The following is a 72,089-nucleotide window of genomic DNA, read 5'->3' on the forward strand; positions in this document are numbered from 1 at the left end:
ATTTTGCCCCTCTTTGAGACAATATAGCTTGTCACGTTGTTTCAAAGAAGATAAGATGAACTGATACAAAGTTGCCCCAAGATGGGAATGATATGCTCCCTTGAGAGATTGGATGAAAATGTCTGGAAAGATCACAGACAATCTCTCGATAAGAAAGAAAGGTTAGAAAGGGTTGACCAGATAGGATAGAGTGACAGAGTCACGGGATAAAGAGGACTGACTCGGGAGACGAGGGCTAGGGCTAGGGCGAGGGGAATATATCCTCATTGACATCCACACATCCAAGAGATTAGAGTGTAGAGCGAGAATAGAGCAGTAGTAGTCAGCAGCGATGGCATTGGTGCATAGATTTGATCGCGTTCGCCGATTTCAAAGGCCAGCCGACGCAGGAGAGCCAGTGAGTACCACAAAACCTCTTTGTTCTTTGTCGCATGAAATGTTGTCATTAATGCATGTTAGGTAGCACATTAAATGCACTTTTAGGTAATGTCAAAAAATGTCGAGGCGCGTCTGTGTTTGTGCCAGGCACGTCTACGAATGAAAAGGTATCTATGTCAAATGCGAGGCATTGTGCAGGCACGTTTGTGTTATGAAGGCACGTTTGTGCAGAGTAGACGCGTCTATGCAGAGCATAGGCACATCTATGTAGAGCAGGTGCATTTATGCAATATGTAAGCGCGTTTATGTCATGAAGCCGTGTTTGTGTCAAAAATGTGCATTGTATGTCTTCTAGGGCAAATCAGCAGTTTTGTGATGAACATACATTGTCGATTGGATAAGCTGTTGAGAGGATACACTCAAGCAGGTCCTCTAGGGAAGACTAGAATAGTAGATAGGGCTAGGATAGATCGAGGCACTTTGTGATGAATAGTGAGTACCAAGACATAGTACTTTGTGATGAATAGGGAGTACTAATATGAGCAACACTTTGTGATGAATAGTGAGTGTAATAGAAATTGACAATTCTGTGATAGAACATACGTTGCCAATTGGATCAAGCTGAAATTGACAATTCTGTGATAGAATATACTTTGCCAATTGGATAAGCTACTCAAGAGGATAACTCAAGTAGGTGCCCTAAAAGATAGGATCAAAGCAACACTTTGTGATAAACAATGAATGCCACTAGGATAGAAGCAACACTTTATGATGAACAGTGAGCGTCACTAGAATAGAAGCAACACTTTGTGATGAAAAGTGAGTGTCACTTGGATAGAGTATCATATGATAAATATAAGCACTTAAGATAATAAGTAGCATTTTGTGATGAACAGTGAATGCTACTTTGACTGACATGATTGATTTGCTTGATTGCAGGAGTACTTGCCTATGCTGGAGTCATGAGAGAGATTCCTGTCGACTTAGAGGTTACGACTGGAGCTGACATTTGAGGACCGAGCTGCCATTGAGGTTATGGGTTTGCGATTCATTCTGTATGTGCTTGAGTTGGGCGAACATGGGATTGTTGACTGCACTTGCTGAGAGATGGCACTCTGAGACATGCATGTTCCATTTGTTGATGGGTGAGATGACAACCACCTTGGAGGATGTGTACTGGATACTGAGGATATTGATCGATGGGGAATTGATACCCTACAATCGAGACAAAGACAGGGATGCACTGAGATGAGTGTTTTAGGATCCGGGCTAGAGATGAGAGTTGGACACATGGCGTGAGATACCATGACATGGACAGGATTAGCACTACCAACAGTACTAATAGGAGTGATTAGTGGGTTCTTATGTATCAGTTTTGTACCATTTTGTATGATGATGTAGACACCTTCGGGGTGATTTTGTAGCCATATGTATTTTGACATCATTGTATCATGACACTTATGATTATATATATGAGATGATTCATCTTTGCGGCATCTATATGCATGTGTACCTATGTGATGTATGCTTCTATGTGATGCTAAAGCCACAGATGACCAAACCAACTATACCAGAGCATCTTATAACTATGATTCCACTATCAATCACATTTCGATGGACAATTATGTCTCTACCATTATCATCAAGGACAAAACACCCGAGAATTCTACCCAAAGACCCAAGATCGTCCTGAAAGAAATTGGATCTTCTTTCAAACCTACCTCTGAATGTAATGTTACAACTCATCGAGGTAAATTCACTTTGCAAGGTGCTACAGCTAAAAACACTGCTTCCTCATCAACCAAACCTGAATATGACCTTGTAGAACAATTGGGGAAGACACCCACACTCATCTCCATCCTTGAGCTCTTACACATATCCCCCGCACATAAAGCTATTCTTGAAAAAATCTTGAGAGACACTGCTGTCCCTACTGATCTGAACATGGACCAATTTCAAGCCATGGTGGGATACCTTTCTGTTCCACACTCCCTTACATTCACAGAAGCCGATGATGCCTCTATAAGTTAGCCACATAATGCACCATTACACATTAAAGCCTTCATACACAAACATCAAATAAAACGAGTCCTGATAGATGGAGGAGCAGGTCTAAACATTTGTACATTGAGCACTATTAAACAATTGGGATATTCTGATAAATCTGTGAATTCTACAAACAAAATTACCATCAAGGCATATGATGATGAAGAGCGTTCATCCAAAGGTACAGTCACCTTGCCTCTCAGAGTTGGGCCAGTTACTAAGGATGTGGTTTGTCAAGTCCTTGATCTAGATCTGACATACAATATACTCTTGGGACATCCATGGATTTATGAAATGAGCGCAGTCCCATCTACATATCATCGATGTATCAAGTTTCCACACAATGGAGTTGAAGTGACCATCAAAGATAACCCAAATCCATTCATATATTGCAACAATCTACGACCTAGATCAGAAATAACAATCCCAATCAATCGAGAAGTTATTCCTTCATCAGCATATGTGGATCCAGAATCCTTGAAAGCTTCTACATCAAAACAAGCAAAGATCAAAGAAAATTTCAAGTTTAAAGACATAGGATGTGGTGAGTATATCTTTCATGTTGATCAAATCCCATTATCTCCTAAGGTATTCAGTCGCCAGGAACAATCTATAAACAATTTGGAAGGAATTGGGTGTGAACCACCTAGTGTTGTGGCTACTAAGTCTAAATGCAAATCTCCTTTAGTGGTACAAGAAACTCTTGATATCAATAGTCCTAAGAGTGGTTCCAACAAAGAATCTATTGAGTGTATCATCAACCCTGTTGAGAACTCACATATCCTTACCATTTCATCCACTCATTCCATTTCCAGTCCGCTCCTAGACTTGGATCAACAAGAATCAGGAAAGCCCTTACTCATTGAGGATCAAAAATTAAGCTATGAAAAGAAAAATCTAAAAGTCAAAAATAAAGAAAAGTCCTTTAGTCCAAATCAAAACCAAAAGCTACTGGACTCTACAAAAATCAAATTCAAGGATAAAAATCCTATGAAGAAAAAAGAACAAGAGATGATCTCCCCTAGTATCAAAATAACTGGAGGCAAAAGATCTACAATTTTAAGTAAAAAAGAATACTTGTTGATCCCAAGTCTCTATCATGTCATGATACTTTCACTTCTTTTCGCAATCATAAGCCTTCATAACTATACTTGCATAAACATATTGCTAAGGCAAAACATAAATTTAAAATATGATATTTTTAATTATAAATTAACATTTACTAATAGATAATAATTCATTAAAACTTTGAACATATTTTACCTCCAAAAAGCTAGGTTACTATTTTTTCCAATTTAATTATTCAACCAAAGCAACGACTAATAAGTTGACTAACAACGATATAGTAGGGACTTGAAAAAAAACACAAAAGAGTTAAGAGGAATTATTTAGAGTCTTGTGATTTTTAGTGGCAAACCCGAATAAAGGAAGGTCCACACTTTCATGACTATCCCTTGTCAAAATAAGTGATTGACAAATGAATCCCTTGTCATTCAAAATCAAGAGGTGCAAGCAAGGCTACGGTAGAGTGACAACAATGTTGGTCATAGAGAAAACAAAAAAAATAGATTAAAAATCATAGGGGGATACTTTAGAGCAATATTCATGCTAAGAGGATTATTTTTAGTTAAGTGTCCTAATGACATGGAAAGGTATAATATCCTTAAAAGAAGGATTATAGATGCTAGATGGAGCAAGCTTCTTCTTGAAAACATAGTTCTTAAATTTTGATACTTTTGAATTTAAAATTTAGGAAATGTTGGTTTGGATTAGATTCTATGATCTTCTTAGAGAGTATAGGGATTGTATAGTCTTAGAGAGAATTGGTAGCCCACAAAAATTAAAACCAACAATCTTTTCAGATGGTATTGAGACCATTTAGTCTTAGAGAAAAGTGGTATCTCAAAAATTTAAGAGTTTAGATAAGATGATTCCAAAGGGGGACTCTAGGGTTTATGTTGGGATATGTGTAAGGAGAGATATTTCTAAGCCCTTGTTGAAATTCATCCTATTAGAATCTAATGTAGGGGTTTGAAAATAATTAGTTTTGACTATGGTAAGTTGAATCTTGTATAGGCATTGCTAATAAAAGTCCATTACACAAAACATTGCACATAGAATGTTTCACCACAAAAAAAGAGAGAAATATATCAAAAAATCCCTTGTTGACTATATGATGCAAACATGTGTGACTCAACGAGAGTTTGATGTTGGCACATTTGGTGGTGATCATGGTTTAATGGTGGTTCCTAATGCTTTTGAGACTTTGGTGTGACATGATTATTTATGTACATGCATAATTGGTGGTGTCGAATCAATTCTTGATTGTTAGTAGTGGTGTATCTTTTTGTTTTGAGGATCATATGTTTACTCTTTCCTTTGGGAGCTCTTGGTGTTTCACATGAGTTCTTTGATTATGCAAGGGTCATTGATGATCTTCATTGAGGAGATGGTTATGATGATGACTCGGATGGCATATTTACATGATTCAATGGGTGTTTTGACAATGATAGTTTAGTATTGTTATATCTTCTTGGTTTGGAGACCATGGTGTTCTTGATTGTGTTGGGGTCATGGATGATATTTCTAAGTTAAAAGATGTTTATAATGATGTCATATGTATTTGGTGTCATAATTTAGTAAAATGTTTTAGCAGTGATGGGGATTCATTATTCGGTGATGGATGATCTTTTGCAATGGTTGTTGGTGTCTTGGAGAGGCTCTTGGATCTTGTTTCTTATAAGTAATAAGAGTTCATTAAAGTATTGGGTTATATTGATAGCATATGGCTATTGATAGGATCCAGAAATGATACTATTTTATCTATTTTATTCCATCTTTCACAGGACATTTATATGTTTTAGGGACTTCTCCTTGAACTTTGTCTTAACTTAAGAGGTGATATATGACATATAATGAATGAATGTGTTTGTGGATATTCATGTCTAATATAATCTTATAATTTTATCAATGGTGAAAATATGGATGAATGCTTGTTAAGATACTAACCTATAGTTGAAGGATTGATTACTACCCCACAACCAAAGAAAAATGTTCCCTATAGCTAGTGAGGAAATAATAAAGAAGGTAGCGATCAAAACACGATTGTTAAGGAGCTTTGTTAACTTTTTTATTGAGTAATAAATGCACTCAAATGATATGGAGGAATTTGCGAGCGAGAGGAGTCATTCTTCATTATGGAATTCATTCTATCCTTGCATGTTTCCTATCCTTTGTGTTCTATAGTTGAATGAGAGTCCAATTAGGATTGTGACACTTGTTATTTTAGTTGTTACTTTCATTTTTATAGGAGAATAAATTATTTTCAATATTAGGGAGGATCAACAAGTTCTCATATTAGTTTCTAAGATGTAATTAATCCACTCTCTCTGGATTCTGTGTAAAGTCTATTCTTGTTAGAGTTTGGGAGATCTCCAAATATATGATAGAAGCTAAATTCTACTAGATTTTTTGGTTGATTAGTGAAGTTATTATTATTTGTTATGTACTTTCAAGGAATGAATAGAGTGGATAATGTTGTAAAACAAGGTGAAGAAATCTTGCAATATGAACTTTAAATGAATATTATTGCAAATATGAAACTAAAGATAAAACCTTAACAAAGTGATTGCAAAATTAAAACAAGAAAAAAACCATAACACATGAAACACCAAATTTACGTGGAGAAACCCTTTCGAAAAAAAACTCCACCATAGAAAGAGAGGCAAGTATATTACTAATCAAATGAAGATTACAACATCAATAAACTTCTCTTGTAGACCTCTGTAAAATCCAACAACATTGAACTTTATCCTGGAAACTGAATGAACAACTCTATCTCAAGGCCCCAATTTTATCACCATGGTATCACCAAACAATAGGCTACAAATATGAGGATGAATACCACCATGGTATCACCAAATAATAGACTTAAAAACCACCTAGAAAAACTCACATGTATCTCCTTGAAATGAGTCAAAACACCCAAAAATGGCCTCTTACAGATGTCATAAGGTATCTCTCATGCATGGGAACCCATGTAAGTATTTTTTCATAAATATCAATAATGATTGTCATATCCATCATAGATGCTCTTACAACCCCTTATAAGGGTCAAACCACCTCAAAATAGAAGCTTCCAAAAGGTGTCATCTAGCTATTGTGTCCTTTTCCCTTAAGACAAACAGTAAAAGTAGCTTCACCTTTAGATGGCCTCTTTCACCACCATTGGTTAAACAGTTTAACCTCTTATGGTAAATTACAAAAGATATTAGAAAAAATAATAAATTAAAGGATATACAAGGTTGATGGCAACCGAATCCTAACATTCTCCCACTTCACATCATACATTGTAAATAACCCCATAGAGATACAAAAAATACAAATCAAGTATAGTGATCAAGGCCCATAGTCTTCCTGCACTAAGAGAACTTATTTGTGGTCATTGGCTTTATGAGATAATCTACAACATTATCCAAAGTGTCAACTTTTTCAATCAAGACCTCTCCACCCTCAAACATCTCTTGCACGAAGTGATACTAAACATCAACATGTTTGGTACAAGCATGATACATACTATTTTTGGCCAAACATATGGCACTTTGATTGTCACATCCAATCCACACTATCTTGTAATCAAAACCAATACCATTACCAAGTCTTTGTAACCAAACTGCCTCTTTAGAGGCATGTGTAGTAGCCATATACTATACTTTAGTGGTGGATAATGCAACCATAGGCTATTTTTGCTCATCCAACTCAATGCTCCTCCAAACAAAGTAAACACATAGCCACTAGTAGACCTTTGACTATCCAAGTCACCTGCCCAATCTACATCGACAAAACTCGATATGTCCAATGACTTATCCACATACCAGGATAAACCAAACCGTAATCAGAAGTACCTTGCAAGTATCTTAATACCCTTTTAAGAAAATTTCAATGCTCTTTCCTTGGGGTAGACGTAAACCTACTTAGAACTCCCATCGCTTGGGCTATATCTGGTCTAGTACAAACCTTCATACATTAAACTACCAACAACACTAGCATAAGGAACATTAGACATCTCTTCAATGTAATCATCGAAATTAGGACACATGTCTAAACCCAACTTAGTTCCAACCAAAAATGGAATACTTACTAGCTTACAATCCTGTATTTTAAATCTCTACAAAATGGTGTCAACATACTTAGTCTAACTTAACCAAAGCTTTATGTGAATCCGATCCCTACTGATTTCCATCCCAAGAATGTATCTTGCAGCCCCCAAATCCTTCATGTTAAATTTGCATAATATAGCAATTGGAAAGGTCTTAGGTCATCAAATGCAAGCTTATCAAACTCATGTACTTCTGTTAATTTTGGGAATTCAAATCACTGTGCATGAAATTTCTAGTGTGTTTTGTTAATTCACTTATTAATGAATGTTATTCTTTGAAAGATAGTACAAATTTACATAAAGTTGTGAGTAAACTCTAGTCATATGTTAATTTGTTCCTTTCTAGTTGTTTATTTTGTCATAGTATATTTGTTGTGAATTTTGAACATTTAGTAATAGTTAAAATACTTCTTACCTTATTGCTTTTGCATTTTCCTTTAAAATACTTCTCTAAGTCATGACATAAATATATGATAAAATGTAATACCAGAAACTTACTCGACAAGATTGGGGAGTGGAAAAGACAAAGGAAATGGGAAGAGGCACACACATATAAAGAAAAATGATAGGATGAGGAAGGGGCACAATTTAGGATGGGGTCCTATGGAGGAGGGATTCCTTAAAAAATAGAGCTTAGATTTTTTAGGAATATTTTAAAGTTGTTAGTCCCATGAACTTTGCAATGCAGTTCAACTAAAAGTTTAAGCTCTAGAATTTAACAAAGCTAGTTGTCTCATGAACACAATACATTCATCTATTGTTGATTTTCTATACTTTGTGTAGTGTAAATAAAGATAAAAAAAAATATTTTTCCTCCAAAAAAAAATTCAACGAAAATATAACTTAAATATCTAAGCTGGTGAGACAATTCCTAGTTCCACCCCATTTCCCCTGCTTAAATATCACTTAAATATGCAAGACTAATAAGATCTCCTATTTTTTAAGAAAGTACTAGCTCCTATTGTTTTTAAAAAGAGTCCAAATAGGGTATGTGCAGGATCATGGTGTGCCAAAACAAGCCCTTAAGTGGCAATGAAATTTCAGAAAATCAGAGTTATGCAACTTGACATGAAAATTTGAATAAGTTGTGAACATTATTTTAAAAATATGTAAGAAGAGAATATATAGAAAATCGAATTCAGTTTCTAGGCTACTAGTTGTTTTTTGGAAAAAAATTATCCTATTTGATGAAATTTTCAAATTTCAATGTAGTGGTACTAAAATTTCAGGAAAAAAATAAGAAGTAGATGTATGTCTGACCACCCTAATCACAATAAAATCATAATATTTTTTTATAATATTTATAATATAAGTATTAGACTCATGTCCGGGTGTGACACATGTTTTTTAAAATTTTTTTATAAAGTAAATAATTATTTATGAATTTTTTACTACAACTTTTTAGAAATTCAAAAACTCCTACGTCTGACCACCTTAACTTGGTCAAAACCTTATGAAATTTAATTTTTAAATTTTTTCCCTATAGTAGATGAATCATAGGATGTGATGCATGTTTCGGATCCAAAAAAAGTTATACCGTTTGAAAGTTATGAGTGTTTTTCAATCAGTATATCAATCAGGACTATTGTCAGAATTCAATTAGAAAATAAATAATAATAATTTATTAAAGTCGAAATAAGATAAGCCTTATATTGTTGGAAAGTTGGGAATGTCCTTAAAAAACCCTTTTTGTTTTATCAATTTTGGCTACAAAAAAAGTGGTCAACCACCAGTGTAAAGTCTGGAAAATCAAGGAATACTGAAAAACACGTTTTTTCAGTTGACTTTCCAGGCTTGTCACTTCCAAGCCAAATACCAAAGCATTCCTGAGCCGAAATTTGAGATTTGAAAATTTGACTACAAAAATCGGATATCCGATTTTAATCAGTAGTAGATTTTCCCATAATTAATCTAATGTTTATAAATATATCAATTTATAAATAAAATAGTATATGATATTAGGGAGAGAGAGAGAGAGAGAGAGAGAGAGAGAGAGAGAGAGAGAGAGAGAGAGAGAGAGAGAGAGAGAGAGAGAGAGAGAGAGAGAGAAGGAGAGGGAGAGAGAGATTAGGGGAGAGACAAAGAGATTAGGGGAGAGGGGGAGAGGTAGAGATTAAGACACCATAGGACCCAAAGCGACCCAATATGGTGTCATAACGGGTCGTATGGTGTCCTAAGGGGTCATAAGGGTTCATGGGACACCATATGACTCCTAAGGACAACATATGACCCCTTATGACACCATATGATGTCATTAGGGGTCATATGGTGTCCATAGGCATCATATGGTGTCCTAGGACACCATATGACCCCTTAAGACACCAAATTGTGTCGTTATGGGTCATATGTTTTCCTAAGGGATCGTAAGACACAATATGACCCAAAGAAACCCAATATGGTGTCATTAGGGGTCATATGGTGTCCTAAGGGGTCATATGATGTCTTAAAGGGGTCATATGACACAATATGACCCACTAGGACACAATATGACCCATAACGACCAAATATGGTGTCTTGAAAGGTCATATGGTGTCCTAAGGGGTCGTAGGACACCATATGACCCCTATGGACACAATATGACCCAAAGCGACCCAATATGGTGTCATAACGGGTCGTATGGTGTCCCAAGACACCATATGACCCCTATGGACACCATAGGACCCCTTAAGACACCAAATTGTGTCGTTAGGGGTCATATAGTGTCCTAAGGGGTCATATGGTGTCCCATGAACCCTTATGACCTCTTAGGACACCATATGACCCCTAATGTGTCATTAGAGGTCATATGGTGTCCTAAGAGGTCATAAGGGTTCATGGGACACCATATGACCCCTTAAGACACCAAATTGTGTCGTTATGGGTCATATATTGTCCTAAGGGGTCGTAAGACACAATATTACCCAAAGCGACCCAATATGGTGTTATTAGGGGTCATATGGTGTCCTAAAGGGTCATATGATGTCTTAAAGGGGTCATATGACTTAATATGACCCACTAGGACACAATATGACCCATAATGACCAAATATGGTGTCTTAAGGGGCCATATGGTGTCCTAAGGGGCCGTAGGACACCATATGACCCCTATGGACACCACAAGACCCCTTAAGACACCATATGGACACCATATGACCCATTAAGGCACCATATGGACACCATAGGACCCCTTAGGGCACCATAGGACCCCTTAAGACACCATATGGTGTCCTAAGGGGTCATATGGTGTCTTGGGACACCATATGACCCCTAATGATGCGAAGCTTCAAAGGAACCAACTCAAACTTAACAATACAAGACTATTTGATGATAAATTTGACATAAATGGTATCATAATACTCAATCAAGAGAAACACGACCCTTTGAGACTTTACAAACTGCCTCAATGCATTGACAAAGAAAAATCATTGCAAAACTACCTCCTTGCTGCCATATTGATAAACCCTTACACAATCACCTATAACATTTTCAAATGAAAAAATTTATTCGATCGCTCCAATGATATTTTTACTAACTTGGTTATACAAAACATATCCAAAACTCAGAAAAATCCAATGGTGGAAATGTGAGATATGGCCCCTGTATTAGGACTGTATTTTCTGCAATAGTTAGCCCCTAAAATTTCAGACCTTTACTCCCACAATGCACATGCCATCTTGTGCATGGCCTCCTGAAACCAAAAATTATGAAAATATGAAATATAATACACCATCATACCCATTTCTGGGGTTAGATCAATCTGGAAATAAAATATAAAACATTTTCATGCCCACTATTAACCCCAGGGCAGGGATATGACTGTTTTCACAAGAAATTAGACATCTTCACCAAAAAAAAACCAAATCACTTCAAACGAAAGCCAAAATAAACTTAGTTCATTATAGAAACATATCCAACCATGAAGGAATGAAAAATAATTCATAAAATCACTCAAAACAATGGAAAATCAGACTATTCTACGTGGAAACCTAGAAAATACACATGAAAATTAAATTTTTATTGCTTCAAAACTCCAAACCCGATTAAAACACCTTTTCCAACCACCACAAAATAATTTAATTTCATCCATAAATAACCCTCAAGGCCTTCTAGGCCGAAATCCAACCTAAAACCAACTTATAACTAACTTATGACAACTTTTTGCATTCTTGACAACTTTTTGACAACAAAAAGTTGCTCCAAAGTTGACAAGTTTGAAAACTATGTATGTCAACTTGCCAAACCTATATCTGAACCTTATAAAACATTAAAATGGTCATTATATGATCTTGTAAACATATTTTATCCACCTAAACACACTTCTACCTCCAAAACCCAATTTTAGCCTTTTCTAGGCCTAATTGCTCAAAATGGCAATTTTACACTTTTTGACCTTTACATTGCATTTCACTACCTTTTATGGCTCACATGGCCATGTTACATCATTTAAAGACCTTATAGGCCTTGTTTGTCTTCATTTTTCATCAAATCCTCCATAGGGCCTATCAGTGACCCTGTTCCACCTTGTCTTCTTGGGTGCTCCTACACCACCTAATGACACCATATTGGGTTGCTTTGGGTCATATTATGTCCTAAGGGGTTGTAAGACACAATATGACCCCTTAAGACACAATATGAGCCAAAGAAACCCAATATGGTGTCATTAGGGGTCATATGGTGTCCTAAGGGGTCATAAGGGTTCATGGGACACCATATGACCCCTTAGGACACCATATGACCCCTAACGACACAATTTGGAATCTTAAGGGGTCCTATGGTGTCCATCAGGGTCATATGGTGTCCTACGACCCCTTAGGACACCATATGACCCCTTAAGACACCATATTTGGTCGTTATGGGTTATATTGTGTTCTAGTGGGTCATATTGTGTCATATGACCCCTTTAAGATATCATATGACCCCTTAGGACACCATATGACCCCCAATGACACCATATTGGGTTGCTTTAGGTCATATTGTGTCTTATGACCCCTTAGGACAACATATGACCCATAACGACACAATTTGGTATCTTAAGGGGTCATATGGTGTCTTAGAACACCATATGATGCCTATGGACACCATATGACCCCTAACGACACCATATGACCCCTATGGACACAAATATGGTGTGTTAAGAGGTCATATGGTGTCCTAAGGGGTTGTAGGACACCATATGACCCCTAATCTCTCTCCCTCCTTCTCCCTCTCTCTCTCTCTCTCTCTCTCTAAAATATGACTAATAAAATCCGATATCGTATTTAATCAGATATCGGATTTCTGCCATTGCCATTAATGTGGCAGTTTAGTAAATAAAAGGCGGCAACAGGAAATTTTTTGGGGACCACAAATTTATATATTAAAATCAGATATCCAATTTTTGTACAAAAAAAAGAAAAAAAGCCTTGTGGGCCATTTTGTGGATTCCAACGGCCCACAGTCTGCATATTCTATTTTCTATCGAGAATGATGGGTTTTCAGATAGGTTGAGATAAATTTGTGCTTTTGGGAGATTCTTAAAGTCAAAACTTGCATTGCCAATCACGTAGGAGCGTCTGTGTGGAGGGAAATAGGGTGTAGTAGTCGTCGGAAGTCTAAATGCAAAAGAGAACTTTCAAATGACCAAATTGAAGTGTATAGAGAAAGAGATAGAGAATGTCATAGGAGGAGAAGACAAGGTATGTTAAATATTGCTAATGTTACTTCAAGTGAAGAGGAAATTGAATTTGAAAATGTGCCATAAGTTATTGAAAATGAAAATGTAGATTTTGAAAGTGAAAATATTGAAAATTTTGAAAATGTTGAAAGTGATAATGAAAATGCTCAACATGTGGAAAATTTTGACATAGGAGGTGAAAATGTGGAAAACTTTAACATTGAGGGTGGAACTGCTCAACCAAGTGAACCATATGTAACACCTAATTACTTTAGAAATGAAGACCCTCTCATGGATGAAAGATAAATTCCAAATCCAAGACCTTTAAGAGCCCCATAATGGTTATTTGAAATCGATGAGAACATTATTGCGAATCTTGAAGGCAAGAGGTCAACAAGAACCATTCGGTTGTAGGCTACACAACTTTTCAACCAAAATTTTAGCAATAAGACATTGATCGAGCAATGCCAACTCTTTGTTCAATTGCTAAAGATGATAAAGATGAGACCATTGCTAAACAAATTGAAGATTCGTATGAACAAGAAAATGGAGAGAAATTCTATTATTACAAAAAATCTATTTGATGCTCTCAATTCTATTGGAAAGAATACCAAAGAAAGAGATAAGAGAGCCGCTTGAAGAGTGATTACAACCTCCTTAGTAAGACATCAATTGAGGAAGGCTCATCAAATGAGACAAACTTGTGTTGATTTTAACATAAACCGTAAAACTTTGGATAGAGCACTTGCACGAAGACAAAGACTAAACGATCCATTTCAACAAGATACATGGGCATTTGGTGGGAGGCTTCCACGTGTTGATAGAAAGTTGACTGACAATGTGAAGGAGGAGATTCAAGAATTTTGGCACTCTAATTCTAGAGTGTCACCCAATGTAAAGGATGTTTTGAAATTAAGAATCGACAACCGAGACCGCACACCGCATCCCAAACATTTCTTGGAATCAAGCCAAACAATGTTGTACAAATTTTTTTGTGAATTGCATCCAACTTTGCAAATATCACAAAGGGCCTTTGAATCTTTGAAACCATTTTATTGTGTTCCTCTTAAGATTCGTAATACTTGTTGTTGCAAGTACCATGTGGAGTTTTCAATGTACCATAAACTTTTATGTCAAATTCATTCTACGATGCATACTAATGAGATGTTGCAGGAGTGTGGTGCAATGCTATTTCTGAGATCATCAAGAGACTTGCAAGATCTATTTTTATGCCCTAGAGATGATGGCTGCTATTCTATAGAAATGATTGTTTGAATGAGAAGTGCTTAGAATGTGGTGGGTTGTCAAAGTTTGTTTCATGTTTTCATGACGGCAGCGAACACGAGTTTGGAAAGAATTATGTTGAGAAAAAAAGATATGAGATAGTGAAATATACTTTGAAGAGTGGGGTGAAGGTTCTAGATGCAAATTAGTCTCAAGAGAAGTGAGTATTGCTGATTTTATTTTGGATTTTAAGGAAAATATTTTCTACAAGTATGCAAGGCACACCCATAGGTCTCAATGGTTGGACCAATAGTTCAGGATGTGTAAGAAGTCTTTCCTGATTGGCACTATTGTATCGGTGGTTGATTTTGCAGAGAACTATACATTGCAACCACAGAATGAGGTATAGTCTCAGTACTACAATTCAGTCTAGATTGCTATTTTTGTTCACATTACATATAGACATGCTCCTGATAGTACATAAGAGGACAAGAAGATAATCAGGGAGTATCATTTTTATATGAGTGATGATAGATCACACTCCTTTGAGTATGTGCAATATTCTTTCAAGATTTTTTTTGAGTTCTTGCATGAGAAAGATATTGCAATTGACTGACATATAATATGGTCAGATAACTGTACGAGTCAATTCAAGAATGCCCGTATGTTTTATTGGTTGATTAGAATGCATGTAGAGAGGCGTATACCTCATATTTGGTGTTTTTTTGGGTAGGGCATGGGAAGGGAGAGCATGATGGAGCAGGTGCATGTTTGAAGAGAGCTCTAGTTAAGGAGCAATTGAGGATTTCAGGTGCAAATTTCTCTGATGCACGTTCTATTGTTGATTGGTGTAGTTCAACATTGTCACATGGAGGTACTCTTGATTCAGCAGTGACCAGATTCTTTTGGTTGGTTGAGGAGGAAACAGTGGAAGATAGATTGGATTTTCAAACAATTAAAGATTCTTCAAAGATGCATTCATTTCTTAGCTCAGATGCAAGTACATGGACCATTTGGACATGAACATTGGCTTGTTTTTGTCAGAGTTGTGTTCAGTGTGATTGGGATTAGTGCGAGTCAAGTGAGTGGGTTGATACGTGAGTTTCCCACTATCTAACTCCTTTATCTCAAACAATATCCTTGTTAAACGATGACATGGAAAGTTCACTTCAGTATGATCGTCTATTAGATCTTGTACAGCCAGGACATGTTTTTGCAATTGTCGCATCGCAAGGGAATGAAGAGAGATCAAAATATTGGTTGGCATGATGTGTACAGGGACAACAAAACCTAACACAACCAGTGATAGATGATGATGGGTTCACATTTCCTATAGGTTTAGTTGTTGTTGTGGGAACTTAGTTGCGAACATACATGATTAGAAAGAATGGCATACCTACATTTGAAGACTATGATAGACACAAAACCATTATAATGTATTCACACCTTATTATAGCAACAAATGTCAAGTTGTTGAAGCATCAAGAAAAACCGAATACCAAAGAGCTATGGACAGTGACTACTGTTGATCATGAAGCAATACTGGATACTCTTAAGTAAAGAGATGACCCTTCAGGTACACTTGAGCAGTAGGTCTTTAATGGTGCCTTATTTTTTTATCATGTATTTTATTTCAAACAATGATCATTAAACCTTAATGTTCAAGTTTGTTATGTGTATATTAAGGATGTGTTGAAAATGCAAGTCTATTGATGAATGTTTTTTTTTTTGGCAACACGGTTTTTGTATGCACATAGTGGGTACACTCGATATAATTAGAAGGGACATATTTTTGCAACACGACTTATTATCATGCATTTGATGAGCTTTACAATTTTTGTTATTAGAGAACACTATTTGACAAATTTTGATGATATAATTATCGCAAAACCTTTATGCTCATGCAGGTCTTTTTTGATGATATACAATAGTATCACATTATGATTTTTGCGTCAACATAGTGGGTTCTGTTGATATAATTCAAAGGGACGCATTTTTGTGGTATATAATCCCACCTTTTCATTTATTATCATGAATTTAAGTTGAATTGATTATCATGAAGCCTTTATGTTCATCCATGCATTTTATGTGTAGACTAATAATTCTTAAAAATACAAGGTCGTGCTAGATCATTTGTCATTGACAAGACCCTCTCTTGGTGATGGTACATATTCCTTTGTGCATTAATTAGTTAATATTTTGTGCATAAACATTAAGTCAAGTGAATGTATTGCTATTTAGAAATGACCATATCGACCGTCGTCTTCAGCCATGCAGAGAAATGCAGTGAGAAGGGCTTTAATCAACATGCGTCTTTCTTCAAAGTTATGCATGTATACTTTTCAGAGAAACTGGTAAGTTTCATAATTTTACAATCTTGTGTGTCTTAAAAATGTTTTAAATGATCTATTTATAATTTGCCAAACTAATTTGTATTAAGTATTATAATTTGTTTCTTGTAGCACATTCATTCTGCATTAAAAAGGTTACTTATTTTGGTCTTCATTTATATGCAGGCATTGTTGTACGTAAGCTTTTCTCGTAGGACATGAGGATGTCTGATGCAGATGAAGTAGGATGTTGTATTTGTATATGGATGTGAATTGATGTAACATTTTTATGATGATATACAATGTCCATGAGCAAATTGGTTTAGTTATATTGATGATAATGCCCATGTATCTATACATGAGTACATTGGTGTAGTTGTATTGATAATAAAAAAAATCATTTTTGCATATCCCTTCATGGATGTCACATGCAAGTGTAATGGTAATTATGTGTATACAATACATGGAAATATTGATGATCATTATGTGTCTACAGTGTAATGCTTGTTTATATATAATTTTAGCACTTAGGGCGCTCAAGGGACGACTTCGATAGGGTATGACCCCGAGCGTTCGATCGAGCGGGGGGGGCAAAATAAGAGCATGCATAGGGTAATAATGCCTAACTAGACATGTATAAGCTGACGGTTCATCATCGCGACGAGATGAATAAGAAATTGGCCACACGACAACATTCGATTGAGTGAGACTGACGATTTTTTTGCCAACCAAAAAATTGATGCCCTAATAAAATTGTAGGGCAACTTGAAAAATAGAGATAGACTTTTGTAGGGACCCCTCTCATGGTCTCTTAGGTTCAAATGGATCATTTTCAGGTGCCACAGATTTTGAGTTAGGGCCCGTCAAAGTTTGACAATTTTGAGCACTTAGGGTGCTCAAGGGACGACACTGGTGAGGTATGACCCCGAGTGTTCGACCAAGTGGGGGGGGGAAATAGGAGCATGCATAGGGTAATAATGCCTAACTGGACATGTCAGAGTCGACAGTTCATCATCGCAATGAGCTGAACGAGAAATTGGCCACGCGACAACATTCAATTGAGTGAGACTGATGATTTTTTTGCCAATCGAAAAATTGCTGCCCTAATAAAACCGTAGGGCAAATTGAAAAATTGAGATAGGCTTTTGTAGGGACCCCTCTCATGGCCTCGTAGGTTCAAACTGATCATTCGCAGGTGTGATGGATTCTGAGTTAGGGATCCGTCAAAATTTGACAATTTTGAGCATTTAGGGCGCTCAAGGGACGACACCAGTAGGGTATGACCCCGAGCGTTCGATCGAGTGGGGGGAAAAAATAGGAGCATGAATAAGGTAATAATGCCTAACTGGACATGTCGAAGCTGACGGTTCATCATCGCGACGAGCTGAACGATAAATTGGCCACGTGACAACATTCGATTGAGTGAGACTGACGACTTTTTCGCCAACCGAAAAATTGCTGCCCTAATAAAACCATAGGGAAACTTGAAAAACCGAGATGGGATTTTGTAGGGACCCCTCTTGTGGCCCCATAGGTTCAAACAGATCATTTGTAGGTGCCACAAATTCCGAGTTAGGGCTCAAAGTTTGACAATTTTGAACACTTAGGGCACTCAAGGGACAACGCCGGTAGGGTATGCCCTGAGCGTTCGACCGAGTGGGGGGGAAAAATAGGAGAATGAATAGGGTAATAATACCTAACTGGACATGTCAAAGCCAATGGTTTGTCATCGTGACAAGCTGAACGAGAAATTGGCCACGTGACAACATTCGATTGAGTGAGATTGACAATTTTTTTGCCATCCAAAAAATTGCTGCCCTAATAAAACCATAGAGAAAATTGAAAACCGAGATAGGATTTTGTAGGGACCCCTCTCGTGGCCCCGTAGGTTCAAACGAATTGTTTGTAGGTGCCACAGATTCTGAGTTAGGGCCCATCAAAGTTTGATAATTTTGAGCACTTAGGGTGCTCCAGGGACGACGTCGGCAGGGTATGACCCCGAGCGTTCAACTGAGTGGGGGGGGGGGGGGAATAGGAGCATGCATAGGGTAATAATGCCTAATTGGACATGTTGGAGCCAATGGTTTGTAATCGTGACGAGCTGAACAAGAAATTGGCCACGTGACAACATTCTATTGAGTGAGACTGACAATTTTTTCGCCAACCAAAAAATTGTTGCCCTAATAAAATCATAGGGAAAATTGAAAAACCATGATAAGATTTTGTAGGGACCCCTCTTGTAGCCCCATAGGTTCAAATAGATCATTTGCAGGTGCCACAGATTCTGAGTTAGGGCCCATCAAAGTTTGACAATTTTGAGCACTTAGGGCGCTCAAAGGACGACGCTGGTAGGGTATGACCCTGAATGTTCGATCGAGTGGGGGGGAAAAAATAGGAGCATTCATAGGGTAATAATTCCTAACTAGATATGTCGGAGTCGACAGTTCGTTATCGCAACGAGCTGAACGAGAAATTGGCCACACGACAACATTCGATTGAGTGAGATTGATGGTTTTTTCGCCAACTGAAAAATTGTTGCCCTAATAAAACCCCGAGCGTTCGACCGAGGTGGGGGTAAAAATAGGACCATGCATAGGGTAATAATGAATTGTATCAAGTATTGTTCATTAAATGAATTGTATTGTATTGTTGATTAAATGAATTGTATTGTATTGTTGATCAAATGAACTGTATTGTTCATTAAGTGAATTGTATTGTATTGTTCATTAAATGAATTATATTGTTCGTTATATAAACAACACTTACGATGAAATGAAATGAATTGTATTGTTCATTAAATAATCATTATTAACCATTGTTAATTATTGGAATGAAGATTAAAGATTTCCATGATAACACCACGCATAGATGAGCAACAATTTATATGATCGAATATCAACTTCTGTATATATAAAAATGTCAAATGATTACAAATATATGTCCATACACAAATATGGCATAAATGCCAATTGAAACAAAATGTGTGTCTAAATACGTGAATGTATGTCCATATACAAAATATACATGCCAACTAGACATGTAAGCATCACAAAACTATCTATAACATCCTAAGTTGTTGATGGATCATCAAAATCGATCCTCTTCGCTGCACTGCTTGGCTTTGAAGGATCCTACACAAGAAAAACAAACCATGATTAATATTAGTTATATTATATAATTCACATTCAAAAAGTTAACATAAAAATGAACTATAATTGAGTTATTCGTGTTTACCTCATCTCCACGTTTTCTCTTCAACTTTGCAGGACTCTTGATGTATGTCTTCAGTAGAGGAGGTATGTTTTGAATATTTTCATACACAACCTACATATGTTCAGAAACATGACATTGATACAAGTTAGCATATAATTGTCACTGGTAATAACAAATTATATCTATTAATCAAAAAATAAAATAAACACACATCTACTCGAGGCATCTCTTCTTCTTCTTCTTCAGGTATACTGGGTGTAGTCATCAAGGATGTGAAGCCGAGAATCTCTTTATATATACACAACAAGTATATGAAACTATCAATCTATGTCTAGACATGTATAATCACTATAAGTTATTTAAACTATTCATTCAATCATATTTGCATTCAATTACCTTTCCCTTGTCTCCAACTACACTACCAGATCCTAAATCACACTGCCCTGCACTCGTGCTGCTTGTGCCCTACAAGAGTAAAATAAGATATACATGCAAGTTACTACATAATCTAATTAATACCAATATAAATGATGAGCATGTATGTACAATAAAATACAAATGATTAGGTGCAATAATATATGTACCGTCAAGCTATCAAGGCCAAATGAAATGGCTGACAAGGTGCCCTCCTGAATCTGTCTCAACCCCTCCTCAATCATCAATTGTTAAATAGACCATGTAAATAAAAATTATTACTTAATATTATCTAGATTATAAATATTTTATTAAAATATAACATGAACTGTGAAAATACAAATCTTACCACTACATCATCAATGTATGATGACAGTGCCTCCTCGCCTCTAGCATGTGAGGACTCCCCAGGGTATCCTCCAGTTTGTGTAATAATATCTGGTGCATCATGCATCTCATGCACCTCATAATCTGCACTGTCCACAGGAGGATCAACAGGCTGTCCAACTGGACCCAAGCATAAGTGCCCACACATGACACAACTATGGGGCACGCATATGTGTGGAGCCAAGGATGACGTGTCAACGCCACCAGATGCACCACTACCCTCAAGAGTAGGCTGAGCTACTGACCCGACCTGAGAAACCAAAAGGCTACTCAAAGAGAGAATAGCCGATATGGTCCGTGAAGCAGCCTCACAAATGATATCAGGATGCTGCAATGTAGGTGGGGGATCAATAGGAGGAGGGGGGACATATGGGCCCTGGACTAATCTGACTGCCCCAGGTCTATTTCGGGGCATACCTAAACCTACACCTTGGAAAGGTTGGATGTCAAAGTAGTTCACATGTTTGTGTAAAACAAACTCAGCATATAATTTTTTTATGAAATAGAAAGAGATATCAAGATTGTTGTTGGGTGGTTTGTCAAAAACCATCCACCAACGATCCCAAAAGTTTTTCACAATACCATCATTTGTGCACCATTTAATAGAAAGTTTTGTTTTTTTGGGATCTACGGGTTGACCAGTGCGGGGATTGACAAACAATGAGCGATAGCGGCTTTTGGATATCTCGAGATCCTTGATATCCTTATATGACAAGCCATCTGCATATTTTTCCCTCATACAACCTCGTCACAAAAGGGTGGCATTGTGCTCCTCAGTCATGGTTTCCATACTCTTTATGATCGACGTGAGAGGATCAAACATTGGGTTTAGACGAGGGATCCTACGATATACTTCTGCAATCCCCCTCAATTCATTCAAATTTTGTGCAATCAAATCCTCAATTGAGGGGGGGTTTGGAAAATGAGGGTTTGGTTGTTGCAGTTGTGGTTGGTCAATGTTTTCATTGTTATCCCCCATTTTTAACCTAATTGAATGTAAACAATTAAATTTAGTTAACAAATTTAAACAATTAGGTATTTGATTTTAAAAAACCTAGTTTTCATGAAAAAAATCATGTTTTCAATGAAAAATCAAATAAACATTAACAAAAAATACAAAAAATAAATGAAAATGATTGAAAACAATAAAATTCTTACCTTTCAATTTATTTTTTAGCAATTTTTTGCCAAAACACCAGATATCAGATTTTAATAAAATCACGCAACCCGTGAGTTAAAAATGACTCACGGGCTATCACTGTCGAAATATATTTGTCTCAGAAAATTAGATATCCAATTTTTATACTTAAATTATTTTAAAATAACATATATAACATAATAATATATTATATAATATATTATATAATATATTATTATATTATATAACACGTATTGTATTATATTATAAAATATAATTATATATTATATATATTATAATATATAATATAATATAATATTGTCCAAGGGGTTGAGCTTAGTTGGTTAAAGCATTGAGTTCTCAATGTGGAGACCCAAGTTCAACTCCCAAGAGGGACATCTTTGTGGAATTCTAAGTTGTGACTCTTGGTCTTCCATTGGTTGTATTTGTCACATTGTTTAAAGTGGATTTCTAAGTTGTGACCCTTGGTCTTCCAATTGTTGTTTCTAGTTTGGTGCTCGAAAGGAGCTAGTATTTGTAATAAGCTTGCTCGAAAGGCACTGGTATTTGTAATAAGTTTATAATTGTTCTATGATACTTAATACAAAAAATATTATATAATATGTTATTATATTATATAATGCATATTATATTATATTATCTTATATATTATATAATATATATAATATAATGTAATATATTATATAATACGTATTATATAATATATTATTATATTATTACATTATATATATTATATAATATAATAATATATTATATATTATATAATATGTAATATATAATATATTTTTTAAATTAAAATTACAAATAAAAATCGGATATCTGATTTTATCGGATATCCGATTTGCATAGGTAATTACCAAGCCAAGGTGTACTGACACCCAGGCCAAGCAAAAAGTCAACACGGATTTTCGCATTTTTAGGCGAGTGAAGAAGGCTATTTTTTTCACATCACCACTTTTTGGCCCCCCTTGATCTTGCACTAACCCAATAATCCCATAATACAAAAAATTTACCTTCTCAAAACCTCTAAACCATTGCTCAAGAGAAATGAGGGGCATGAGTGGATAAGAAGAAAATCCAGATTTTGGAATATCAAACGTCATTTTTGAAAATAAAACTAAAGTCAAAGGGGAATTCATAGAAATAGGTGGGCACACTAGAAAGAAAGAGAGGAAGACAAAGAATTAAATAAAAACATAAAAACTTTGCAGTGATTAAGAGAAGGAAGAATGGAATGAGTGAGTGGCACAACAACAACAAAAAGGAAGAATGCAGAGTGGCACGTGAGAGTTTGTAGAGGAGAAATAAAACCTACATAATGATGGTGTAGACAAAGTGACACAGTCAAAGTAGGGAAGTCCAATGAAGGACAACCCAACCTTGCAGCTTAACATATAAACCACGCAAAGCATATCGGTAACCGGTGGCAAGGTGCCAGAAACAATAGAAAGAGCAACCAGTAACAACACAGAAGACATCATCGGTAAACAATGTGAATGAATCTTATTACAAACGGAAGAATTACACATGCCACATGTTGGAACGCATTCTAGGATACAATTAATTCTTACAATGCAATTACAAGGTCTGTAGATCATCTTCATAACAAATTGGCTGTCAGGAATTAGTCTATTGGTTCAATCCCAATCCGGACCTCGACCTTCTGGCCTCGGTCCTACCGGATCAGAATCTAGCAGGTTCCAAATCTTCGCCCAATATCAATGCTTTGTCTTCAATCTTCTAACTTCACCGATCTGACTTCTATGATGTGTCCTCTATGATCAAACTCCTCTAATGTGACTTCCTTCGTTCTCTCTCAAATGATTCACAGAGCTCCATATATATACCACCCACAAATAATTACAACTTAATCAAGTCGGCCCAAAGACAAACAATTACAACTTAATCAAGTCAGCCAAAAGACCAACCGGTTCAGGAAACGTGTAACGGTAACATGTCGGCTCAATCACTCCAAAACACAAAACGATGCACAACCCTCCGAGAATACCGACCAAGGCCCAAAACATCATCTCCAATGATCCGCAAGTCATGGAGATTATCTGCAACCTAAAATCATCTTCGCTCAACACACTGCAAGATAATCAGCAAGAACACACCAACCAAGACAATACTAGAATTTTCTTACAACCGGTAACAAAGCCAAAAGCTATGAAACTCAAACATGATAAGGACCATGAATACAAGGGAATAAACCCAAAACCATAATGCTACACACTCAAATATGATGAAATGCCAAGCTCTCAAGCAATTCCACTGAAAACTACTCAACTGATAAGAACTAGACCGGTGCTCTTGCATCAAAAAGGCATAGGTGTCATGTAGTTTATTATCAATTGAAATATTGATGAATAAATGTTAAAATTGATATTTATAAAGTTTCTAAATATATGTCAATTGATACATCAATCAATGTTAATTGATATGTTAACTCAATTTCTTGCACTTAGCCATTTATAATTTCATACAAATCAGGGATATAAGTGTCAAATAATTGAGATTCATGGGTTGAGTGTCCAACACAAACATCTTAATGTCATCGGTTATCTTTTGAGATATTTAATGAACTCATATATCAAAAGTGGAATAGTTAAATTGAAGTGGAAATAAGAGTTTAACACAACACATATAAGTGAACTAAGAGAAAAATAATTATTATTAAATTGAGTCAGTTTGAGGGGGAAGCCTTCGTAAATCTTATAACAAGAACAAAACTCACACTATCACAATTAACATTTATTCGCGACTTTCAATAAATAACACCATTAGAATATTGTGTTTCTCTTACCCTAATAATAATGATTAATACTATAATTATTAATTATATGAACTTTCAAACAAATAACCCAAGGATTACATGTATGTCCAAGTTGGTCATTACATATCTCAATACATCTAATGGGCATAAAATATAACAAACAAGGGATTAGAAAAAATGAATAATGGAGTTGAAGGAAAGTACTATAGAGGATGATCTTAATAGGGATCAACAACTTAGTAAATGACGGAATAAGCAACATTTTCAAAGGAGAAGATAAAAAAATTTATTAAGGGGAGCCTAAAGAATTACATATGAATGTCCATACCCTTCCTTCACTAAAGAATTAAAGGAGCATGTTAGAGACAACACTAGAGAGTCAAAGTAAAAATAAAAAAAAAAAATATAGGTTGAGATATATTGACATCCTTATCACCATGAGATGCAAAATTCATAAAGGCATGCATTATAGAGAATCTTAGGAGCAATGAATATATGTATAGAATGAATTATAGAAGAAACCAATGTATATTTTCTTTGCACCATAAGAATAATGGATGTGTGTGTGTTTGTGTGTACATACATACATATAGAATTAGAGTCTAAGAGAAAAATATAGTTTTACAAAGTCATTAAGAGCGTCAATTATGGATTTCTTAAACCAAAGTAACACAAATGAAGCATGACATCATCAAGATTTATAGCCCATTAAGATCACACCTAGAAGTAGATCCATGATATTATGATATAATTATTGTTTTAAGTTACAGTTGACTTTCAAATTGCATAGCCCTTGGGAAGACATATTAGGTCTAGTGGATAGTTTAGATTAATTTTATATGGGCTAGTCAAATATTTAACTTGTAGATTGAGGGTTTACCTTTGTTTTTAATGATTTATCATTTGACAAGTAGTTATGTATTAGATATACCTATTATTGTTAAACATTATGGATCGTGATTATATATCACTTAATAGTAATAAATTATATTAAATTTTGTTTTCATTGCACAAGATCTCTTTAGAGTGGTTGCTTAATAAATATTGCATAACAACACCCTACCTCAAAACAATGATCTTTTATTATTTTGAAGATTGTAAACATGTTTACACATCATATTGAAAAATAATTATAATTCAACATTAAATATGCTTTTTGAAACTTAATTAACAAACATTGAAACATTCAAATTTCTACAATTTTTGATATTTACTTTTTGTAAACATTTTTTTCTTCTCCATTTTATAAGATAAGAACATTTCATAATCCATTTTCATTTTGTAAACAATTTTTTTCTACCCATTTTCTGTTGGAACACGTTTGGACAAGAAGCCTAAAGGTTTGGACTATTAATTTGCTTCTATTTCATGAGTTTTTTAACCTTCAATAGAGTTTTTCAACTTCTACATTATGAAGTTTACATATTGTATTTAATAATATTTAATAAAATTACCACCAAAATGTTGCATGTCTTTTTTGTTTTTTTAATTACGTATTTTTTATTTGAAATACTTTAACGTATTTATTTTTAATTTCATTTACTTGTGTTTTTATATTCCTTAGATACATGTGTATTGTTTTTCTTTATAATTTTTGATCTGCTAATCAAATTTTGAAAAATAAAATATATGATTACTCTATACTTCATTCTTTACACATTAAAAGAAAATTATAAATCAAATTCTAGTACTCACTCTTAACTATAATTTTGTCAATTGATTTTCAAAAATACTAAATGCAAAAACAAAAAATAGGAGGTGCACCCCAGATACTATGTTATATTTTAGTGAGAAAATACGAACACTTTTGTGTGCATGCAACATTTCACCATCTTAATTTTCACTAGTTTTTTTAAAAAATAGTAGTTTACAAACTAGATTTAGAGTACGACAATTATCATTCTTGTCATATTATCTTAACATGTTGAGTACATACATCTCAGATTCTCAAATTACTTGTCCAAATTCAAATTTAGCTAATTCAAGAAAAAAATTGTCATTTTTTACCCCCTTTTGTATACCATTTCTATGCATTTACCTAATGATTGTACTTTAAAGAAGAAACCAAAGAAAAAAAACCTCTATTCATTTTGTTGCATTCCAAAGAGGAATCTTGCTTTTTTGAAGATGCTTATAAACTCTAATTATAATGGTATTGTAATGGAGGTTGGAGGACCATTCTTTTCTCTCTTAGAGAATGGATGAAATGATTGAATAACATTTTTAGTGAGTTGATGGTTTGCTTTTCAATTTAGTGGCATGATTTTCAATTTAGTATTGTAGTATGTTTTGAATGTTCAATTTTAGTTTTCTTTTGTTGAGCATTTGTGCAAAGTAGTGGTTTGGTAGAGATGCTATTCTATTTCTACCTCTTTACGAATAGGAGAAAAAATAGATCTTTATGATCGATTGTTGAGTGTTTTAGGCTTTTGATATGTGCTTCTTATGCCAAAGAAGTGAAGGCAAAGTGAAGTTTGTTGATATGTGGTCAAGGAGATGGTCATTGGTAGATGATGCGGCTAGGAGCTATTGGTACAAAAAACCATGATGACAATGATCATTATACCTGGGTAATAAAGTAACTTGCTCATATTATATGTGTTACATATGGCCAAACACATGTTGATTGAAGAAATTGGGTATGGTCATATTAGGTATTGTCAAGAAGAGGCAATGACTTATCAAACTATGAGAGGAAACGACATGGGGCATTAGATGTACAAGATTGAGAAATGTTGCTCAAATAGGAATGTGGTAAAAAGGGTTAGACAATAGGAGGTTGCATATAGGTTCCAACACTACTTGATCAATACCAAGACATAGAAGATCAATTTTAGAAAGTAGTTAGGAGAGTCGAATTGATGGATGCTCCAAATTATCTTTTAGTCCCCTTTGAATTAGGAGGTTTGTTAGGTTTATGATCCAAAGTGTTAAGTTATAATTAATTTAAATGTTGTTTATGGTTTGTGTTTGAGTAATTAATAGTAAAATATTATGAAAAAAAATGATTGTAAAAGTTAAAGGCATGAAAGCATCTATAGAAACCATTGAGTGATGTAATCAATATTAAGAACTCATATAATATATGTTTGTATATTTCATTTATATCATTTTGTAAAGGTAAACTTACATTTTTTTTCTATATACCCGATCTTGAATTATACATATGACCCTATTTTATCCTCTACACAATTTAAATTTATTAAGACAAAAGAGAGTTACAAAGACAACCTTTGAAAATTAATAGAAATTGTAAAAACAACCTTTTGAAAATAGGAGTGCCCCATTCTCTTTTGAATCAATCGATTAAAAAACAACTCAAAATGTTTATTTGTGAAACCTAATAAACAAGCAAACACTAATAGAATCTAGAATTTTTGAACTTGCCATTTATATTAATTCCACACAAGCCCAACTTTTTTATTTTTCTAAAAGTTAGAAGGAATTCATACTTTAACAAGTGTCATGTAGTGGCAAGTACTTGTCTTGTAGATTTGTAATAGTAATTGAATATGTATTTTAGCAAACAATTTGCAAATAGAAGGAATTAACAATTTATATTGTATTAATTAATTATAATGAATCAATAGGATCAAACTAGTACATATAAATGGAGTAAACAAAAGAGAGGCTTGGACATCAAATTTCTACACCTATGTTTATCCCTAAAGGTATTTGCACAATTGTAACTAAGGAGCGTATTAATCATTTACAATACCAATTTCTTAAAAAAATTAATGTAGCATCCGCCACGATAAAAAAAAAAAAGAATTTAAATAAATAAACTTATATTTATAAGTTTAATAATTTATTTCTAATTAATTATATAAATAATTTTAAAGAATAAATAATTTTATAATTGAGGCATTTTAACTTTAATAAAATTATCTTAATATATATGAAAAATTAAGTTAAATCAAAATTAAAATTGAGATGTTGCCATTATTAAATTTTAATCCTAATTTTACCAAAACTTTAATGCTAATATAATAGTAGCTATTGTTAAATTATAACCTTATTTGTAATATAACTTTAATGTGAGGTTCAAGGTTAGTGTTCAATTTTATTTAGTATTAAGGTTAGGGTACAATTACATTTAGTGTTACAGTTCAATCTAGTTTAGTGTTCATATAAGATTAGGGTTCACTCTAGTTTAGTGTTTATTTAAGATTAGGATTCAATCTACTTTAGTGTTTAATTAGGATAAGGATTAAGATTTAATTTGGTTAATAGTTAGATTTGATTTAGGGTTTAGGGTCAATTTTGTATAGGTTGAAGCTTGAGATTGGTTTAGGGTAGAATTTGTTTACAATTGAATTGAGTTTATTGTTTGATCATGGTTAAGGTTGTTTTTAGGGTTAAGGTTAAATTTGGTTTATGGTTAGGATTTAATTGACCTATAGTGTTAATATTATGGTACAATTTGGTTTAGAGTCAAATTGTCAAAATTAAAGATAAATATTAATGTTTTTCTTGTTGAAGTGGCTTCTTGGTTTGTTACTATTTGTATGGATTTGCTTATGGATATTGCTTTGGTTCGGGCATTATTAGACATATTATTGCACTCTTCTTTCTACTCTGCTTCTGATTTGGATCATGCTTTGTCTTCTTATCATTTTGACTTTGGTGACTTTCCTTATGGTGGTTTTTATCTCTGCATCAACTTCTATCTAACGGTTGGCATGGGGAATTACTTTTTGTAATTAAAGGAGGGCTGATTTCTAATAACTATGATGATACTGTGTTTTCTTTTGAAGTCTTTTTTGAGCATGTGTCGTCGGTTACTCTGTCTACTACTTTGAATGGTTTTTTAGGACTGCACTATCTTCTTGAGTCTATGGCTATAGTTGTCTCCCTCCCAAGCATGGTGGTGCCTTTGCAGGTGCTTGCTCCTGACAATCAAGATGCAATTAATTATGTGGTCTCATCTCTTCTAGATGAAGGAACCACTGAATGGTTTCATCATCCTTGAAGGATTTCTTGCTCGTATTTTCTAACTCCATTTGCAGAATCTTTTTGAATCTGGCCCCATATCATTTTGTATTGGTTGGGTTTTGTTTATGGTATCTGGGTTTAGGTTTGGGTGAATTTTTTGTCTGGTTGGTGGGGCTTGAGGTTGAATCATATACTCTCCTTGTACTTTCATGCTAATATCTTTGGAGACTATATAGTTTTTTAGGATTTAATGAGCAAGACCAAAGGTTTTCTTTGCCTGGTTTTTTCCTATCAGTGCTCTTTGAAACAGGACTGTAAAAATTTTATAATTAATAAAATTTAGTGGTTTCTACCACTTTTATAAAAAAAAATAATAAAAAAATAAAATTAAAGATAAATTATTAGGTTAATGGTTAGGGTTCAATTTGGTGCAAGGTTAGAGTTGTGGTTTAAAATTTTGTTATGGGTTTGTTTATGGCTCAATTTGATTTTTGTTAGTGTTTAGTTTGGTTTAGTCTTAAATTAAGTTAAGGTTTAGCATTCAATTCAATTTAGAATTAAATACTAAACTAAGTTTACTATTTATATAATATTATAGTATTAAATATTTTAATTCATGTAATTTAAGTTATTTAATTTAGTTTAATTTAATTTATTTGATTTAGTTTACTTTAATTTATTTGATTTAATTATTAAATTGCTAAATTATATTATTTAATTAATTTAATTTGTTTAAATTTAAGTTATTATAAAAATTATATTAATAATTTGATTAGTTTAATTTAAGGTATAAAAAGCTATACTTATTATGATATCTTACAATTTTATTTGGTAGAATATTCAATTAGGTTTAGGATTAGGGTTTAATCTTGTTTGGGGTCAACATTCAATATTTGGAATAGGATTTAATTTATTTTAGTGTTAGTTTTAGGATTAATAATTTGTTTGAGGGTTAGAATTACATTTGGTTTAGAGTTAGGGCAAGGATTCATTTTGGTTTAAGGCTTTAAGGTTAGTCTTAATGTTTCATATGGTTTAGGGTTGTGATTAGGGCTAAGGTTAGATTTGTTTAGTGTTGGTGTTTAATTTGGTTAAATGTTCAATTAGGATTATGGTTCAAAATGAGTTTTTTTTCAATATTAAGGTTATGATTTGATATAGAGTTATGAATAGGGTTTAATCTACACCTAAGAAAAATATTTATTATATTACTGTAGTGTCGTAAAATTGTGAGCCTAGCAATTTTCAACTGCATTAGGGTCCTCACGCATGCGAACTCGAATCCTCTAGTCTGATAAGAGATCGTAGATTTCTCAGCTTGCGAAAACAACTTCTTCCTTGGCCTTTGCATCACCCCAACTGCATTTTGCCCTGGAGAAAGGGGTAGGACATGTGCATGGTGCCACTGCCCCCCCTTGGACAAGGGCATGGTGCCCTTGTCCTCCCAGGACAAGAGTGTGGCGCCCCTGTCTAATAGGGAGATTGCTAGAAAAGAGCTCAATAAGGTTAATTAGGTCTCAAGGTTCAACAAGTTTCCAAAAGGCTTGTTTGTGACTATTTTATATGTTTGCAAAATCAATTTGAGGTTATAATACTAAGCTTCTCATGCATAACTTCTCCAACATCCACCCTTTGTGTAGGCTCATACCCTTGCTCAATCCACTCCTCCTTGTTTGAATATACTCTAACTCAAAACCCTACTTCCTAGGCATCCAGACCTATTGCTCTAAGTCAAGGCAAACTCCTCCACAAGTTCCAAGAAGTTAGGCAAAAGTTTTGTCTTTGATCATATACATTTTTGTAGTCACTTAAGCATTTTTGCTCTCCTTACTCAACCCCCAAAAGTCTCTGTCATACTGTCAAGAAGGTGGAAGGATGTCCTTCAATGTCCTTAGATATTTTTCCAAAGGTTCTTCAAGTTCTACCAAACCCAAACAAATCGGGTTCTTGAAAAGTGTAATCTTGCAGTCAAAAAGGCTTCTAGCCCATGGAGGGCTAATTGACACTTTTTTGCTCCCTAGCTCAACGATGGGTAACTCCACCAAAAAAATTGTCTTGGATGATGTTCATGAGGTCTATACTCCAAGATTTTCCAGGTCTTAGGCTCCATGAAGAAGGTTTAGTGATTGTCCTCAATTTTGGGCACAAATGTAGGGTTTAGTGAGGGTTTTGAAGCTTGCAAAGTTAGATTCACAACTCCTCCCCAAACCAAGGCCCTAGACTGAAAGTTAGGCCCTGCCACACCTTGGAGAACATTATCCAACAGTTACCACTTGTCATTTTGACAAACACTTAGCAAACTAGTTGTAGAAGATGACAAAAACAATCATTTTCACTAATTTCACTATTTTTCACTGTCTTTATTGCGTAGCAGAGGTTTAGGACTTCAAAACCGCCTGCACCATAGCATAATTAAACCTTAAAACAGTAAGTTAACCCTATATTAAACACATATGGCTAGGTCTCCATACATGGAAAGGGACAAAGACAAATTTGGTGCCAAAACCACTTAAATCTCCAAAAACAGGGAACCCGCTGCCCCAATTGTTTGTTATGATTTTCAAGGGAAAGATAGCTTCTCATGGAGCTCCAACTTGCTTCAAATTACTCATAGGGAAGGTGTAGACCTTTTTCCAACATTGTTATCTCAAATAGACTTTGAGAACAACATTTTGCTCATAATTTCAATCTAGTAGCCAAGTACTCACTTAACTTGCCTAGTAGGATCTCACACAAACTCCTTGTGCATAACCCTGGCCAAACAAGAAGATATATACACTGTATAGACTTCCATCAACTTGACCAAGTCTCTCCATGGGAGCCCAATGAGGTTTTTAGTCAAGTTGACCCATCATGAAGCACAAACCTTGACAGGGCAGAGGAGTAGCAAAACTGAAGTAAATAAACACAACTCTCTTCTCAAAGAAAGAATAAGGAACCAACTACATTAATTGCTTTGAATCAACACCAAAAATACTTCCCATCAAGTACAGTATGGAAGAGATCAGATTAGTACGGACTGTTGCATCAAAACAAGTTCAAATTGCCATAAAAACCAAAAATTGCACTTCTTTTATTAGAATGTCTTTTTTTCACATCTGCCAACCCTATACAAGGAAGAGGGTGGTCTATTTAAAGGTTTTTTGAGTTAGTTATGATGTCCTATACGGACATATTGCTGTAGGATTGCTTTTGTACATTTATGACTTTAAAATGACAACTTTTTAACAAGGTGGGCAACTTTTGTTGCACAAAATGTCATTTTTGTTCCCCTTTACTACATCAACTCTCTTAAACACTTAAACATGCTTGAAATCACTTTAACAACATGTCTCAATGCTTTCACAAGTATTCCTAAGCGTATAAGGCACTTCTCACAAACTTACCCATTTTTGGCCTAGGAGACAAAACTTGACAACTCAAGACTAGAAAGACAAAACTTGATCTCTCAAGTACAAAATGGGATCAAAACCATATGACAAGACACACAAAAACCTAAAACAACATCACAAACCTACCACAAGACATTACAAAACATGAAAGCATGAAATACTCAAGAAGGAGAGTTTTACTCAACTAGGTGCTCCTACACCACTGTCCTTGCCCTATTTTAGGGCAGGACCCTTCCTAGAGCATGCCTTGTGGGTTGTGCCTCGAGCGGGAAACTGTCTTGATGTCAGCCCGTGATGAAATTCAAATCCACCAACATGTATTTAAGGGGCATTCGTTCTCTCATTTGCATAAGGTGGAGAGATCGAAGTTGGAGAGAATCAAGTTACATAAGCGATCAAGCATTCAAGCATTCTTTTTCAGAATTGAGCATTCTCAAGTGTCCCTTCAAGACTAGGTGTTGCATTCAAGTCAAGGATTCAACCATTGAAGAGGAGATTGATTCCAACATACAATTTCACACAAGAATTTCTATCAACATTGCTACTACAATCTCCCTTGAGGTGATTTACAATTCAGTCTTTCATTTACATTTACTTGCAAGTACTTTCTTTCATTACTTGGTTAATTCCAGAATTGGGGTCATTTTCCTCTCTTTTCTGTGTGTAGGTTGTAGGTGCGCAACTGTACTTTTAGATTCGGGCTTCATTTGCAGAGGCAAAAAAATCCTTTTCATTTCGCGGATTTTTCGGAGGACCGTGTACACTCCTGCCACGGTCCAAACAACTTTTCCTCAAATTTGCAAGGTGACTTTGTCTCGACATTTTACTGTCAAATCTAGGTGCACAACTTTATCCCATATTCTGATCAAAAGTTATTATAACCGATTCTTTGTCACTTTTGCACTACATAATTCAATCAATTTCCTTTTCAAATCAAACAAAGGAAGAGGGGATCAACTTAACATTCTCAATTCATTCGGAATTCAATCTACCATATTCGTGTGGAGAGATTGAGTCTAGTGAATTATCCCCTCCCTTTCCTAATGTAATGGTGAAAAATACTTGAATGGTAATCAATAGTGAAACTTGCATCTCTCTTTGAGGGAAAGGGTAGTTTCCTCTTGATCTATCATTCACCAATTTTCCAACCATTACAATTACTATTACTTACTATTACAAAATAAAATAATTATTCAATAGAAAGTATTAATAAAAAAAATATTTCTTCTCATGAATCTAACATGATAAATGTAATAACTAATACAATATATATATATATATATATATATATATATATATATATATATATATATATATATATATATATATATATATATATATATATATATATATATATTTATTTATTTTCTTGTCATGAATCTAACATGAGAAATGTAATAACTGATACAATAATTTAAATAAAACAAAAAAATATTTGAGAAAGATTTTTTTTTCAACATATTTCCACTTAATTAAAGCTATTATAGAAATCAAATATAAAAACATATATCTACATTTAAAATACTATTACATAATTTTAAATTTGAGAAAAGACAACTATAACATATCTCCAATGTTGAGATTTTTTTTGAAAGATGGAGAATTTACAAAGCTAAAAGATTAAGATACTTTTACCATGATTTTAAATAATAGTGTACGTTTTTTTTAATCTTTCTAAATTGATTATTCTTTGTAAAATTATCAATAAGTGAATGTGCAATAACCAAAACAAAATCAATAAAGTAATATAGTAAATAAAGAATTGATACAGTAATAAAATATTAGTTTAATAACCTAAAAATTTGTCAAAAAAACTCATAACATTTCAATAGAGGATTCTCTAAGGGTATGTTCCCATGCGGCTGCTTAGCTTATTTTGGTTAGTCTTTGCTGTTTATTTTTAAACAAAACATCTCAACTTTGTATTAATAGTATTAATACTAATTTGTGCACTTACAATTTGAAAAAAAATAGAAATAAAATCTTTAAAAAAAGAGGGAAAGCAAATTGTGGATCCACATGGCACTTTGTTTAATAAGCAGATGTTGCTTATTTTCAGCCCCCCCTTTTCTTCCATGGCTTATTTCTAATCCCTAAACAATAGCTGCTCCACCAAAATAGGGAAAGATTTCAAATTATCGAGTTAAGCAGCCACATGACAACTAATTCCGAACACCCCCACCCCCCAAAAAAAAAAATCATTTGAAAAGGGATTCATACTTGACATTAAAATAGAGGATCCTCCAACAAATCATCTTATGTTATGTTCTCTAACCCATCAGTTCATTCTTGAATTCAACTAGTTCATTCTTGAATTCAACTTATTAGGACCATAAATTAAAAGGGCTGAATGTGTAAGACAATTTTAGTATAATAGAATTATTGGGAATATGTTTTTCAAATATATATTTATAATATTATTTCGAACAAATCATAAAGTTTCGATCTCATAACAAATCGAGAAGTAAGAGATGCACACCAACAAATAAATTCTATTTCTTTCCCATTAATTTACAAAATTCAATTCCATTGAAGAATGGAGCCTCTAAAATATACAAATTTAATCCAAACGAAAAACCAACCAAAACACTTTTGCCTTTTTGGGGCCTTCTAGTTTGATGTGGGCATTGGCTTATTAGATGGCCATCGCCCTTGATTTAAGATCATCCTAGACCTTTTACTACTCTCCACACCATTTGTAATACTGTACTTCTTGGATTGTATTCTACCTTCTACAAGAGCACTTCTCCTATTAACTGGAAAAACATCTTCTTTGGTGAGCCTAGGAAATGTACTTGTCCCATGAACACCATCAATATCATTATTGATATGAGCATTATGATTTCTATTATCATTGTGTGTTTGTGAGGGTGATGGTGAAGCAAATGAAGAAGAAGAAGGTGGCCTTGAAATATAAGGCCTGATCCCTTGTCCGTCCACCACCACCTCATTATCATTATCAATTGTGAGGCCAAGGCTTGTACCATCATTTGGATTGGGTAGGGGATGAGGATCATACAGTATGTTTGAATGCATTTCTACTGGATTCTGGATGGCTGAATTCTTCTTCCTTTTGTTGAGGATCAACTGTGGAGATAGTTGCCTTACTAGTGATTTTGGTTTTGATGCAGAAAATACGAAGGATGATGATGATCCTCCTCCTCCTCCTTCTATACCATCATAATTTGTTATATCTGGCCTCTTCAACTGATATCTACAAGGAAGAGGCAGAACTACTCTGTGAACATGATCTTCTTCATGATTTTCAAGTGAACGACGATTGAGAGAGGATGTGGTTGTTCTCCTCAGACGTTTATTTCGTCTAATTTTTCGTTCTCTCAATCTCCGCTTGGTTGTGGTGGGAAGAACAGGTAGATCCTTCCATTGAGGTAGAGACTGATCAGATGCCTGAATATCTTCCTGCATGATTGCTTTTCTTTTGTCCTTGTTATGTGAATTCATGACTTCAATAGAAGAGTGTTTTCTAAGCCTTAGTTTAGTGATCTTAATGGGTGTAGGTTGGTTGTTGAAGAGTTTTCTGTCAATCTTGTTGAGGCCCTTTTTGATGAACAGGGTGTGAAGTGGCCAATGGCGCATCCATATCATGAGAAGAATGAATAAGGGGAAAAGGATTGCAGCGGGTGATCTGCTTGCAGCAAAGATTATAAGGGCACAAGTGAACTGGATAGCAGTGTAGATTCTTATTGCAGGAATTGAAGTGGAATGAGTTGATCCATTGACTGAGCAGATATATGGGTCTGTCAATAGTAGTCTTGTGTTCTTCATGAAATGCAAGTTTGATAAAGCTTCCATGGCCACCTGCACACAAAAATCCCATATTTCAAGGATTGAGATGGTAATGTTAGGAGAGCACTCACAAAAAAGCAAGACAAAAGACCAAAATTTTACTAACAGGATTCAACAGCGTACATGGTAAAACATAACAGCATATTCAAGAAGAAAATCCTTATACAACAGCAATAGATGACATGTACAAGTAATAGTTAATTGGTAGAGCAGGCAGTTGATCAGCCCTAATTGGATATTTAATAATATCGCACAGTTTGGACAGTAGTCCATCATCCCTAATGGGTGTTCTTGGTTGCATTTCATGGCATGCTTGTTTTTCAAACATGATATCAAAGTCAAAGTAGGCTTGACGTATATGTGAACTAGTGTTGCAGGGTTAGTACAACCATTGAATGTATTGGGTGGTCCCAGATTTATGTTCACCATTTTAAATTATTTATCTCTTTCTAAAGGCAAAGTATCCTAATGTTATAGTACAGACTTGAAAGTATCAAGTGGTCTTGACTTTGAACTTGAAGCCACACTGCTAGCAAGATACTAATCATAAAAGAGCTAATATCTCAATGATAACAACAATATTCCATTCACTATATTGGGTAATCATGAGTTTGAATCCTAGCGTGCCCTAGAATAGCTATGAAGTCAACTAGCTTGCAGCTTAAAGGGGAAAAGGGGAATTAACGAAGCACAATCATGCAAAGAAAGTTGGCAGAGCATCAACCCGTTTGCCATTTGTGCTGGCCTTACTTTTGAATTCTAGCTTGTCCATCTTTTCTAGAATTCTAGCAGGGCATGTTTGGGTTTAGAGAACAGGTAGTATATGGCTTGATAGCAAATGTTGTCACGAAAAGGCTAGTAGTTCAAAAGTACAACAAGTAGTTGGTTTTTTTCAGTACTCTTTACTTTTGAATCCATGCTTTATATAGAGAACTTTAGTCATGAAAAGGCAACTGCCTCAATTGTGCTCCAATTGTACAGTAACAACCCATCATTCCTATTGCTGGTCTTGGATTTGTATCCTGCCATATTCATGTTTTCCAATATGTACCATATTCAATCTTTGCTTGAACAATAGCTGGGGTCACAATCGAAGCAGAACCTGGCAGCCTGAAAAGGTAAATAGCTTGATGGTAGAACAGCCAGTTGGTTGTATTCGGGATTTGTCCATTTCTATTTGGAATTTTCAATTGCTGTAGAAATTTTTCCAAACCTTTTTAAAGATTCCTAATTTCTGAATTATTTTTACCTCCTGAACAAATCGAAATTTTCATGATAACTATGGTATTCAGTGGTCCTAAGTTATTACTTATATAGAGAAGCTGAGTTTTCAAAGGGAAAGTACCTCAATTGTAGAATAACAAACCATCAGCCATATTGCTAATCTTGGATTTGAATCTTAACCTAATTTTGTTTTCTTAAATGATGTAACAGCCAATCTTGAATTAGTAGAAGTCTGGGACTTCAAATTTAGCGTAGATTGAAGGGGAGTGTAGTCTTGAAAAGGCAAGGAATTCAGTGATAAAGCAACCTGTTGATTGTATTTCATGATACAGGGTGTACAACCGTAGGTTGAGAGAAACTGTAGTTATGAAAGGGCGGGTAGCTCAAATAAGAACACCTCTTCTGTTGTTGTGAATGGTCTTGAGTTTGAGTCCTTTATCAATTCAAAATTTAATAAATAACAATGAGGTCGTACCATCTGAGCTTATACTTAGTTTATGGAAATAAGTAAAGATAATCCGTGGACAGGTTCAAGAAATTATTTAAACTCTACCTCTAAAAACAAGCCAATAACCACTGCAAGTGGAATTTTCGCAGTTAGCCAACTTAATCCTGGAACAAGTGCAAGGCCTGATAACAAGGATGCAATAAGCCCTGAAATACGCTGAACTTTTATCTCACTTTGGCTCTCCTGGCTTTCCAAATCAATGCTTTTGTCGTGTGTGAGAACTTGGGCATGCTTTAGGCTCTGTTTGCATACATTGCAGCTGAAATGTTTAAAATCTTTCAACACGGTAAATAAGCCTAATCATCAATTTTCTGATTTCACAAAGGTGTCATATTTGATTTGTTTAGAGCACTTTACCTGAAAGAAAAGACCGTAGCAAAAAGGAAGCCCAAATATCCCACACACTAGAACAAGTAAGGCTACGATACATATATCCCAGCTTCTTGATCTGCTCTTCCTTGAATCCGAGCTGATTTCATTCTGCATTGAAATGGAAAAACTTTAATCTTACTAATTTACACCCCTTTTTCATATTCTGTGTGTATTAGTATCTCGAGCAATTGAATTAGAGGCTTCTAATGTGATTCTGTCTATGCCACCAGCCAATATATTGCCCTGGAGACCAATTAAGTGATTACACTCAATATTGTGGACCACAAAAGTGCCAGATTAATCTATAAAACTAGAAATTATTAATCATACTAGCTTGAACTGCAAAATTAATGGAAATTACTTGCAGCAAAATCGAAGCAGCACTGTGGTCCACAAATATCATGGAAGCAAGCAGTAACCCGGGAATAACTGCCAAGAAAATTCCCCACAAGGGAACACTCTTTAGTCTCACTAAACTCCCAAGCTCAGTTACTCCATCTGTTCGAAATCCAGTTGGGGGGAATGTAACTCTTTGAAGTTGTAGACGATCTAGTTTAGGCAAATATGTAACACCTGAGACATGATAAAACCTTAAAGGATTAAACAAGCTCGAGGATGAGAAGGAAGTAATCAAAATTGACCAAGAACCAAAATTACATATTTTGCTATAGTCATGATTACCCAGACAAAAAATGATGACAGAATTTGATAAAATATCAGAAAGCAAAACAGTACATATATAGAAATGAAAATAAAATATGCTAACTACAAGGAAAAACAAATATTAGACTACCAAATTACTCTGTATGCCAGAAATATATCTCCAATGGGGCAGGGAACACTATAAGTTTGAAGAATCTTCTTAGGTTTTGTAAAGTGTACGACAGCTAACGTAAAAACCAGTAGGACATTGTTTCTATTGGTGAGGTTAATTTATTTTGTTAAACTGCACCAAATGCTGAAAAACAAAGTAAGAGCAGACATTGAACAGCCATTGACTAGCCATTGTATTTCAGTCAGGTGTCCCTCTAGGTCATAATTTGTGAAGACTGAAACTAGTGATAAATTATATTGAACATTTCAAGTTTTGGATTTGACTCGTAGATTTTTTATTGCCAACGTATCGAATCAAACACGATGATCCATCATCAGGGTTGAAAGCGAGAGAAAGAGATGATGGATTACGGTGTATGATTCAAAACGTTGGCAATAAAAAATCTACACAGTTAAATCCAGAAAAAATCGAAATAATATATATGATAGTTTAAAATAGATAATAAAGATAATGACGACTATTGGAGGAGCCAATAAGATAATCAGATAGTGAGTACCAAGAACATACCTGTGAACAGCAAAAGGGTTATAGGAAGAGCACAGTTGCCTACAGCTCTGCACAGTTTCTTATTAAGAAATTTCAAACTTCCTGTCCTACTAAGAAAGGTAGACACCACAAACGAAGATGTTGCCAGCCATAGAGACAACATGGATGTGTCCAATTTAATATTCTTAGTGAAAAGGTGGACAATCTCTTCCATGGCATTCCATATGAAGGACATGCTTGTGAAAATCTGAATAGCTTCCCATGTGAAAGATGTGATTGTTGTTGGCATACACCTGCAAGCCCCTGAAACTGCTAATATAATCAGTACAGCTGAACTCCAAATGCCTACCCAGCCCATCCAGGGAAGAAAATCAATTAGTAACCTGTTTGCTGCACTCGAAATCGATATAATGAAGATTACGGCAGGTGCACTGACCCCCACAACAAGAAGAGCCTGCCCTCCGAGGAGAACAAAGGCAGTCCCACATAACAGATTTGATGAGAAAACTTCCACGGAGCCCAACTTACCTCTTGTTTGCTGCTGCAACCATGCACCCATAAGGATTCCCCAAACAATATTTTCCCAAAGAAGGTAATGTGATGCAACAATTACTCCCAATTCAAAACAGTGTGTCCATTCCCTTTTATAGGAAGACAGGCATTTTTCAGTACCGTGCTTTAAGTATCTTTTATAACATGCTTTACCTCTGTTGCTGTTTCTTATGTTTTCTACATGTTCATGCTTCTGTTCTTCCGAGATTTCACCTGGAAATGTTTTGGAAGAAGGTGGAACCTCTTTGGAATCATTCATAGGCTGTTTTCCTTTATTAGATGCTTCAGATGTGTCGGGGATGTAGATCACCTTCTTATAAAGAGTTGGCTCTATTTCATCATCTCCACCTTCTTCACCACATGCCTTTTCCCTATGATCGAAAGGCAAAGGGAGGGGAAATGCATGCAGTGGGATGCTATCAGACCTTTCAAGACTACTAGCACGATCTTCTGCAACTTGTATCTCAGGTAATGGTAACATCACTCTGTGATTTAAAGGAGAGTTCATTTCACCCCCTGGATTACTTCTTTTAACAGGGCTTCAAAACCTTAATTTGACATTCGAGGTCCTAATTTTACCAATACCACTGGCAGCTGCTGAATCTAAAACCTTAAGAAAAAAACCACACCTGCACTTGCAGTATCTCGATTCTTCAACCATTTAAAAAGTCGAAGTCCTCAAAGAAGTTCTCGTTAAGCTTAGAATAAATTATCACCAATTTTTTTGAAGTTTATTTGTCGATAGCAGACGAAATAACTTCTAGGATTTTGCACATTCACAATCTCTGTTTGAACACTTTGGATTCTTCATTCCAATATTTCTATGCATGGTGTACATCTGGTCTAAAAGACAACCCCAAAATATAATCATCCCATGGGACTCTTCAAGTAGCCCTTCTATTGAGAAACTCAACTATAGCTAGTGAGACTATTCTAATCATCGAAGTCCAGTTGCTGTAATACGGTTTCAGCGTTCTTAAGTAATCTAAAGTGCACTCCAGCTGCAGGTATTGAAACGAGTACTCTTAAAAGTTAAAAGAACCTAAGCATGTTCAAAGCTCAGAATTACCTAGAGAAAAGAATATTTGTGTTGCTTTCATCAGTCTGTGAGAGCACCACTGGAACCAAGCTTGTTCAAAGCTCAGAAATACCTAAAGAAAAGAATATTTTTGTTGCTTTCATCTGTCTGTTAATCAGGAGAAGAACATTGGAAATCGGGTTTGAATCCTAGAAAAAAGAGGTTCATTTGTCTATGCACAATTTACAAGAAAACCAGTAAATGACACTATAATATTCCAGTAGCCAGTGCCACTAACCAGCAGCTGACGCCACCATCTGTTTTGACAACCAGATCCAAGCACTGAAAGAAAGAATCTCTTTTGCTGATGAAAACTACTTAAATAGGTAATCCACATAGCCTCCTTTCATTAAAGAAAACAAAGCAGTATGAACTATTAGGTGCACCTATTTCCAATTCTCATGGTAAAGCATTTTGCTTATAAAGTTACCTGACGGCTTACAGTTGAATCCAAAAAGATGGGTAGAATGTTTAGAAGCTTGCCGATTGACAGTGGGTACTCCAAATTCCAAGAGAAAATTTTGAAGGGTAGAAGAGATTTCAAGTTGTAATGTGATAGACCATCTGTGCTACATAGTCTTGAGATTGGATTCTTCTTCTGAAATGATTAAAATAACAATGAGAGTGTGTTCGAGTGTGATGATGTGGTTCCATGAATACGTTCATAATAAGTGTGGGACGGCTCAAGTGGTGGGGATTTTCAAGTGGGCACTGGTTGTTTATATACATATATTAATGGAGAAATGGTGGGGAATATGATTTGGGTTGGCGGATACTTACTTGACGATGATGATGATAGGATGTAAGCGAGAATTCTAATGGAGATAGAAACAAAAGACACACTAAAAGCAGGGTAGGCCACTGGCATTTGTATGTTTGGGTTAGCTCTAAAGATGGCAAAGTAGGGCTTATTTGGGTTGTAGTATTCAATTACTTTTTGTGGAGGAATTTTGTCCAGGATTGAAGACAAGAAGCTCTTACTCCAGGCCATAACTCTGTTACCAGACAGTGCCTGTTGTTGCAGGGCCCACTGCACATGGAAGTGTAGGCTACTAAACTAATAAAAATGAAAAAGCTTAGTCTATTCCTTCCGGCAGGGGACGTGGATGATGCAAGGAGTGGGATTTTGAGGTGCTGTTTTGAATGTCAAGCCGTTGTAACAAGTATTGTGAATGGCAGACACAAGTCATTCTGTCAACAAATGTTAAATCAAGTGTTCTTCCCTTCTTCATTGACCCGAATGATTTTGATGGGTACCCAGTTTGCTTTGTCACTTTGCAAAGTGCATAATTTGTCGAGTGTAGGACTGAGGATTTAAAAAGTTGTGACAGGACAACAGCAGTCACTTTTTACTTTTGTTTTACTTTATATTAACCATTAGCTAACTTTGGATGAGCAGCCATTAGCCAACTTTTGGATAACAAAGTTGGACTACCCACAAAATAGAAAATTAAGGTTTAGATAAGTACAGATTACCATATTTATGTGTTCAACCTTGTACAGATTACCATATAAAAATGTCCTTTATTCTTAAGATATGTCATTTGTTTGCCAACTTCTAGTGGGGGGATGTTCTCATAATTTGTCTTGAATCAGATCCAGTTCTTCTATCTCATTGAAACAATAATGATATCATCCTCGTAGTTAAATTCCCAATTCCCTGGGAAATTCATGCGTTCTAGTGTGCCTTCTTTAATAGGACTTTTACAGGCCCCTGAGTTTTTCAACGCTGTACTTATGTCTCCCAAAAAGAAAACTTTGTTTCACCACTCGGTTTTCTGTCGAAGTGATCAATTTATATCCCACCAAGATTTCTGTCTTAACTGGTCAGTAATCAGTGAGCATTCTACTGACCATCCAGGCACAAAAGTACAGTAAATGTTCTCATGCATATTGGGGGGAAAGCATTTATAGGTGTAAATGTGTGGGTACACTGAACACACAGAGGGATACCTGAGTGGCTTGCATTAATATATCTTTAAAATGAACACTTTATACCGAAATTATATACATATTGTAGATTAGTCTAGATACTAATGGTAGAGCTTCATTGTTTGCTTATATGTTCAAATTATTGAGATTAGATGTAATAAAATAAATAAATAATTTTTTTTGGGTTATGATTTGAGAAGGGAAATTGTTAAATAGGCCTGAGATTGTCCTTAGAATATTAGAATAGAGAAATAATTATGGTTATCATTAGTTTGATTAATTCAATGTTATTCATTTAGTGATCATATCAAGAAAGTGTCTTTTGTTTGCTCGATTTTGTGTCAAAGTGGGCATTGACAAGAAGCCTCCTTTTATAGTCACTTTATCCTCCAAGTTGGCTACATGGTGTAGCAGGTTGCTTAGAAGACTCCTTGATGGTGTGCCTTAATTGTAACAAAATGAGTCATATTGATTTGAATTGTATGAATAATCAAAGGAAACAAATTATTTTGGGGGAGAAGGTCTAATTGATGCATTATAATCCTCAATCTAATGTTTTGATGCATATGGATTGTTGTTTCAAGGAGGTTTCCCTTTTGTCAATATTGCTCTTCCAAGTGGTATTAGTTGCCTATCTCTGTGGGACAAACCTCAACTAAAGCAATTGGTCGACTAGAGTTTTGTCAATATTGCTCTTCCAAATGGTATCAGTTGCCTATCTTCATGGGGCAAACCTCAACCAAAGCAATTGGTTGGCTAGAGTTTTGTAAGGAGGAGGACATGGGTTGTCCTAGTTATGGAAGGTTTTTGAGGGTTGAGGAAATGTTGTCCTGTTACCCCTTGCCCCCTCCGATTTGTTTTTGGTTTCTAATCTTGAGAGTTCCGTTAAGCAAGGTTCTTGCATGAACAAGGTTATGGGAAGGGATGGTGTTTGTGACCTAAACTCACTCAAGCATTTTGACTTCTTGCTATCTTGAGTAGGTCAATCATTCTTTTTTTGGGTAGTTTTTGAAGTATGATGTTACTTGTTTATGTCTAGGTTAGAGCCTCATTGTTGGTCTCTTGATGTAGTTTGGTAGTTTTGTCTACGCATTTTAAATCTCCACTCTCTTTATAAAAGGGTTGAGACCCTTTCAAAACCCACCATTACTAATAACAACATAAATAAATAAATAATTTAATTAGTATGATGAATCACAAAATATGATCTAAAACGTTGATTAAAAAAAAATACCTATGATATAATCCATAAAACATTGATTTATAATATGAATTATGGGAACCTAATATCATTAATTTAATTTAGAGTTGCAATAAATTGTAAGAGAATTTTAAAATCTTAAAATAATATCTAAATGAAAATATTTAACTAATTTTGGTGGTTGATAGATAATTAATTGTTGCTTTAATTATAATATTTAATCACAATTCAAAATTACAAAATTCTCTTATATGTATTAGAAGTCATGTGTTAAAATTTGAACTAGGTTTCCCTCACACTTTGGGAGCAATCCTCAATGCCATAGGTTCAATCTTGAGAGCTATAAATATAAACTTCTAAATAGAATTGAAATGATAAGATGTTGCAATAGTGGATCTTCTCACCTTGACCATATATATGTCTAAATGTATCAAACTGGTATTTACAAACACCTTTGGAAATATTATCAAATTGCTAGGGTCAAGTTCTCTTAGGTTGAACCCAAAGGTAATCAATCTTATAGATTTGAGCAAGTGTGTGTGTTTGTGTGTGTGTGTGTGTGTGTTCTTTGTCTTTTAAAAAATTGAGGTGTACGCTATTGATTTCACCCACAAATTAATTACGCATTGGATATTTTTAAATACCAAAACATATAAACAAGTTACACAAACTTGTACAAAGTTGTCTCATAACAGCTAGTAGAATTGAGAGGGAAAATCACAATTAGATTTTAAAGGTTTGAGTTAATGGTTCAACTCCATGCACCTCAAGGTTGAACAAATTAATCTACACCATTTGGAAATAAACCAAGGAAAGAAAATGATGGTTTTGGGTGAGATATCAAATGTGCAAGTGATTACGAATCTCAATGGAATAAATAGTGTAAGGACCCAAGTGTATGTCAGATGAGCCCTTAACAAATATAATCTTATGTCGGCCTCTCCCAAAGGGTTGCTTGTGAAACAATGTTAGTTGCATATAAAAGAAACTCCCTCTCTCATTTGTAACACCTTCTAAGAATATTTCTCTTTAATCCTAAGAATTTAAGAGAAATCAAGTTGGGAAGCCTGAAGACACCATCAAGCATACAATGATCTACTAAATTTTGAAATAGATGCATAACCAAGTTCTTTGTATGAGAGAGATAAGCTATAAAACTATAAGTGAAACAAAGCAATTACAAACCTATTATTCCAAGAGATGTGCAAATGTCAAGATGACAAAATTGCATTAGGAGCTCAAAGAGATGTTGTAGAATAATGATTGCATGAATCAAAGTACATGAATGCCAACTTATGCAAGAGCATCACAATGTATGTAAAAGAATGCCAAATATAATCTTGGTAGCAAATTTCTATAGAACTAAGGAAAAACCTAGGACTAAGGGAAAAATAAATAGTCAGCTAGGAAAATAAAAAAACTACACTAAAATCCCCCTTAAGTGTGGCTTAGGTGGGTTAAAAGATGATGGGTCCCAACAAATGAAGCCATGTTAGGTGCCCATTACAAAAAAAAATCTCCCAAAGAAGAAGAAGCCCCTTCTCACAACAAGGAAGTGCAGTCCCCCTTGAGAGAGAGAGAGAGAGAGAGAGAGAGAGAGAGAGAGAGAGAGAGAGAGATAGAGAGAGAGAGAGAGAGAGAGAGAGAAGAAGAAGAAGAAGAAGAAGGGCTTAGCAGTCCCCCACAATGTGTAGAGTCAATGGTAGTTGATTGAAATTGTATTTAGAAGATGGTCCATGATCATCAAACAACATTAGTATATGGTGCTAATGCTATTTGGACTCCTCGTTTGAAGTTTTTGGAAGGCAATTATAAAGAGAAATGGACTCAAGTTAATGGTAAACCTAAAAAGAAGAAAAAGGAAAATGTTGTAGGGGGGAGGAAAGTAGATAAGTCAGACCTTCTTAGATGAAAATTAGATCCCATGATGCAGCTTGTGATGTTGCTTCTAGAAAATAGAAAACTCTAGATAACCTCTTAGTGCCTAAAGAACAAAAGAAATAATCTTGTTTGTAGGGAGGCTTTGTCTTTTGTTGTTAGTATCAAGGCTATACTAACTTTTTTTCTTTTGTTGAAATGAAGATTCTTTCTTGGAATATCAGAGGGTTGAATAGTCCTTTTAAGAAACATCTTATTAACAATTGTATTGTGGAATTAAAAGTTGGCATCCTCCTTATTTAGAAAAATAAGATGTAGGAGTCTACTTTTGTTCAAACTGTTAATATTATTTGACCTTTAGTTGAACACTATGCTTGTTCATCTAAAGGGGCTTTTGGAATTATTGCTACTTTGTGGAATCCTACTAAATTTAAAGGTGTTAAAGGACATCATTGCAAGAACAACTTGATGATCTCCATGGAAGATTTGTATAACTCAATCTGATGAAATTTGTTTAATATTCATGATCCCAATTCGAGGGAAAAAAAAGTAGTTCTCGGGTTCCTTATCCTCTTTGATTTCTGATAGACAAATGAAAAGATAGATGCTTGAAATTATTTTCAACATGTCATTGTTTCCTTCTAACAAATTGAGTAGTTTGAATAAATTTTTAGATAGTATGATCGATTTTATTGATCTTCTTTCATTAGTATGTGATGCAAGAGCATCCCTGGTTCCTGGCAATCTTGCATCAACCAAAAATATATCTTTTCTATTTTGCAGCTTCAGCATTTCTTTCTGTATTTTCCATCTTTGTCTCACCAGAACCTGTGGAGTTGGATTTTGGCTTGAAGACTTGATCATCTTCCTTATTCCTGAGCCGTGGAGAATTTGGATCATTTTTTGGCAAGTTATCGCTACCAGTTTCCTTGACAGTTTTCTGGCATCAGAATCGGTTGGACCTATTTTGCATTGGTGATCTACTGAAACCCTTTCGAAGCTTGCGGAGCCCTAAGCATTCCAAAGTTCCTTTGCGTGTGGCTGCCTTTCCCTTTGATCTACACTTCATCCTTTGGATTTTACAGAGGAATCTCTTTGGCAAAGGCCGACCTTGTTGGTTTTGCACATTTGGTCTTGTTCTTCGGGTTTTGTTGTGGGGTGGCGGATTGTGGATCCGACCTGCAACTACAGAGGACTAGCGTGAAGATGGCGCAAAGAGGAAATAGGAATAGTGGAGCATGTGGGAATGCAAACCCGGCTATGATGGAGATGTTGAGAGGAATTGCAGCTCGGTTGGAAGCAGTTGAGACAACTTAGAGAAGAGGCCAACATATTAAAGATGTGAGTGAAGATGAAACAGAACAAGCACCGATAGGACAAGAAAACCTACCGACGATCGATCCAGATGAAGAGAGGTTTTTGAGGGTTTTGAGTAGGGCGAATACTAAACCACATTTTACCCCACCGTGTTATGCCCTGCATATCTAGTCCCATCATTTTCATTCCCATGAAAATACGGGTCTCCCTTTTTTTGTCTTTTTCCTATTTGTTTTCCCTTTGTTTTTTGGCTTTTGCTTTGGCCACCTTGGGAGTTTGGGTTCCCGAATCCCGGGGTGACCCTTTGTTTGTTTTTGTTTCCTTGTTCGGAAGTAACTCCCAAGGTGGCCCTTTGTTTGTTTTTGTTTCCTTGTTCAAAAGTTCGGGTTCCCAAATTGCCAAATTCTCTTATGTTTTTTTTTGCCACCTCGAGAGTTAGGGTTCCCGAGTTCCCAGGGTGGGCTTTTGCTTGTTTTCATTTCTTTGTTCAAGAGTCTGGGTTCTCGAGTTCATTTCTATTGTGTTTGTTTTTCATTGCTTTGAAATCCCAGGTTCTCGGACTCTCGAAGCGTTTGTTTGTTTGTGTAGCCCCGGAGGTTCGGGTTTTCTGAAGTTCCGGGTTGGTTTTCTGTTTGTTTGTTCGAAAACCTGGGTTCCTGGGGTTTCGAGTTCATCGCAATGTTGCACTTCAAAAACCTAGGTTCTCGGGTTCCTGAAGTTGCATTTAATGTGGTGTTGGATTGGGAGTATAAATAGGATTGGAGGTCATTTGTGCACTCACTCTTGCAAATCTAGAGCTTTGACCTTGCGATTCCGAACCCCCACGCATTTGATCCAATAGTGTCTCCATTTTTTCATGCCAAGTAGGCTGAATTCTCACCTCCATATAGATTTTTCATGCATCTTAGGTTAGATTTTGTTTTGTTTAGTTTTGGTTTCTTAGAGTTTTCTTGTCTTGTGTTTTTTTTGGTTGTTTGTTGTTTTGCCCTAACCTTGGAATCTCGAGTTTTCGAAGTTTCAGGTTAGGGGTTTTTTCTGTTGTCTTATCAATTCGGAAACTCGGGTTCCCAAGTTCCCGAAATTATAGTATTTTCTTTGATTGTTTGCTTTGTATGCTATTTCGGAAGCCTAGGTTCCCGAGTTACCAAAATAGGAGTCGTGGGTTTATGTTTTTTTTCACCACTTCGAAAACCCGGGTTCCTGCATTTCTGAAATGGTGGTTTTAGTAGTTTTAGGTCTTAGATTAAACTAATTCAAAAACCCAGGTTCCCGCATTCCTGAATTAGTTTCTCTTTTGCATACCTGTTCAACTCGGAACCCCGTAAACCCAGGTTCCTGAGCCCCCCATTTTTTGCTTCATATTTGTAGTTTGTCGGGACTTCGGTTCTCTGAAGTTCCTCATTCCATATTTGAGTCCCACCCCAGAACTTCAGAACCCCTAAGTCCTGGGTTTGTTTCCTTAGTCAGTTGTTTCACCACTTTGCAAACCAAAGTTCCTGAGTTCCCAAAGTGGATGCTTTTTGTGTTGTTGGTGAGTTCAGTATTCCGGGTTTCCGGGGTTACGAATTTGTTATTTTTGTTAGCAATCAAAACTTAGGACCTCGGGTTCCCGAACTCTCAGGTTTTCTTTGTAGATTTTCTCATTTTCTCACCTCGGGATCCCAAAGTCCCGAAGTGAGTTGTTTTTGTAGCAATTTCTCTGTGATTAGTTTTTTATGCTTGTTTGGTTGGTTTTGCAGGTTTAGTTGTGTTAATGGAAGCTTCCCGAAAAGTGAAAGATCTCAAGAAGATATCAATCACATTGAAATACCAATATCAAGGGCGAAGATATGCCTCCAAGCTTGAGGATGCCATCCAGTGAGTGACAGACACATAAATCGGGCACATAGAGCTCAAAGATATAGAGAAACAATTGGAGATATCAGGCTTGAGTGCAAAATATAGGTGGATTAAAAGATCCGATATGGTAGAGGCGATTGTCTTCCCATAGTCAGTGCAGGCACCAGAATTTAAATGCAAGTTGCTCAATTCTACAACCCAAACACTAGGAAATGTGTCGACGCTAGTGGAAAATTGGTAATTGATTTTTGTCACCGGATATGTTGGCCCTACTCTTCTAGATTCCCACCAGGAAGGAGGTACTAGTTGAGGGAGAAGGAGATGGAGAAAGAGAATGGAATCAAAACATGAGCCAATGCAAAAAGAGAATGAATGAGAAATGGATCGAGGAAGAGAGGAAAACGAGCCTAAAAGCAAATGAACTATTGAGGCAGGATTTCAGGGAGCCACAAAGAGATTTGATCACAATGCTTAGTAAAGAACTTCAAAAACCTGCATGCAGACACTTTTAGTCATGGATGTTCATTCATGCTAACAATTTTGGATGGACAACAGTATTATGATTGGGCTCAACTTTTGTTGGACAACATAAGAGACTAGCTGAAGGAAGTACATAACATGAAGAAATTATTCTTCTTATCTTATGTTATTTGGGCTACAGTCAGATTAGATCAATTCCCAAGGTTGCAGACTGAGGGCATTTTGGGTGAAGATGGACAAAATATCATGTGGGAATACTACACCCAGTTGCCATTGAAAGAATCCAGATTGCATTATAAGAGAATCAATGATGCATTTGTGTTCCCAGTCATTATAAGGCTAATAGGTGATATTGGATTTAGGCTCAGCAAGGAGGCAATGGAGCTGGTAAAGAAGTGGGGGTGTTGGTTCATACAAAACTCTTGATCTATCTGAGGGTAAGTGGGTTCATTGGAGAACCATTTTTGTTGCCTAGATACTACACAGATAGAGTAATTTTGTTAGAATATGCAAGACAGGTGGTGCACCTCCAAATTTGTTGTCGTCAAGACATAAGACAGGGGTTACAACTAAAGATTTTCCCTTAAATTTATCATTCTTTTCATGTCTGAAATTTCATGTGGCAAAGGCTACTGAACAAGAACTACAAGAGCTATAGTTGAAACCTTTTAATTATGCGAGCCAATTTTATGACCCATACAATAAATTGAAAGGACTAATGCCAAAAGTATTTGAAGGACATCAACCTTCCCTAGAGGATTTTTGGGCCAATCTTCAGGATAGATTTGAGGCCAGAGAAAAATATTACCATCGCCTCACTGTTCCACAAATAAGGGATTTTGGTATTGAGACCAACTTACCCAAATAGTTGCATGACGATGGTGTTTTTCTAGATCCCATGTATAAAGAAACTGGAATAGATAAGAGGTCAATCCCTCCAATTAGGTGGTCGCAACAAGAAGTGGTAGACATTGATACAATCTCTTAGCCAGTGATAGATAGAACCAGAAAGAGGTATAGTCTAAGGATTAAACCAACTGCCTCCAAAGGTAAACAAAAGAATATCCTCACTGACAATCCTCAATTGAGGATACATAAGGAGTATACAAGGAGAACTAAATCAGAGTCAAGGAAGAACAACTCTATGGACCCGGGGGAAGAAGCTGAAACTCCTTTGACTACAGAAGAGTTGAAGTAGAAATTAAATGAGAAAATGAAAGAGGCAGAGTATCTAGAAAAACAGGTGAGTTGGGGATTACTGTCGGCCTAGGGGCAACACCACAAGCAAAAATTCATCCTATTAGGCTTTGTATTGAGGGTGTTGTAGCAACAATAGGACAACCTTGTCAAGAGGCTCAACCCTCTATTCATACCACTACTGCTACGACCACTCCTACCACCACTACTACAACAATGCCAGCCACCACATCAACCGCATCTGTTGCACCTGTTATGTTGACAATGCTTCCACCTTTGGTTACAATAACGATCACTCCATCTTCTATTGTCTCACAGATGCCTATGCCTACAATGACTCCTACAACCAAAATAGTAACTATTCATAATGTGGAGTAGGATTCAGACCAAGACGAGGTAGAGCCAACACCAAAGAAGGTAGAGCCTAAGAAGAGGGAAAAAATGACTCCTTCTAGTGCAAAGAAACAAAGGGAGCCTCCCGTGCAAAAGGTATCAGAACTTACACATAGATGATCAGGGTTCGCAAGAGCAACAGTAAGATGAAGAGGGGGAAATGGGACAAGGGAAGGATGAAGAGCATGATGAAAGACTTGTTCTTACTCCACGGGATGTAGAAAACTTGTTGAAAGATATCGCAGGTGGAGATAGAGAGAAACAAGGTCAAGAGCCAACCAAAGACTTCAACGAACAAGTGAGAAATAATTTAGAACAATATCAACAACAACTTGATGTTGATGGCACTCTACAAGAAAACCTGGCTCAGCAAATTCTCCCACAATCACAACAACTCATCGTACTAGTGCCTCCTACCCAAGGAGAGACCCAAAATCCTCTAGATACACAGGATGGAGAATAGCAACAACTTGAGGAGGAACCATTGCGAGAAGTTGGAAGGGTGACAACACAGATAACTATCGAAGAAGGGAGTATAGACAAAGGAACATCACAATGGTTAACCCTCACTTTGAAAGGTCAAGCATCTCTTTGGTGGGAAAATCTGCAGGTTGATAGATAGAGGAGAGGTAAAGAGAAGATCAAGAAATGGTATCAGATGGTTGCTAATTTAAAATCAAAGTTTATGTCAGTTTATTATCAAGTAAATCTGTTATGGAAGTTGCATAATTTAAAGCAGAAGGAATCTAGTGTGAAGGAGTACACCGAAGCATTCTACAAGTTAAAATCAAATCCGAACATGTTGATGCTGAGGTCGAACAAGTTGCAAGATATTTGAACAAATTATGGATGTCTATACAAGATGAACTCAGTTTGATCAAATTGTAGAGTGTTGAAGAATCTTACCAGTATGCCTTGAAACCATAAGAGAAGTTGAATAAAAGACATGAGAAGAAACAAAGAGGTAGAGGTGGAAGGTTTACTGGAGGAATATTTCAAGGAGGAAGAGGATATACTAGAGGAAGAGGAACATGTACAAATCAAAACAAGGACAAGGAATTAAGAAAAGAAGGTAATTCATATCGGAAGGATGACATAAATTTCTACTGGAGGAGAGAACCAGATGGCTACCGAAATCCGAATTTTGGAAAAGATGATAGAAGACAAGACAAGAGATTGTTTAGAGGCACTTTCTTTAAGTTTGGAGGAGATGGACATCGTGATTTTGAATGTAAGAAGACAAAGAATACCGAGAGAGAAGCAATGGTGGAAGAAAACCCCACTAGATTAACTAACAAACTAGAAGATGGAGAACTTTTGATGATGAGGAGATCTTTGTGTCAAACCGGAGAAGATGAAGAGCCCTTGCAGAGGAGAAATTTGTTCAAGACCAGATGTAAGGTATCTAGTAAGTGTTGTAAAGTTGTTATTGATAGTGGTAATTTAGATAACCTTGTTTTAGAAGAGATGGTGAATAAGTTGAACTTGGAAAGATTGAAACACACTAAGCCTTATCAGATAGCATGGATTCAGGATGAACATAATTTGTTAGTAAGTGAGCAATGTTTGGTGAAATTGAAAATTGGGAATTATCATGATGAAGTCTTGTGTGATATTATGCCTATGGATATCTATCACCTTTTGTTGGGTAGACCTTGTTAGTTTGATAGACGGACGATACATGATGGGAGAAAGAATGTATACACTATAGTACCAAATGGGATTAAGAAAACCTTCTTACCTTTGGAGAAGCTCTTGAAGAGTGAATTTTGTACAAATGCTAGAATCTATTTGGTGGATGGAAGGTAGTTCCTGGATGGAATGAGACATGAGAATGTGTGTTTTGTCTTAGTTCCTAAGAATATTGAGAATCCAGAGCATGAAGAAGAAGAACCGAAAGTGATAAAGAATTTCTAACAAAGTATGAAGACATTATTTCAAATAATGTGTCTGATGGATTACCACCGGTAACAAGTATCAGTCATTGCTTGGACCTGATTCTCGAATCTAGTTTGCCTAACAAAGTTGCACATCAGATGACACCGACGGAGAATGAAGAGTTGAATAGACAAGTGCAGGATTTGTTGAAGAAAGGATTGATCAAAGAAAGTTTGAGTCCCTGTGCAGTACCAGCAGTATTAGCACCTAATAAGAATGGAGAATGGAGGATGTGTACTAATTCTAGAGCAATAAACAAGATCACAATGAAATATTGGTTTCCTTTTCCTAGGATGGATGACATAATGGAATATTTGAGCAGAGACAAATACTTTACAAAGATAGATTTGAAGAGTGGATATCATGAGATCAAGATCAGAGAAGGAGATGAGTGGAATACAACATTCAAGAAAAATCAAGGACTGTATGAATGGTTGGTGATGCCTTTTGGGTTGACTAATGCACTGAGTACTTTCATGAGGCTAAGGAATGAACTATTGAAGAAATTCTTGAATAAGTTTTTTATTGTATATTTGGATGACATTTTGATTTTAAGTAAGACAACAGAGGAGCATTTGTTGCATTTGAGACAAGTTTTGCAAAGGTTGAGAGGAGAGAAGTTGTTGATAAACCTAAAGAAGTGTACTTTCATGAAGAAAGAGTTAGTCTATTTGGGATTTGTGATATCCGTGGATGGATTGAAGATGGACCCTAAGAAAGTAAAATCATTTGTTGAGTAGCCTACACTGGAAAGTATTGGAGAGGTAAGATCATTTTATGGATTGGCTAGTTTCTACCGGAGTTTATCAAAAAAATTAGTTCTGTTTGTAGTCCTATGACTAAAACAATGAGAGGAGATAAGAAAGAATTTGAGTGGACCACCGGAGCAAACAAAAGTTTTGAACTGTTGAAGCAAAAAGTGACTACGCAGCCTATGTTAGCTTTACCAGATTTCAACAAAGTATTTCAAGTAGATTATGATGCAAGTGGTTTAACAATTGGAGCAGTTTAAAGTTAGGAAGGGAGAGTAGTAGCTTATTTCACTGAGAAATTGAATGATGCTTGAAGGAGATATTCAGTGTATGATTAGGAATTTTATGCCATAGTTCAAGCTTTGAAGAAATGGAAACATTAACTGTTTCCTAAGGAGTTTGTGTTGTATATGGATCATCAAGCCTTGCAGTATTTGAACAATCAGAGTAAGTTGAATCAGAGACATATGAGATGGGTAGAATTTTTACAGAGTTACACCTTTGTATTGAAGCATAGGAGTGGGAAGTCTAACAAAATTGTTGATGCATTGAGTAGAAGGAGGAATTTGTAGACAGAGATGAGAGTGATAGTATTAGGATTTGAGGAGTTGAAGACCTTATATGATAATGACCTGGATTTTGCAGACCCTTGGAGAGCATGTAGAGAACCAATTATGGTAGATAGAAGTCAATTGTTGGATTACTTCATTTAGGATGAGATTTTATTTAGAGGAGTTTAGCTGTGTATAGCTAAGAGTTTTATGAGGGAGAGTCTGATAAAGGAGAAGCATAACGGAGGATTAGCCAGACACTTTGGAATTGGCAAAACAGTAGCATTGGTGAGTGAGCATTACTTTTGGCCCCAAATTCATAAGGATGTTAGGAAATTTGTGCAGAGTTGTAGAATTTGTTAAGTTACAAAAGGTAGTAGTCAAAATGTGGGATTGTATAAACCTTTGATAGTACCATAGAGACCTTGGGAGGAGATAAGCATGGATTTTATACCTGGATTACCTAAAACACCAAGAGAGAATGATTCTATATTTGTGGTGGCTGATAGATTCTCGAAGATGGATCATTTCATACCCTATAGGAAGATATCAGATGCAACGCATATAATTGACCTATTTTTCAAGGAAGTGGTGAGATTGCATGGGTTACCTAAGAGCATAGTTTCAGACAGAAATACTAAGTTTGTTGGTTATTTTTGGAGGACACTTTGGAAGAAGATGAAGATAGATTTGAAGTTCAGTTCTACTTTTCACCTATAGACCAATGGGAAGACAGAGGTAGTTAACTGGAGCTTGGAAAATTTGTTGAGATGCTTAGTTGGAGACAAAACCAAAGGTTGGGATTTGATTCTTTCACAAGCGGATTTTTCCTACAATAATTCAGTGAATAGGAGTATTGGAAGAACACCTTTTGAGATTGTTATCGGAGCACACCCTAGAGGTATGTCAGAATTGAGAGATATCAGCAGTGAATACCAGAGAAGTTCAGAAGCAAAAGACTTTATAGATCGCATGGCAGCATTGCATATTTAGGTTAAATAACATTTGGAGGACATGAACAACAAGTATAAGGAGAAAGCAGATGAGAAGAGGAGACATAAGGAATTTGAAGTTGGCGATGAAGTGATGGTATATCTAAGAAATAAAGATTCTCAGTTGGAACCTATAACACGTTGCAGATGAAGAAGTTTGGACCTTGTAAGATCTTGAGGAAGTTCAGTTTAGGAAATGCATATGAAGTAGAGTTACTAGATAGTTTGAGTATTTCACCTATATTCAACATTACAGATCTACATCAGTATCATGAATCAAAATTCAGTAAGGACAATATTGTAGACTTGGAGAAACAGTTGCCCCGAAAGGAACCAGAGCAGATAGAAGACATTTTGGACCTTAGGATTGGGCGTAGTACCCGGAGAAGTCAGTATAAGGAGTATCCTGTGAAATGGAAAGGCAAACCAGTTGAAGATTCATCTTGGATTTCTCATGCAGAAGTAGACTGCCTTGGTTTTCCTCTAACTATAGCAAAGTGAGAGACACTTTTTTTCAACAACCTTGGATGTCTGATGTAGGAGTATCTCCGGTTCTTGACAATCTTGCATCAACCAAAAATATTTTTTTTTGTTTTGCTTTCCTTTTTGTAGTTTCAACATTTCTTTCTGTATTTTCCAGCTTTGACTCACCGGAACCTATCGAGTTGGATTTTGGATTGAAGACTTGATCATCTTCCTTATTCTTGAGCCGTGGAGCATTTGGATCATTTTCTAGCAAGTTATCGCTACCGATTTCCTTAACAATTTTCTGGCACCGAAACCAGTTGGACCTATTTTGCATTGGTGATCTACCAGAACCCTTTTGAAGATTGCGGAGCCCTGAGTGTTTATTCCAAATTTCCTTGGTGTGTGGTCAGCCTTCCTTGTGATCTACACTTCATCCTTTGTATTTTTTGGAGGAACCTCTTTGGCGGAGGCCGACCTTGTTAGTTTTGCATGTTTGGTCTTATTCTTCAGGTTTTGATCCCTTTTTGGGCCGACCGGATCCCCTTGGATCGTATAAATAATTTTAATTGAGAATTAGAATGTATCGAAGGTGGTAGATAGAACATAAAAGATAGATAGATCTTAAGTTTTGAGGTCCCGGTTGTGACCTGTTCTATATTGAGCATGTTTTAGCAAGCCTCTGAGCCAGTTTTTGTAACTTAGATGTTACCGATTGATTGTAATCAATTTTCATGATATAATTCATTTTTTTCTGCATTGCGTACATCATATCCTTGTGTTTCTATTGTGTTTACTCTTACTGAATGGTCTAGACTGATCTCTTTGAGGTCCCTCCTAACTGGTGACTGCATAAGTATGGCCTATCAGTATTCATTTGCAAAGATATTAGTTCACTTGGTCTAATAGGAGGCAAGGTATCATTCACACTCGATTTAAACTTAATAGGTTCCTAATTTCCAATGGTTGGAATATTCTTCATAGACTTAGTTCATCAAGCCTCCCTAGGACTGGTTGTGTTCATAATGTTATTCTATTTAATTTTGATCATGTAGTTGCTAAGGGCCCTTTTCCTTTTATCTATGAAATTATGTGGACTTATCACCCCTAAGCTTTAAGAGCTTGTTAAAAGTTGGTGAACTCTCTTTGCCATGGTACTCTAATGTATTTCTTTTCTAATAAGTTAAAAATAGTTAAAGAAAAGGTTAAAGGTTGGAATAAGATCTATTTTGAAAATATATTTCATAAAAAATAAATTACTATCAAATATTTTAAATAAATCTAAAGGAAAATGAAGGAAAGATTGATATGAAAACTTGTGCAAAAGAGAGAGAGTTACATTCTAAAAGGCTTGGACTTTCAAAGATTGAGGAATCCTTCTAGAAACAAAAATCTAGGATTCAATGACTAACAAAAGGGGGCAGGAATACAAAATTCTTCCATCAATCCACAATGAAACATAGAAAGAGGAATCATATACATAAGCTGACTCTTGAATATGGGATTGTTCTATCCAAGGAAGATGCTATTGTTGATCCTATTGTTTCTTTTTTTAAGAAAACTCTTGTTGACTCTTATCTTAATTTATCAGGTTTGGAATATTTGATAGATGTAATTCCTAATGTGTTGAATAATTAAGACCTTAAGGATCTAGGGAAGCCAATCCCATTAGAAGAAGTAATAAGTTTTGTGTTCTCTTTTGGAGTGTATAAAGCCCCTAGGCCTAATGGGTTTCCTCTGTCATTCTTTCAAAACTTCAGGATGTTCTTTTGATTCATCTTCTTAATTCTGGCAGATATTTTTTTAGATTGGGTAGATTTTTATATCAATAGAATTCCACTTTTATTGTCCTTTTATATGCAAGACTACAAATTGATAAGCTTATGTAATTATGTCTACAAGAATTTTTTAAAACTCATTGTTAATAGGTTAAAATTTATCCTTCAGTATCTAATCTCTCCCTATCAAAAGGGTTTTGTCAAAGGAAAATAGTTTTGGATGTTGCTTTATCCACTCATGAATATACACATTCTATGGAGTTTAGAAAAAAGTCAAGCATGGTTAAAAATTTAGATATTTCTAAGGCCTATGATAGGGTTTCTTGGCGTTTTTTATGGTTGTTTTATAAAAGTTATGGTTTTAAAGGAAAAATATGAACTTGATTAAAGCTTGTGTCACCACCCCAAAGTGCTATATTCTTGTTAGTGGAATCATTCTCATGTGGAAAAAGGCTTAGGCAAGGTGACACCCTCTCCCCTTACCTATTTACTATTGTGGTTGAAGTTCTTGGAATGAACCTTCAAAAGAAGATTAAATCAATATTACTAAAGGGAAAAAAGGCTACTTCATTTCCTCCCTCTTCCCATAAAAAAATTGTGGACAATACTATTATTTTTAAGGATAATTCAATGGTTGAGGCCGGTCATTGCAAATATTCTCTAGAGGACTATGTTAAATCCTTTGGGTAACACATCAACTATAACAAAATTATGCTATACTCCTTAAATATAGATCAAAAGATAAATAAAAAATAATCATATCGTCTACCTACCTTGGTCTACCTTTGATTATTAAGAAGCCTTCAAATAATTTTTGGAATAATATAGTTGAAAGGGTTTTGTTGTTCCTTGCACTCATGCCCCATTTCATCGCCTGGAAAAGTTGGGACTTCCTTTTGGTCCCCAGAGATTTTTGTCCTCCTAGTGTTTCCCCTGTATTCCCCATGTTCCTTGTGTGTTTTTGTGTCTTCCCCTTTTCAAAGGTTGGGCCTCGATCTTTCCTTATCTCAACTTGAAAAAAGGGATCTCCAATCCCCAATCTCCCTTTTTTTCTCCATTTAAAGTTCAAGCTTTGGGGTTCCTTTGTTTCAAGTTTGAAACAAAGACCTTTATTCCCAATCTCCCCTCTATGTGGGGTTCCATGTTTTCATTTTTAAACCAAGAACCTAGATACCTAATTGTCAATGCCTAGACCATTCTTTCTACATGGCCAACCCTTGATCAATACTAATCTCACAACCCTACTCCTTCAATATATGATTACCATCACAAGTGCCATGTATTTATGAAAGTAAGTAGAAGATTAATGGCTATTTGATGTACATGTTCACCCCCCTTTTAAAAGCCCTTTGAGGGCACCATGCAAAATTATTTTAAGCACAATGAGAACCCTTTGAAGAGCTCTACATTTAGAAACCTTCCAAAGTCCATTATTTCCTAGAAGAGTGATCCAAATCTAATTTTAAGTGTGTGGGAGTGTTAGGTGAAATAAGGAGCTATAGGGAAATTCACTTTTGATGTTAGGACATGTTGTTCTTTTTCATGATCATAGGTAGGGTTTTCTCTCCCTCTTCTTTTTCTTTTTCTTTTTCTATGATTTTTTTGTTGTTTTACCTTCATGTGTGCATGTAGGGTTTTGACCTACTAGCCTTTGTCTTAGTTCTTATCTCTTTTATACAGTTGCATTTTGTTTTATTTTCATGGCCAAGTACTTAAGTTCAAACACCAAGATTCCTTAAGATCAAGCCGCTAGTCATTTGTGTGCTCTACTTTCCACTTGGCCAATGCCCTAGTCTTATGTGTACCCTTAATTTTAAAAATTGAGAGTTGATTATGATATAAGAAAACTTTGGGCATCACAATTAAGGTTTACAATTTTAGACTCTGAATATAACATAAATCTAGGGAAACACTACCCTTAATCCCTAAACAATGTCAATAGATCTATTTAATAATAAGTTTAAATTTGTACATAGACATCAAGAAACTTGGTATCATCACAATAGATGATGAAATTCAACACAATAAGCCTCAACCCCTAATGCCCAATCAACTTTTGGAGGGTCTCCCCATAAAACTAAGTTTTGCAAGAACTAGATAGTGGGCATCAAAGATTGTACACTAGTCTTTAGCATATGTTAGGGCAATTAGATATTAGGATCCTTGATCCCCAATACTTGAAAAAAGACTTAACCTAGAAATGAAGATTTAAGTGAGTTTCATTTCATACAAGATATTAGACATAGAGGATATATATTTAACATTCCTCATGTAGAAAGGTAACAATTAACCAGAACCTCTGACCCCAAGGCTACAAAAAATCATCACAAAAATTTCATCAAAATTTAGGTGTCAAGGATGCAATGTTCTTAGTAACAAATCCTAAGGAGAGTAAAATTTGCCATCCTCGATCCCTGACCCTTGACAAAGATAGTCACAATTAATCATTAAAAAAAAAGGATAAATTGTTGAAATTGGTAGAAGATGGTTTTGTGCTTATTTTAACATTGGTTGATGATGACATGTTTATTTTTTACAATATTGGCTAACTAATGAAAATAAACACACATATGTATATCTTCTTAAAAAATTAACAAAATATGCTTATCTTTTATAGGGTATAATGTTGTAAGAGAAGGAAGGGATGAAGTTATAATTCAAAGGATACAACCCACCTTCAAAGATAGTATCATCCTATGAAGAAGTTGTTAATATTGAATTGGGACACTTGACATGAAGGAATTTGTAGATTGAATGAAGAATGGAAATAATAGAACACCTTGGACCATAGCCTTGGATCAGTTTTGATTGGTAGAACTAAATACATTCCTAGTGTCTCTACAATCTCTAAAGCTAGTAGTAGCTTGTGCCAAACACTATAAGCCCAAGAAGAGCCAAATCTTTGGGCCCTCAAGAGAGAGAGTCTTGGACATCACACCAGATATGATTGAAAAAGTGTTTGAGATAACCCCTATGAGGAGTATGTAGAAATGGATGTCAATGTTGGAAATGAAAACTATACCAACTATATAATTATTGTAGAGTACATTAACTATAATATACTAAGAAGAAAAAGGTGGTGACTAACTTGGCAAAGTTCCTTCACTAAATTGTATGGATGCCAAGGACTAGGTAACACTATTGAGTAGGGTGGTTGGTCTCCCAAGTTCCAAGTACCTTCATTCTTGGATGTTGTTATTGATTAATACCATGTTTTCTAAGAGGGAGAAAATTGTTTAGGGGACCCTTATTAGTGACAACTTGCATGAACACCTAATATTAGTGAAGAAATAACTAAAGTTTTACATGACATCCTACCTGGTCTACTTTCTTGCAACCCAAGCTACATTTCAAGCAATAGAAAGGGTGATTTATTTGAGGAACCCAAATAATTAAATATATAGACATTATCCTCAATCAGAACTAAAGAGGAGTAGAAAAGACTAATACTTGGTGAGTGATGGGTTCACCTTTTTCTATTATCAGGTTGCTAGAGAATGATTTTTCCCAAAGACTCTTTGTGTATACTAGTGTTGAACTAAAGAAGTGGTGATATTACCTCATTCATTTTAATAATTTCAAATACATCAAAGTTGTTGGATGCAATAAGGCCCCCATGAAGCTTCCAAGGTATCCCAGTGACATAATAATCATCCTAGAGCTCTACAATTAGGTGGGAGATGACCACAAACTAATTGTCAACAAACACAAGTCTAATTAAAGTAATCAAATTTCCACAATCCATGTTAAATTGACTTGTGACTTCTGGATAAGATTGCGTAGAAAATTTTTTATCATCAACATTTCGAATCAAATCTCCTTTGAACTCTTTCCATCCTGATGATGAATCATGGAGTGTGATTTGAAATGTTGATAATAAATAATCTTACACAATCTAATCTAGAAGTCGCAAATAAAATTAAACACAAGTCTTTCTTCACATTTCATATCAAGATTGGTGCTTACTTATGTTTGGATATGAAAAGACCCAAAGCTATATAGATAGAGATGACAACATACAACATGAGTTCACTATTGGTGATAAGGAAAAAATTTGACCAATTGGGAAGATTAAAGTAATCATTGGATAATTATACAAGCATGATCCTAAAGTAGGACATCACTAGGCCAATTTCATGGACGAATATGAAGTGGGAATAAGGTATTTTTGTTTGATAGATTTGATTTTACCAAACTTGGTTGTTGGAATTATGATTCCTAATATTTTGAAAGAAGATGGTAAGAGGTTACATCATGTAGATGTGGTGAAATGGGGTTCACTAAATCAAAAATGAAAACTAGGAATCAAACTTATTCACATCAACATATGTTCAAGAATAATCAATAGGCCCAACTACAAACCTCTAGGAGAGTTGGGTATAATGATTAATTATTATTTTTTGTGCTTTTGATATGATTGGATAAGATAGAATGAAAAATGTAATAATTGGGTATAAAGATGTAAAATTAATAGTAATCAATATGAAAAGTAATCTATTGGACATATGCAAACTCTGAGAACGGATCTGGAAACAAGGATTAAAAAGGAACTTGTGTATGTAATTTGAACTTGAAAGTGTTGGACTATGTGGCTACTCATTTTAATGATGAACATGTCAAATGCAAAAGTCAAGTACAAATTCTAGATTGCAATGTTGCATATATTATCTCCCTCAAATTTTGTTGGAAAAATGTTGAACACTTCATACTTTTGATTAGTGTCTATAGTTTTATGCTTCTTCAAAATCTAAATATCTTTGTCTTAGTCTGTAATTTTTGAATATGCAATCATTCTCTATTAGATATAAACCCTACACACAACAAAGAGAGAAAAAAGGAGTTGGTTTGCATAGGGTTTTCCTAAGTCAAACCTTGGGAAAGAATTAACCCTACAACAATAATAGATAGAAAAAGAGAGCTCACCCTTGTAGTAAAGAGGCTAAAAACCTTAAGAAAACCGAAATACAGAATTGAAATGTTATACCTTTGCTTATGATTCCCCTTTCCTTGAGGTCTTCCTAAGATTTTAAATAGTACTCAAATAATCATTATGTTCCTTGTAAAATAATAACTACCAAGGATCTACAAATTACCATTTTGAATATCTCCAATACAGAGTTCACATACTTACTCTTTCTCAACCATATCTTTCTGCTAATTCTATCTCTTCTATTCTCCATTCCTAAAATGTACATAGTTGCACCTAGATCTTCTGTTTTAAATTATGTTGGAAGCTAAGATTTCAAGTCATAAACCATGCTTTTACCATTCTCAATAAATAACATATCATCTATGTATAAAATAATGATGAAAATGTGATCATTAATAGATTTGAAATAAACACAATGGTCAAATTTAGACCTCTACAATCCTAAAGTTAGCATATAGGTATCAAAATTTTGGTACCCCATTCTATGAGATTGTTTCAAACCATACAAAGATTTATTCAACTTACAAACTAGATTTTGTTTACCTTTCACCATAAAATTCTTTAGCTATGACATGATATTTTTTTCTTCCAAGCCACCATGAAGGGATTTTGTCTTCACATCCATCTACTGGACCTCCACGTCATAAGCTATTGTAAGTGATAAAAAAAACTAAATGGATGTCAACTTGGCTACATGAGAGAATATTTCACCATGATCAATTCCCTCCACCTGAGAATGCCTCTTCACAACCAACTATTCTTCATTCTTCTCAATACTACCATCAATTTCTTCTTAAATGCCCATTTGCATCCAATAAATTTCTATTCCTGCCCCATTTACCTCTTCTTCCATGGCTTTCATCCAGGATTCCACATCACACATATACAAAGCCTCTCTAAGTCTTAAGCTAATCAATGTTAGTAATCAAAGAAACAATATAGTTGGAATCTAATAATGAATACGTAAACCTATGCATTGTTGCCTAATATGTGTAGACCTTCTCAATAGCTAAGTTTGAGGTTCTTCCACTTCTTCAAAACTTCCAGAGCTTCGAGAACTCTCCTCATCATGTAGTACCCCTACCCTAATCAGACTTTTTTTTACCTCGTTGACCATGGTTGAGTTTTTCAATGGCTTACGTGGATGATTGATTCATTATGATTGAGATGTTTTATTTCAGTATGATGCTTTGGAGTGTGATTTAGTGAATATGACTATGCATTATTGCTTATTGAGGAGTAGATGTTGGTTAGGCACTATTTCTTTGAATGAGTATTTGTTAACTCTGCTTATGCATTGTATTTTATAAATGATGAAATGTTAAGTTTATTTATGTGTTACTAACGTTGGACTAACACATTTACTACCTATGTGAGTTGTATTATGTATATGTCGTCATGTATGTGTGGAAAGTGTATGGGGTGTGAGGAGATGATTTATCGTCACTCATTTCGGTGAGACACGAAAAGTCATGATTCTCATTCACCAATGTGTTTACTATGTTTATATATATATATATATGGGTGTTTCAGTGATGCAGGAATTGCAGGTACAAGGTACTGACTCCACCTGGCTCCACAGGTCTTAGCGTACCTAATTAACCCGATGGAAGTGGAGGAGATAGTTCTAAGTCCCTAACGTCACCCCTAGCCTTGCTCGATTGTGAGCATCATCAGTCTTTTGTCAACCCTGTCGGATCGCCAAGTAGGCCACTTTTCCGATATTGGTATGTGGGTTGTCTTTATTTTGTTTAAGTTGAGTGCTACATATTACGCGTTTTGTGTATTTAATTATTCTCTTCTTGTGTTAGTTAATGAGTAGTTAATTATTAATATCATATGGTATTTAATAATTAATGTGTTACGTGCTTATTAAATTGAATTAAGAATAAATTAAACTAAGAGCACTTTTGTGGTTGATTAGATAATCGATTATTCTTTTTTTTTTAATTTATTTGATCGGTAATTGGCCGAAGCCTGAATAGCTTTTGACTGGAGCTATGAACCAATGGGGACATAGTAGGGGGCCCCATCCCCATTACATATCTTTGAATTATTATTATTAATATTATTATTATGTTTGATTAGATTGACCCAACACCTTCCCCATCCTATGGAAGGCCAAGAGTCACAACTTAGAATTCCGCTTCAGATGTCCTTATTGGGAATTGAACTTGGGTCTCCACAGTGAGAACCCAGTGTTTTAACCAGTTAAGCTCAACCCCTTGGACAATAATCGATTATTCTTAATTGTTTAGTTAAAGTGATTGTTGAATTATTAGTGGAAATTTATATTTTGTCTTGAGTATTTGTTTTAAAATAAAAAAAGAAAGAAAGTTAATTTTTACTTTTTAGTAATTAAATGATTTAATGGCTATTGGTGTTTTTAAAATAATAATAGAATTATTGAGTATGTAATGTAAACGTTTTTAAAAAAAAAAATCAGTTTTTTTTATAATAAGTGAATTTGTGCCCTAAAATAGATTTTTGGGTGAAATGGCTTTATAATTTGGAATTTTTTTGAAAAAGAGGGATTCTTTCTTATTCTGGGAAATGTATCCTCTCTCCTGGTGATTGGAGTTTTGGGTGAAAGCTCTGGCATTTTGGGAGGATGGGGAGTTCTTCTCAATTTCTTTCTAGGAAAGCTATGGAAGGTTGCAAATTTAAAACCTCTGCTTGTTTATTTGTGCTTGTTTCTCAGTTGTTTGTTTTTCTGGTATCCTCTCTGTTTGGGAAGAAAGAATAGATGGGAAATATGATTTTCATGTTATATGTTGTTCTTTCCTATCTTCTTTTTTGTTGTGTTTTGGGAATTTGGAAATGGGGTTTTAGTTTTCCCAATTTTGGGAGCAGAAGAAATGGGGGTTTGTTGTGTTTCCAGCGTGTGTTGTGAGTTCATTTAAAAAAAAATAGAAAGTGTGGTTTGAAAATCCAGATAGAAAAACAAGATTTTAAATTTTAATAACCCCAGGAAGACAATTCAATTTGATGATTTTTTTGTTTTAATTACAGCTCTTGTTTGATTTTATTTTTATCTTTGTTTTTGAATAAGGTAAAAATAGGTTTTGAAGGGGCCCCGAAACCCTTTACAATAGAGCCTTACGAGATAAAATCATTTAAGAGACCAAAAGGAACTAACATGAGAAAAACTAGCAAAACAACCAAAAAAGACCAGCTAAAAAGCCCCAAAAAACTAGCGAGAACCAGCCAGACCAGACAAAGCACAAAAAAGGAACTAGTTTATGTTTTTCAGGGCATTAGCCAAGTTGCTGCTAATCCCATGCAGATCTTTGATATTATCCCTAAGATTAGGGATTTCTTTAGTAGATGTTGCAGTTGCTTTCTTCACACTCGCCCTAGTTCTCTTAGTTGCTCCACCAGGTGTAGCCTCCCCACTCCCAGTCTCGATATTATCAACAATGTCGAGGTCCACCACCGGTTTGGGAGAGCTGGAACTTTCAAGGATCATAGAAATATCCTCTAGGTTCTTTGTAACAACAGACAAGATATTCAAGATCATTCCCAACAGGTTTTTCATTGCCTCTTTACCTTCTTCCAGATAGTCAATCTGAGCTGCCATCTTTTTGGCTTTTTCCTCCATGTCCTGCTTCCATTGCTTCTGGGTCTTGTCATCTTCCTCCCTTTTCTCATCCATCTACTTCCCATTTTTATCTTTGTTGAATTTCACAGAGGAGTTTTTTTTTTTTTTTATTTAATAAAAAAATACGTCTCTACTGTAATTCACAGTGAAGAAAAACTTTTAAAAAAATTGTTAGGGGGAGGGGGGGGGGCGTGAAGCCCAAACCCCATGCTGTGGGGAGAGGGCACCACAGTCATGGTGCCTCTCAACCCACCATGGTGGGGAGAGGGCACCGCTGCTCTGGTGTCCCCTCACCACAGCCGTGGGGGGGAGACTCTTCATGACATGTGGAGGCTCCTCACCCCACACCATGGGGGAAGCTCTCCACTATCGTGGAGGCCGCTTCGTCCACGATGTGGGGAAAACAGTCAGCAGCATTTCGGTTTTTTTTTAAATTTGCCATTAAAAATTGTTTTCGCTGTGTGTTTTTTTTATTTATAATAAAATGTGATTTATGTGTGTGTGTGTGTGTGTGTGTGTGTGTGTGTGTGTGTGTAAGTTTGTAATAGTTTGTAATTTTTAATTGATATGAGGTTAGTGGGATATTGATTTTTAAAAAGATTTTCAGATTTTGAGTTTAATAAATAAATGTGTGTGTGTGTGTGTGTGTGTGTGTGTGTGTGTGTGTGTGTGTGTAATATGTATTTTGAAATTAGCAATATGAAGTATATGTTAAGATTGATTCGATACAATCGTAATTTATTTTGTGAAAATAAAGGCTATGCGAATAGTCATCAATTAAGTTTAGTCGATATGATTTTTAATTGAAAAGATCTATTTTGATTTAAATAATGATTTTGGTTTTCAAATATAATTTATCGTTATTTTCATTAATTAGACATTTGAATGCAAAGGGCAATTGTTTATAGCCAAATTGGCTTTAATTGAAAAGGTTTATATTTGTTTTAAATGATGGCTTATTTAGTCTTCAAGTTGTTTTTTATTCTTTTAAAGGGTGTATGGTCTTTAAATCAAACATTGTGCAAGTCTATTTGGGTGTTTGTTTACTTAGACCTTTTTATGCGTTATTCCCTATTGCAGATTTTCTTGTCATGAAGGAGTTGGTTTATTGAAAGAGATGAAATTACATTAGTTTTAATTATATTTTGAGTGATTGTTATGATTCCTTAATATGGACATGTTTACTGTGCAAGTGTACCTTTGTTAGTATCTACTATGATTGGAAGTTTTTGGATGTTTTAAATTTGAAAAGAGTTATTCTTGTGTTTATATTGGTATTTTGTTGAATGTAAGTCGATCGTGCAAATTAAGTGGTTAAGTGTTAAGTGTTGTTGTATTTGTTTTATTTTGGTTGTGGTCTTGTCTTATGAATAGACCAGTTGTTCATTTCACACCTCCAGTGGTTTAACATTGGTAGAAGGTTTGTATAATCAAGTTGTTCTTCAGTTTTGTTTTTTTGAACTCCCTTTGTTAGTTGGCTTTTGTGTTTTATGTTGGAGTTCCTTGGAGGTTGTGTAGTGTCATAAGGAAGAGTGGCTTCTAAGTGGGGTCGAGGCCCAAATTGGTTGTTGTGATAACCCCTTGCAATTTGAATAATAAGTGATAACTTAATTAATAAATTGGGATTGGGTTTTAAACATTAATCGAGATTAATTGTGCCCCGCTCATGGTTGAGTTCTAGTACAGACTTAGGATGCAATGGGAAGGCCTGGAATGGCAAACCAACTACCTTGTCTTCATGAGAGGTTTGTTGGGTTTGCATGAGTCATGGATGGGGGCGGAGTTTCAGGAGATGCTACCAAGATAACCCAAGATAGGGGTCGGGGCCTATGGAGGCCTGCCAAGATAACCCATACCAACTATGCTATGACACTCTTCCCTTATATTCACTAGTGTGTAGTCATGTGTTGGACTTACTTGGAGCACTCTTGTGGGAGTCTCATTGGTATGCTTGTACCTTGTGTGAGTACCTGATGTTCATGTTAGACCATGTGATGCTTTGTTGTGGCTTGCTTGAGGGCCTTATTACTATCTCCTAGCACGAAGGGGTGGTTCTTTTTTGGGCCACATGGTCGGGTGGTAGTGCCACTTTCCATTGGGTATTTTGTTCATGTTTTCTCATGAGGGATTATCTTCTTAGGTGCTCCAGATGTATCTCCTCGTTTCACTTCATTCCATTGTACTAGTTGGATCCTTCTTATTCTTCTTGGATCATATTTTTATCTCTTGGACCCTTATGTGGTCAGTTGTATCATATGGTGTATGTATGCCTTCATGGCAGTTGTAATTTGATGTAATCATTATGTTTTTTTTTTATGAGACTTGATGTATTAAGTGCAATTGTAATACTAAATTATCCTTGCAATGTAAAAGGAATGTACTATGATGAGATTTAGATGTTAGGATTTCTATCTGTAGACACCTAAAAGTTACACAATGAATTAAGTGAATTTTATTCATTTAATTATCCCTAATTCTTCCAATTAATTAAATTAAGATCTAATTATTATCCCTATTCTTCTAATTAGCCTATTAATCAAATTAAAGATTTGATTAAATCCATTTCCTCTAGCCTAAGCTATTAATTAAACTAAGGTTTGATTAGGTATCCTTAGCTATTTAATTGAATAAATCTTATTTATTTAATTAAAATCCTCTTTTCCCTTTTTTGATTAATTTCACATTTAATTAAAATCCCTTTTGTTTTTAAATAAATCAAAATCCCCCCCACTTGCAAAATCCTACAAATACAAGTTGCATCCCCTTTTTGGCTAAATTAAATCATTTGAATTTACCAAAATTACCTATTTTCCCTCACCCACTTGCAAAATCCTACATTTCTCTAATCATTCTTCTAGAAGCCTTCTAATCCTATCCTAATCATGTTCTATTCTCCTAATCATGTCCCATCCCTAAAATTGGGGGAGTCGCTTCTCCAAATTTAGGGAAAGTCTTGAAATTGTGTTGAAGACTCTACCTTATTCAACAAGCTAACTTGTTGAGCTCCCCAAATTTGTAAGAGCCTCACAAATTAGCCCCGAAAGTATTCTAAGGTATTTAATACCTCTTACAAATCCACACCCCTTAGCCATGATGGTTATCCCTTAACCATTTACCCATGTTGCACAGGAGTTTACCTCTTGGGTAATAGCATGCCTCCCTGGTTAATGACATTATCCTGTTGGCAATATTACAAGGATATTGAGAAGGTTGTTGATGATTATGGACATAACTGATTAAAGATGTTTTACTATCTTGATATTATTATTTTGTCATTGATGTCAAGAAATTGATTTTCTAATTCAGTATGATGTTGCCATATCTTAAGAAATATGATATGAAGATTATAAAGAAGTCGATAAAGACATAGGAAAGAATATGATGAATAAAGGGATAAGTTATTCAATGGGCAACTCTACTGAGCCAGACAATGATGAGATCTTGATGTTTTAGATTGTTCTAACATCATACATATGTTGTAAAATGTGAAGGTTAATACTATACTATGTTATCAAGCAAATAACCTAGTCGGTAAACCCTAAGGAACCTAGTCGGTAAACCCTAAGGTTATCACAGTCAGTTAATAAAGACAGAATGTCTACCAAGTAAAGTTTAGTATTCACCGAGTTGTAACCGAGCTATAATAGAATGCATTAAATGTTTACATGTGATATTTAATGAAAGATGCTGATGAGCTAGAATGGATCAATGATTGGCAAGCCATAGAAAAAGTTTGTTAACAAATCTAAAGCAATGGAAAGTCGGCAAGAAGATCTACAGCTCAAATTGAACCACATTACCCTAACACAAGTTCCAAGATGAATGTGCAAGTTCCGAGGCGGGGTAAAACATTTTCAGATCGTAAGATACAATGAACCTGGACAAGATTGAAGATCTGATGGCTATGATTGATCATGGGAAATGTGATCAAGGAGATTAAGTGGTTAGAAGATTGTTTATAAATAAGGAACTATTGATAAACAATGTATGCGGGCAAGTGTATGCACAGGGATGCTACATAGTGATTACCGAGCACAGAAGCTTGAAGACCTGTTAGAATAATAGAGTATTGATGCCCAGCAGATAGACAAGATTAGTTCTATGTCTAGATTGTATTGAACAAATAAGAATCTACTTTAGCATTTTAGATGTGAAGTTGCAGATAGATTGTATTACTGTTATTTTGTGAAAGTGATAGGAAATCTCTTAACCGAGTGGAATTAACAGTCTTATATGTAAATCCTCTAACAAGGTGACATTCTAAATGAGTGTTTGAAATCCTTTGACAAGGTCACTTCTAACAAAGTGAAGATCCTAACAGATCTGAGGGAAATCCCTTAACCGGGTCACATCTAGCAATGTGTTTTGTAATCTTTAACAGGATTGGCTTTTAACTGAGCATACTCTAGAAGAGTATATTTCTTAGTGGGTCCGAAATCCCACAGTGGTTTTTCCCTATTTGGGTTTCCACATTAAATCTGGTGTTATGAGGTTTATATTGTTCATATGCTTTTGAGTTTGCATGTTTGACAGTTTTTTATTATATGACTGATATATGTTACCGAGGTTGAATCTGATGTTTTTATCGATGAATAAGTTTGTATGATTCACCCCCCCCCCCTCATCTTGTTGGCTATTGGATCTGTACTTATATTAAGTATCAGAACTATCATATCCATGATGTCACTCCTTGAGGTTATCCCTGATTGCTTGATTAGCATCTAATGCTTGTTTAGCATCCCCTCAATCCCTCTCAAGGTAACATTTGTCAACTTGGGATTGGATTGAATCTCTCCCATGGATTGATAACTTTCAATCCTAGCCTTTGTTGAGATTACTCAATCTCAAGCATCCATTTCTCTATTTTCTCTATAAATAGAGCCCATTCCTTCTTCAATCCATCAAGTCTTTTGTGCATCAAAATTATAGTCACATTGCAA

The 72,089-nt window shown here is 35.3% G+C and overlaps 1 protein-coding gene across 1 annotated transcript; it reads right to left on the bottom strand.

Annotated features, from left to right (window-relative positions):
• Positions 1 to 35,508: 35,508 nt before the first annotated feature.
• On the bottom strand, positions 35,509 to 42,839 carry LOC131073919 (uncharacterized). Its single transcript, XM_058010429.2, has 5 exons — positions 40,297 to 42,839; positions 39,316 to 39,527; positions 38,940 to 39,062; positions 38,628 to 38,822; positions 35,509 to 36,862 (listed from the first exon to the last, which is right to left on the bottom strand). The coding sequence occupies exons 1-5, from the start codon at positions 41,333 to 41,335 to the stop codon at positions 35,654 to 35,656; spliced, it is 2,778 nt and encodes a 925-aa protein (XP_057866412.1). The 5' UTR covers positions 41,336 to 42,839; the 3' UTR covers positions 35,509 to 35,653.
• Between the last annotated feature and the right edge of the window lie 29,250 nt (positions 42,840 to 72,089).

The sequence above is a fragment of the Cryptomeria japonica genome, chromosome 9 (assembly GCF_030272615.1).
Source record: "Cryptomeria japonica chromosome 9, Sugi_1.0, whole genome shotgun sequence".
In the NCBI taxonomy this organism is placed as follows: domain Eukaryota; kingdom Viridiplantae; phylum Streptophyta; class Pinopsida; order Cupressales; family Cupressaceae; genus Cryptomeria; species Cryptomeria japonica.

Excerpts from the sequence above, each read along its gene's own strand:
- LOC131073919 (XM_058010429.2), bottom strand. The coding sequence starts at position 41,335 with ATGAACTCTCCTTTAAATCACAGAGTGATGTTACCATTACCTGAGATA. Across the intron at positions 39,063-39,315 it reads CTGCTTCGATTTTGCTGCAA|AATGAAATCAGCTCGGATTC; the intron begins GTAATTTCCATT and ends ATTTCAATGCAG. Across the intron at positions 38,823-38,939 it reads GCTACGGTCTTTTCTTTCAG|AGCCTAAAGCATGCCCAAGT; the intron begins GTAAAGTGCTCT and ends GTATGCAAACAG.